The sequence below is a fragment of the Mirounga angustirostris genome, unplaced genomic scaffold (assembly GCF_029215605.1).
Source record: "Mirounga angustirostris isolate CCGP_5_RB_7025 unplaced genomic scaffold, mMirAng1.0.hap1 SCAF_7, whole genome shotgun sequence".
Taxonomy (NCBI): domain Eukaryota; kingdom Metazoa; phylum Chordata; class Mammalia; order Carnivora; family Phocidae; genus Mirounga; species Mirounga angustirostris.
The window spans coordinates 109,329,750-109,401,838 of record NW_026991715.1 but is presented as its reverse complement, the minus strand read 5'-3'; the positions used below and the strand labels follow the sequence as shown (position 1 = coordinate 109,401,838).

The window sequence follows — 72,089 nt, the reverse complement described above, 5'->3', positions numbered from 1 at the left end:
CCACCTCCCTCTTCCTTCCATGTCCCCAGTCCCTCAGGAAAGCCCAGGCTCAGAGAGGTGGAGGGACCACCCCACGTAGTCAGGGCTGGAGCTCGGACCAGGAGAGAGTGGGGCATCTTGGCAGCAGGTGGACAGGGCAGCGCACTTATTAAGCAGGTGGCTCCATCTCAGGAGGAAGGGGAGAAGTGACCAGCTGGGATGGACATCTTGGCAAGAGGGGAGCAGCTGGGCAGAGGGGAGGCCAGGGAATGTGGTTGTCAGGAGATCTGGAACCTATGTGTGTGGCCTGGAGTGGGTCCCTGCCTCTTCCCAGGCTTTAGTTTCCCCTTCTGTACTTTGCTGGGGTAAGACTCCAGGGCCTCTAACATCCCATCTCTACTCTGCCCTACTCTGCCCTCAGCCCCCACAGTGCCCAGAAGTTTCCCAGAAGCCTCAAAATTACCTGTTGTCCGTGGTGGATCCCAACCCTGCAAAAAGCTGCAGTGGTAAGAACTGACCAGAAGATGGAGCCAAACACCCTGGAAATTAAAACCGTTCTCTTTCATGAGTTTCTACAGGTGCAGAAACTAAACCACAGAGGCAGTAAGAGATGTGCTCAAGGTCTCCCATCTGCTCCGTGTGAAGGCTGGGAACCAATCTCCATCTCCTGCCCCTGGGGCCAGCAAGTATCCTTCTATCCCACTCTCCTCCCTGTTTATGCCTTAGGATTCTGGTCAAGCCGAGTTCACTCCAAGAGGCCCTGATCTAGTTATAGCTCATTCGTGTTAGGTTGATGGGGCCGCGGAGCGCCCTGAGGGCGACGCAGGGAACCTTTAAGTGGATGAGGTCGGGGCTTTCATGTGTTTCACCTGTGGAAAGGCACTATTGTCAAAGACTCGCCTTTGAACCCCTCCTCCCGCCCCACCCACCCCACAGCTCTGTTGACTCTGGGCAAGATTCTTAAATTCTCTAGACCTGGGTCCTTGTCAGTAATTTAGAATGATAATGCTATGGACCTATTGGGTTGTTTGGAGGATTACATTAAATAATTGAGAAGAGCACCTAGCACCATGACTCTGGTATGGTAGGTGCTCAAAAAATATTAGGATTTTATTGCTGTGAGGACACTTATGTCAAAAATGATCTAAATGAAATGACAAAGATGAACAAGAAAGGCTTTACTGGTCTAAGTGGACAATTCCATTTTGTGACATTCCTCCTTCGCTGCCCTTCCTTGCATCTCTCCTGGGCTCCAGCTCCTGGCTCCCCTGTCAGCCAGTTCCTGCAGTTAATTGATGCATTTCTTCTTTTTAATGGAAATCCCCTGCTGGTTCTGCGTGACAGGAAAAGACAAGTCAGACCTTGCCAAGGAGATGACACAGAAGGCAAGTAGCGGGAGCTGTGTGGCCAGAGCATGCGGGAACTCCGGGGCAGGTCATGGGGGTCCCAAGCCCTGACCTCAGATCCTGTTTCTTTCACACCTTGAATTTCTCCAGAATTCAAATGCTAATCCCTGTTTCCACTTCCCTCTCCACTCCAGGTGAAACACCCTCATCCCTCCACACCTGTGACCCTCTCTTGCAGATTTTTTAGGACTCAGCTTTCCATCTCCTCACAGCCCATGCTAATCCCTGCCTTCTCATGCAGGATTCTTTTTATTTTATTTTATTTGAGAGAGAGAGAACACAAGTTGTGGGGAGGGACAGAGGGAGAGGGAGAAGAAGACTCCCCACGGAGCAAGGAGCCAACATGGAGCCGACAGAGGGGGCATTTTCTTTCCTTGTCTCCTGCATAATGCCTGGGGCTCAAGGCCAGGAACTCGAACTCAGCCTGCTTAGGGCAGTAGAGGGAGAACTGTGCTAGGAGTCCAGAGACCCTGTCCGAGGTCTAGCCCTGCTCTGACACCTGTCTGACATTGGGCACCCTCTCTGGCACTCTGGGGTGACATCAGCCCTCAGTCAGAACCTCCCCAGTGAGTTCATTTCTGCCCTGGGATTTAGCAGCCCTGAGGACCAACCCTGCTCTCTTTGACTCTCGGTGTGACCTCTGGCAAGTCCTTTCCCCTTCAGGACTCAGTTTCCCTGGTGCTTTGGGTGCTTGAGTCCAAGACAACAGTCCGGTTGGTGCCTCTTACAGGCATTTTGGGTGGGTCCTCATCACTGTTGCTGCTGTCATGCTCACTGCCTTTGTCCTCCTGCCAGGGAGACACGATGTCAATGTGGGGGTCCTGCGGCTGGGCCAGGGGTCCCACAGTGTCTGGAGCCCTCACTGCCCTCAGAGGATCTCCCCCTCCTCCAGACCCTCAGCGAGGTGTGGAATATGCGCCGGGCGCCAAATGAGATGAGTCCTATGGTGCGCTGAGGAGCTGGGATGGGCAACAAATTCAACCTTGTGCAGCAAAGACCAGCGAAGAGGACATCGCAATGGGGAGACAGAGATTTTCGTCCAAATTCTGACACTAGCTTCTAAAATCTCTGACCTTAAACTATAAATGGTTGCTCTCAGATTCTTTCCAGCAAGCATGGGAAAAGGAAAGATCCCCCGGCACTGAGAGGCTACGAGGGGGAGGGGAGGGGAGAGAAGCCGCAGAGAAATGATGGTTTAGCCTCTAACTTTTCCTACTTTGGGACTTCTCCAAGATCTGCCCAAGGCAGAAGGCAGCTGAATCAATTTATCTCTTCTTCACCAACTTCAAAGAGAAGTTTTTTCAGATGGTCAATTTCAGGGGAAAAGGGGGATATTAAGCGGGAATGCTTAATATCCTTCTTTGCTCAGACGCAGGATTTAGACATAGGACTTAGACAAATGACTTTGTTTCCCTGACCATAAAGTGAGGCTGGAATGGAATCAGGAGCAGAGTTGCTCAGTCCAGGGACAGGGACAGTGTCACCCTATGAAGCCCACACAGTCCCTTTCCCTGGGCCTCTCAGCCCTCCTCAGTAATTTATATAGGTGGGTTTTGAATCCACACATACGGCCCCTTGATGTTGATTGGTCCATTCACACAGCACTGAAGTCTCTTCACAGTTGGTCAACAGCTTCATCCCCGGGTCCTCTTCTCCCTGAGCAGACCAAGACCTGACATGTGCCTGCCAGGAGCAGCTTAAATCTGGACAGGAGTCACCCCAGGGAGAGCCTCCACACGGTCTGGTGGCTGTGACCTGGGCAGCCTCTGACCCAGTGAGGGTACCACGGCCTCACCATCCTGCTCCACCTTCTGCTGCTAACCCTCACATGGCTTACTCTTCACAGTCCCCTTCTCCTTCTGCTGCCCCTTCTCTCTGTCAGCATCTTTGCCAACCCTGGAGGGGATGGTGGAGAGAAAACAGGCTCCCGGGGCGGGGGGGGTGGCGGGGGGCGGAGGCTAGCTTGCTGGTGTGACCTGAAAGTGTCTGAGTCTGCTTCTCCCCATGTCCTCCTCTCCCGGCCCCCCTCCTCCTTCCTGCACACGCAGTTTGTTCAGCTTTCTCAAAGCACGTTCGCATCTATTCTTCCACTTGAACCCTGCTGCCATTTTCAGAACCGGGTGGGGGGTGATGGACCCATTGTACAGAGAAGGAAACCGAGATCCACAGAAGGAAAGGGCATCTCTATAAAGATACGAGGAAGTCGGCGCCGTGGTGGGGGTAGAATCTCAGATTCCTTCCTCCCGGTCCAGGGTCCTTCCCCAACCAAGTAGGGCATGACTGTCCATGAAGGAACTCTCTCAGCTCCCCCCTCACACTGGCTGGTGGCCCTATACATATGCACTTCCTCAGGAAAGATCTGGAGCCCCTACGAAGCACTGCATAGGCTGGGGGCAGCCACTGGGGCCCCCGTGGGCTGTGGGAAGGCACGGATGGCGAGTGTCCCAGAGTGAGCTATGTGCATACAGCATTGAGCGCGGAAGCTCCCCCCGGGGCCATCTCTGCCGGCAGCTGGTGTGGCCTCTGGCCCCCATATTGCTGGTCTGTGCGCCCAGGTTTCCTGAGAGTTGTTTCCTCTCTGCGCAAAGACTAGCCAGACCTCTGCGACTCTGGGGAGAGTTCCCTGCCGAGCTAGCCCCTTTCCCTGTCACACCCCCAGCCCCGGCCTCCTTAACCAGGTGACCAGGATACAGAGAAAAAAATCCCAAGTAGGCAGGAGGCCAGACGCTCACACGTTAGCACAGAAGCCATCCTGATGGAGATCTCGTGCTTCTGTCACGCCAACCTGAGAACAAACAGAAGAAGAGCAGCCAGCCTCCGCCTGGCATGTAAGGGTTTACAGAAGGTGATGAGGGACATCACCTTCCAGGATGAGCACATCAGCCCCGTGAGGTCAGCACTGTTAGCCCAGTGGACAGATGAGGAAACGGAGGCCCAGGGAAGTGAGAGCCATGCCCCAAGAACGCACAGAGTCCATGCTCACAGGCCTCTCTTTGCCTCAACCCTCACATCACTCCTGACGAAAGAAGGAAATGGGGTCAGGTGAAGACCCAGGGTGCGTGCAGAAGAGGGACCCTTTGACAATCCATAGACCGTCCTTGTTTTCCTACTGTCGGTCTCCCTCGGCAAGGCCCACAGCCCCGGCTCGGGGACCCACAGCCCCAGCTGGGGGACCCACAGCCCTCGACACCTGTAGCAGAGCAGGGACACCCGCCGCTGAGGCCCAGCTCTCCAGGCTTCATGCCCCCAGCCCTGCCCTGCGCCAACCAGAGCCAGTCGGCTGCATGAGCCTGGTGCGCCCCTTCTCAGCCTTGGTCTTGTCATTCTCTCCTAAGAACATGAGCCACGCTCCTCCTGCTGCCCCAGCCATAAAACTGGCGAGAGCAGCAAAGAGGAGGCCAGATCGGAGTGAGCCAGGCTTTGAAAATGGGACCTCAGAATGGGAAGACGGGAAAGGGTGGTTGTGCAGGTGTGAGAACAGTGCCTCCCCCGCTGGGAGGGGTTGGGGGCGACAAGGACTTGCTCAGAATCTGCTGGGGGGTTAGATGCAGAGCCGGGCAGGAGCCAGGTCCTGGAACTGCCGGCACCACCTCTGGCCAGGCCTCTGCTCAGCTCCCACCATGCCCCAACCACAGGAATTGCTCACAGCCCTGACCCGCCCAACGATGCCCTGCCTCCCCCCTCCCCAGGGAGTCTGCTCCTTGATTTGAAAGCCGCTCCTGGATTTGGAAGGAGGCATCCAATCCAGCAAGAAGGGGAAATGAGCTTCTCAAAGCCCAGCCAACTCGGAAGCATAAGTGCTCTCTGCCAACACGACCTTGACTCACAGACTCTCAGGGTCGCAGAATTATCAAGTCTGCCCACCCATGGAAGGCTAGAGGAACTGGACTCCCTCTGCATGGCCCTGGTGGTGTGGGCCAGTGGCTGGAATTTATAGAGGAGGATTCCAGCTCCACATAGCAGAACTTTCTTATAGTTAGATCTGTTCTAAAATGGAATAGGCTGTCTCCTGAGGTGGTAAGCTCCCCCAACACTAGAGGCAACCAACTTGCTTGGGATATTATAGAACAGAGTTCCTCAAAGTGTAGCTCCCCTGCATCAGCATGAATGACCGGGAGGGGGGATTCTTAAAGGGGCAGAGTCCACTCAAGACGCACTGAATTAAACTCTGAGTGTGGGCCCAGGAATCTACGTTTTAATAAGCTCCCAGGTGATTCTGATGTAGGATTCTGACTCACAAACGAGTATCTGAGAATTTCTGCTCTAGGAGAATACCGTTGGGATTCATTCCCTTTCATCTCTGGAATCCTGTGATTCTACCATTCCATGAAATACCTTCTTCCATGGGTAACTGTGTTGTACAAGTGGCATCCTTTTAAGTTACAAAGCCAGAAACCCATGATGGAAGACAGTTGACAGGAGATATCTGGGGGCAGGCAGACCACCAAGGCAGCTGTTAATCCTCCCTTGCTCCTCTACCCAGTGCTGACCTGAATGACAGCCTAATATATCACAGATCCCTGGTTACTTAAGACTCAGTGGTCCCATCCAATTTCATCTCCACTCCCTTGCATCCAGGGAACCATAGCAGGAACCAAGGAAGAGAACACTGAAAAATATCCACTAATGTTCTGGTAGTGGAGGGCAAACTTCTCTGTCTGTGCTGGGCTAGCGAGGCTTTCTGGGTCGGGTTTATACTCCCTACACCTTCCTGTTTTCAGCCCTGAAGTGGACAGATGGGTTGTCTAAATGTCCTCAGGCATCACAGTCAGATCATGACAAATGTTTCCAGCCAAAGGCTGGGGCTCAATCCTACCACGCCCGTTGCCCTTTGGTCTCCCTGCCAGCTACAGGGCACACCCTCCATAAATCGTGGATGCATTCAATGCCAGCCTTGAAACGCCCTCCCCTCAGACTCCATAATGCAACTTCTAGGAAATTATCACGTACATGTTCAAGGATGTGTGTAAAATGGTATCAACTCTAGCATTATCAAAGTAATAAAGCTAACAGAATAGTATTATTAACATATGCATAGCCCTTATTTGTTTCATTTCTTAAGTGCTATTCCTGTATTTAATCTTCACAATGGCCCACGAGCCAGGTACGATGATTGTCCCCAGTTTAGAACTTCATACATTGCCTTTCAGTAATTGAAAAATAATTAGAAACAACCTGAGTGTCTAATAATTGGGGATTGGTCAAATAAATTATGGAGCTTCCTTAAAATGGAGCTATTTTAAATAAGGTTAAAAATATTTAATAAGCCAGAAACATGCTCATAATGTTTGGTAATATTAAAAGCACAGGAAATAAACTATATTGCATACGATCGAATTTGGGGTGAATGAGCACATGCAAGAAAAAGTCCTATGGGGAGGTCCTTGGCAGGGAAGGCTTTTTTGGAAGAGATTGGTATTGAGCAGTTTCAGGGAGCTATGGAAGGGGGAGGGGCAGGGGTTTGCGCTCCCCGCATTTGCTGGGTGAACTATCACCACTCACGATGCCCAGGTAATGTCAGGAGGCCCAGAGTGGACGCTGAACTTGAGAAGCTCAGTATTGGCTCAGAATCTAGAGATTACCACTGGCTTCTGACTCTGAAACTAATTAGAGGGTGAGCATCACCAAGTCTTATCTCCTCTCTGGGCCTCAGTTTCCCCATTTCTACAAAGGTGATCATAATACCTTCCCTGACTCTCCCATAAGCCAGGTTGCAGATGCAAAGCTCCTGTGAAAGCTTGAGCTGTGGGATTCCTGAGGTGACCAGGGAGCAAAGCTGTGGGTTTTTCTACTGACCATTTGCTCAGTCCTCACTATGGGCTTGAGGCTGTGCTAAATGCTTACAAGCATGTTGAGGGGTAGCTTCAGGGGCAGGCCATCAATGAAGTCACATAAGGCCCACACTCAGAAAGGGCTACATTTGGGGGTTGAGTGCTCTGTGGTCACCATCTTGAAATGCTCAATAATTTTATCTTGAATTTAGCTTTGGTAAGTAAAGTCTGATAGGACAGTGAAATGTGTGCTGGGGGCTTGGAGCCCTGGCTTACACACGGCCCAGGGCACGTAAGTCTTGGGGTGGGATCCCAGGCACCTGCAAGGATCTGCACTCACCCAGAAAGTACCCCTGTGCCTGAGGAAGCACACCATTCGCTAGCACATAAAAAAACACCACGACAGGCCAAGAAAGGGACTGTGGAAGAAGGGGATAAGCTTTATTCTTGCTTTTTGAACAAGGAGACCTGCATTTTCATTTTGCAAATTAAGTAGCCAGCCCTGGGCAAACCCAAAACATCCCTACAAGGAATGTGCTTATTTGATTCCCTTTTTCAGGCAAGGAAGTTGGGCTTAGAAGGTACATCGCCCAAGGTAAGACAGCTGGAAGTCGCTTAGGCAGAATTTGAACCCAGATCAATTTGACCCCCGAGGCTGTGGCCTCGCACTGTGCTACAGGAAGGCAGGTGACGCACAAGCGGGGAACACCTCCAGAGCGGCAGCCCCTGATGCTCTCCAGCCACGATCAAGGCCATCACCACTCACACCAGCATCAGCCTTTCCCCTGGATGGAGAAGGCAGAGCCTAGCTAGGGCTTACCAGGGCGTTAGGAAAGCCCTAACACCTCCAGATCTTTTTTCGGTCGGCTGGGAGGCGCCTGCCTGACCCAGTAGGATGAGGCTTTCATCTGGCTGTGTGAGATTCTACTCTCTCTGGAAACCTAAGCGGGCTCTAGAGAAGACCCACAAGGAGCACATTTCAGCAGAGCCACCTACAAATTGATTGACTTTGGACACTCCTCTTGACTCCCTCAGACCTCAAATGCCTCATCTTAAAATGGGAGTGAAAATACTTATGTGGAAGTTCTTTACAAATGGAAGGTGGCACAGTTCTTGGCAGACACCATCTGACTTTGCCTGCATTGACTGGCAAGGACTGGCCAGAAGTTGGCTACTTTTACTGTGTAGATGACTTCTTTTTTTTTAAGTTTTTATTTATTTATTTGACACAGAAAAAGAGACGCAGCGAGAGAAGGAACACAAGCAGGGGGAGTGGGAGAGGGAGAAGTAGGCTTCCCGTGGAGCAGGGAGCCCGACGTGGGGCTCGATCCCAGGACCCTGGGATCATGACCTGAGCCGAAGGCAGATGCTTAACGACTGAGCCACCCAGGCAACCTGAGATGACTTGTCTATGCAAGAGCTAACATATGATGGGCACTGGTCACTGGAAATGTGAGCAATCATGCCTTGGGTGGGGGAGTACCAAGAAAAAGCCCTAAGAGAAACCCAGTATGCAGAGGAATATCGCTGGGCCTCCAGATGCTCCAGATGTTCAGGATTCAGACCCCTTCCTGCCATACTCTAAAGTAACTCTCTAAGCGGAGCTCATTAGTCACAAAGCGGTGGAGAAATGAAGCCCAACCCACAATTTTGACTCCAAGATGAAGGAAATAGGCAGAATCTAGCAGGTTCACACTGGTAGGGGTGGCTAGAACGAAGCTGGTCACGGGTTTTCGTCACCCCACAACCATACTCCACTCCTGCTGTTGGGTCTCACACTCCCAAACCAGAAACTCGGGATTCTGTGACTAGGACACGTGACCGCGGTGGGGACGGCCTGGGGGCGGGGGCGCTTGGGGAGCAGATGCTGCACCGGTACTCTGCTCCACAGCAATCCTCGCTCCCAGGGCTAGACTGCTTACACCACACAGGCTCAGAGTAGTAAGCTTTTACTCCGCAATATCTTTTAACATTCTAGGCCTATGTTTTCCTTAAAGTGCTATCATATACATTATCTTAACACGTGTACAAGATGCCATGAGGCAAACACAGGCAGATGTTATTATTCCCATTTTATGGGTGAGAAAACGGAGACCCAAAGAAATGCCAAAGGACTAAGACAAGAAGCCCAGTTTCTCTGCTCTCAGCCTCCAAGAGGCCCCAGAGTCTCACCATGAACACAGAAACAAATCTGGCTTGGGGCATCCAACTCTTTCAGTTCGGGTTGTGATCTCAGGGTCGTGAGATTGAGCCCCATGTTGCACGTGGAGTCTTCTCCCTCTCCCTGTGCCCCTCCCCCCCAGTCCCCTTCCCCCACATCGCTTGCTCATAAGGGGGAGAGGGAGGGAGGGAGGGAGGGAGGGAGGGAGGAAGGAAGGAAGGAAGGAAGGAAGGAAGGAAGGAAGGAAGGAAGGAAGGAAGGAAGGAAGGAAGGAATTTTGGCTTGCAGAATATGAAGAAGCTTTTGGAGCCTGACATCTTAGAGTCATCATTGAACTAAGATGTATGGACTGATTACCGTGGCCAGGCTCTGTGCCCAGCACATGTGTTTGTTACCTTATTCAATCCTGTGAGGCAGCTGCCATCTCCATTGGGCAGATCATGAAACCAAGGTACAGAGAGGTGGACCAACTCCCCACGTCCTCCAGCCAGGAAGAGGTAGAGAGGGGACATGAACTGAGGCTGTCTAGCTGCAGAGCTTCACCCTTGCCCTTAAACATTTTGCTATTCTGCCTTCTCAGGGAGAGAGATGAGCAGGGAAAGGATGACAAGCTGAAAGTGGATTTTAAATGGCCACTGACAATCGAGGGGTTGTCACACTAGGTGGCAATGTTCCCTCATCCCAATTCCATTTGAGCAGCCCCCTTTGTACACCACGCAAACCTTGATGATACAGGAGAACCAAGAACCACTCCAAAGGTCTCCTCCTCTGATCCTCAAGACTTAGAAATGCAGAAGGAAAAAAACCTCAGCAGTATTTATCTGTGATTGTTGCTACTGTGTATTCTCTTTCCTCTCACTTTGGATCTTGATATTTCTCTTCCATTTTGGCCTTTAGGGCAGCCTAAAACCTGCTACTAAAGTGCCTGCTTATGGAGAGGAGCCTGACAGAGCCACATTTGCCAACATCCTTGCTTCCAAGTGTCTGCGATAGGGACATTCACATAAGAGGCCCCTAGATCTTTGTTAAATCCAGACAGTGGACAAGATTTTTGGACTCCTTAACTCCCTTGGCACAAAGCTCTCTCCTTCCTCCCCACCTCCAAGATTGATTGATTGATTGATTGATTGATTGATTGATTTGAGAGGGGGAGAAGGGCAAAGGGAGAAGAGAGAGAAAATCCTAAGCAAACTCCATGCTGAGTGCGGAGCCCAACGCAGAGCTGGATCCCAGCACCCTGAGATCACGACCTGAGCCGAAATCAAGAGTCAGACACTTAACTGAGTACGCCACTGAGGCACCCCTCCCTCTATTTTTAATTGTAATAGTTATTGAGATCATTGTAGATTTACATGCAATTATAACAGAGGGATCCTGCATATCATTTACCCAATTTCCCCCAACGGTAACATCTTGTAAAACTAAATTTTACAATTGGGATATTGACAACAATACAATATGTTGATCAGATTCTTCAGTTTTTCTTGTACTCATTTGTCTGTGTGTGTGCGCGCACGCGCGCACTTAAAATTCTGTACACTTTATCACACAAGTAGGTCCACGTGTCCACCACGGTTAAGGTACTCCATCACAACAAGAATCCCTCCTAGTGCCCTTTTAAAGCCACACTTAACCTATCTCCTCCCCCATCCCTATTCCTCACCCCTGGCAACTATTAATTGGTCTCCATTTCTATAAATCTGTCATTTCAATGTTGTATGAATGGAATATATAGTATGTAACCTTTGGGGATTGTTTTATTCAGCATAATTCCCTTGAGATTCACCCAAGTTCCTGCATGAATCAATAGTTTATTCCTTTTAATGTCTGAGTAGTTACCCATGGTGTGGATGTACCACTGTCTAAGCACTCACCCACTGAAGGCTATCCGCATGGTTTCCAGTTTGGGCTGTTACAAATAAGGCTGCTACAAACATTCATGTACTCCTCTCTCCTTCTTAATTGCTAATTGATACAGATGCTCTTACTTCACGGAGATCTTGTTCCTGCTGTGGCAAACGTGACTTGTCACCACACCATCCTTTCTACGCCAACTCCTAGTGGCTTTGGATAATGTGCCCAGATGCTCCCCTACAGATATTTATCACTAGACAGGAACCTCCAAGACTTTCCCCTTAAAAAATAAAATAGAACAAATGTGAGTTTGGGAGCCAGACAACCTGGGCTCACACTGCAGGGGCTCTGCCACTCAGAGTTGTGAAATGTGGGGCAAGTCACTGAGCCCTCTGGGACTGTTTCATAACCATCGTAACAAAGGAGCTAATAGTCGTTACGGTGGCGTGATGTCATAGCTAAAAGCCGAACTCAGGTGCCACGCTGCCTGGGTTTGCATCCTGACTCTACCACTTGTTGACTATGCGACCCCAGGCAAGTTATTTAACCTCTGTGCCTCAGTTTTCTCTTCTGTAAATGGGCATGCTAACAGTGCCTCTCTCATGGAGTTGTGAGGATTAAATTAGTCCATGTAAAACGTTCAGAGCCGTGTCCGGCTAGTAAGCATCAAGCACATATTGCCACTTGGCAGGTGCTCTTCTAAGCCCTTCAAACAGATCATTTTATTTAATCCTATCAGGGATTATAATACAAGTGCTGTTCGAGATCGATTTCACAGATGACAAAACTGCAGTTTAAGGGATTAAGTCACCTGCTCATGATCACAAGGCTGGAATGTGAGGGAGCTGAGGTCCGTTTCTGAGTCTGCCTTTGCTCCTAACTTCTACGCCATCCTGCAGGCCCACACGCTAGGGTGCCACAGCCCAGCCCCGCACAGCAGCTGTGACGATTACAAAGAAAAGTGTGATCTGTGGAGCCTGGTCCTCAAGCTGCTCCACACATGTTAGTTTCCTCTTTTTAACTACTGGTAGTTGATGAACAATAGATCATTCTGCACTTTTATATAAATGGCAAAAACTGGTCTCTTAAGACACAAGCCACCGAAAGTAGTGATTTGAGAGTTTTGATGGATTCATTTGGCAAACATTTGCGAAGCTGAACTGACCCAACAGTTACAACTAGATTTGAGACCTGTCCATCCAACTCAGCCACAATTCATTTCAACAGAGCCTCTGCCTCACTCCCTTTCTTGGAGAGCTCTGCAGCTAAAACGCAGACATTGTTCAGACAGTGGCACCAGCATGAGCTTACAGACAAAAGAGTTCAGAGAATATTTCAATTGTTAAAAAATTTCCTAAAGAGTTGACGGCGGAAGTGACAGCTAGACATGAAGGGACTTTGGGGTTTGGCCAGACGATGTAATCACAAGCAAGAAAGTGGTAACACGGGCTGCAAGTAAAATGGGGAAATGAGTCATGGTGCTTGTGGAATATCAGGGTGCAGCTGGCAAATGATATTACTGGGCAAGTTTTCAAAATTCTCATGTATTAGCCAGAGACCTTGATGACACATTAGTTAAGGTTTGTTATTTTTAGAACTTCATTTCTCAAATGCTTCATTTTAAGTCTTTTATGAAAATGAACATCACATTACATTGGTAAGACATAAAGAGATTTCAATCTTTGACATCTGTGAAATACCACGCTTACTGAGGGCCCCCCGTTTTAATCTGGGCTTTTCCAACCTGAAGACCCACCCTTAAAACTCAGAATACATCTAGAAATAAAGATGTCTATTTCTCAAATAATGATATCAATAGCTATTTATAAACATCTCTCCTTCAAATAGGTCTTTAGATAAAAACACGTAGGGAAGAGAGGGTCCTCACTCGGGGTAGGACAAGGCCTTGTTTCCTGATTATAGGCCTAGAAAAATCCACATTTATGCATCACACTGATTTCAGACTCCTGTGAATGCCAGCTACATGGATTGCAGATTCACATTTCACAAGCCTGTGAATTCAGGTGTCTGTGCCTTAAAAAAACCTATCAAAAGCAAGCAGCTTGTCCTTAACACATCTGCAAGGCATTATATAAAGAATAAACAAGAATTAGTTTGTAGATGTTTCTATTGTTTTAGACCAAATTAATGAAGTCTCTTAATCACAGCCTTTAAAGATCCCAATAGTAGAAAGAGAAGCATCTTACCCCAGTAATAACTGAACATTTTACCAATAAGGTGTTAAGTGAATTGGGAAGGGGGGTAGTGTAGCACATACGAGGACATAGCAGTAAAAGACATGAGAAAATTTAAAAAGAAATAGCACCAAAAGACGAGGTATCATCAAGAAATTACATCCTGTACCCACCCCAAACAGGATGAAGCACACACCATCCAAAAATCATCGCCATAATCCAATAAGTTCCAAAGTATCCCCTGAATTTACCTTCTCAACCTGCCAACGAATTTTTATGCTCTTATCTCTCTCTCTCCTCGATCAAGGAACATTCATTCTTTTTCATTATATTTTAGGTGAAAGGTAGGCAATTGTTACTTAGAATTAATTGGTCCTTTCATCACTGTTTCACTGATGGTCTCCTAAATCCATTAAAAGACATTTGGGTGGGTGGGGGAAGCTGACGAGGGGGATAAGTAAGAAAAAAGAGGCAGTGAGTCACATTTGCCTTTTGTAAGATCTAATCTAAAACTGGTCATATTCAGGGTTGCAATCTGGATAGGTGCATAAAGAGTCACTGTTCTGTCCCCCATATCTATATCCCTCTTTTTGAAAGAAAAACCTGGGGGCTCCTGGGTGGCTCAGTCGTTAAGCGTCTGCCTTCAGCTCAGGTCATGATCCCAGGATCCTGGGATCAAGCCCCGCATCGGGCTCCCCGCTCCGCGGGAAGCCTGCTTCTCCCTCTCCCATTCCCTCTGCTTGTTTTCCCTCTCTCGCTATGTCTCTCTCTGTCAAGTAATAAAAAATCTTTAAAAAAAAAAAAAAAAGAAAAACCTTAGCTATGTTTCTAGATTGAAAAGTAAAAACTGCAAACCACCATTGTACAAGTGTCTGAACATGTGGTAGGCAGTGTGAGCAGCTCCTAAGCCAGGTTCAGACCCAGCAACTGGGCTTGAGGCAACAAATCAAGACTGGCTACACCATCTTTAGTAACCACAGGCAACTGTTTTCTCTGAAAATTCAGAATTACTCACTTTGGGAAGGGTGAGATTTATCTTAAAAAAGAAATGTTCAAAAAGTTTTCTGATCGTATTAGAATATAAGCAGAGTAGCATTTTAGTGCTAATGGGGTACCTTTTTAGCCCAAATCTATTTATTTCCTCCTTCTTACAAACTGCCCCTACCCCCAAATAAGGCAATTACATAGAAATAGTGTTGAGATCACTGTTAGAGCTTTGCTTTGCTATTTCTTTGGTCTGAAAAAGATATTGGGGCTTATGTTTGGAAAAGTAAGTGAAAGGATCAATTGATATAATTATTACATTTTATTTAAAGGTTTTAGAAGATGAATGGTAGAGCTCACAAAGTTACCTCCAACCACAAAGTTGGAGAATTTTTTTTAAAAAGAGTGGATACCAAACAACTTTTCGGAAGATAACACCTTATTAGCCTCTTACATTGTTGAAGAGAGCAAAAGAAGGCTTAAGATTTAAAGGATAAAAGTTATATTTATAAACATGCTAAGGAATACATTAAAACAAAACAAAAAAGAATAAGGAAAAACATATTGTGTCTTTCAGGTTAAATCCTGTTATAAATGATTTCTATGGGACTATAATCCCCTTCAACAATATTCAAATAACAAAAACCCCATCACTAAAAGAGCTCCAATACTCCTTTGGAGCTGGCTATTACAGAATTTATCCTGCACCTAAGGTATGCATGAAAAACATCCTGGAGAGACTCGGATACCTGCCAACATGAAACTGTTTCTCTAAGTTGCACTTGTTGGTCTGGAACCCAGTTGAGTGGGGTTCAACTACAACTTGAAACTTGTCACCTTAGGGTAGGAGAACAATTTGAAGCCAAAGGGCACTTTGCTGTAGTTAATTCATGTGGCTTCGAGTACATTTCAGATGTTCCTCCTTCATGCCAAATATTCACTGAGAATGAAAGAGCACATGAAACTTTCTAACCAAGTCCAAAGAATTTAGGTAATCATTACATTTCTACATACTGTTTCCTTAAAGCCATAGATTTTATTACAGAAAGGAGAAAGGTCATGGCATCAATAGATCAAGCACAGGAATTCTAGAATACTAAATTAAGTTGTTTCTCTCTTGCTTCCCCCACAACCGATTATATCAGTGGGCTACAAAATCATATGGAACCATAACAAAACAGTGTTTTGCATCATGTCCAAGAAAGACCAATATTTTTGCCTGAGTATCCCATTAACCTTTATCTAGAGCTATTATTCTTGAACTTTCTATAAAAGTTTCTTCTCAAATAATTTAATAATTCTAACAACTTGGAAGGGCAATGTGAAGACCTGAATAATTCAGCCAAGCAGCGAATGCAACAAACCTCATTTAAACCTGCTCTCCTGCCTAAATTTTATATACTAAAATAATCCTTTCTCCTTTACTTCTTCAGGCGTACCCAAAAGAGAGTGCATTTCTTGGCTGTCACAAGTTTTGGGTTGAATCTTCTCTGTTCTTCAATGTTCTAACGAAGGCCCTGGGCCTGCAGCTCATGCCTCTGGCAATTCAGTTTTATTCTCAATGAGAGAGATTTCCAGCACAGGTAAGAGCAGCTGAAAGGCATCCTGAATATAGGAAGCACTGTTTGAGGCCTGTCAAGATTGAAAAAAAGAAAATATCACAGTCACTTAAAAGAGAAAATATGCTAAAAGAAACAAAAAAACAGATTAACTTGTACAATCTAACTGAATCTGTAGCCTGGCAAACAAAAGCATGTTAGTTAAATTTAGAGAGGAAAGAACGATCTAGCTCTTAAGATATGACAGTACCAAAAAAGAATATCAGCATTTTTGTCCAACTTGCCCATCAGAAATGGAAGCTGTTCTTTGACATCCTGCTCGAATTCGGCATTTGAAGCTTATTTATTCCTCTACTAAATGGGTAGGTTCTGTCACAACATTTTAGTCAATTACTCAAAGGACTTTAGAAGGCTATGAATCTTACATCAATAGGATTTTCAGTCCATTAGGACAGCTCTTCTTCCATGGACTCAATACAATTAGTGAATACAAGACAGGGACTACAAATACGAACAAGGAAAACTGCTTTCAAAGATGGTAAGTATAGATATATTTCTATCTGGTACAACAGACATATTTATGAGAAGCATCATGGAATCACGATGCTCAGAGTTTTCCAGACTTCATTTATATCTAACAAGTTCTGATCTTCCAGAAGAAAAATAGAGAGTTCATTACATTAAGATAAAAACATGTAATTTCAAGGACAAGAGTGTTTCAAATATGTAATCAAGAACAACCAAATCCAAATAGCAATAAGGAAAACCTATTAAGTGACTTTACCTTTTTTGGATTTATCTATAGCATGTACTCCTATTTAAACTTTAATGTGACATTTGCTGCCAAATTTTCCAACCAAAAGAGACCTCAGAGATCATCTAGTTAAATCTCTTATGAGATTGTCAAGAAGGTAATGCCTAGTCCGGGGTCATACAGCAAATGAGATTGTCAAGATAATGAGATTGTCAAGAAGGTAATGCCTAGTCCGGGGCCATACAGCAAATAAGGGGAGATCCTGGACAGGATGAGCCTCCTGGTTTGTAAAGTTCTGACTATACCACTCTGCCATCTACCAAATCACAGACTTTTAAAAACACTAAGTGTTAATTATCAGAATAATTACCCTGATATTCAAGGGAAACTGTGCAGGTAAGGAATTAAAGGCATTTCCTTGGTGATAATTTTAAAAGAATTTAAAACTAAAGAAGTAACAGTCCAATAGTTAAAAATTTTTTTCAATTCATATTTAAAACCTAACCAATTATCTCCTCTGACTTACATATATTTTAAACATATCACCAAACATCTAAATTGTCTGCACAATTGACAAGACAGAGTTTTTTAAAATATGGAATGCAGAAAGTGTCACACAAGGAGGCAATATAATCGATCATGTGATCCTCTTACATCCCCATTTTCCATGGACTTAAACCACTTACCTCCTTAGATCTAATGGACTGATGAGGATTCTACAAATACAGGTACCTTTGACAAAACAAAGCAAATTTCTTGGCAAGGAAATGATACAACAAAATGTTTAGTCTTGTTTTGTAACAAATCTCCCCTGTATAAACTTCAGTCCTTTCAGAAGCAGTGTTCACCTGTTTGTAATTTTCAGCCCTGCAAGTTTACCCATGGTCTCCAGAAGGTGTTTCATTACTAAGGATCGTCCATCAGGTGCCAGTGGATAGTACTAACTACTGACAGCCTACTGCTGGTCTGCACTTCACGCAGCAGCTTCATCATTACGCTTTGTAATAATGAACAGGGAATTTGCATCAACTACACACCATTTTGGTCATACCTGCATCAGTATGACTAAACTAACAATCTGGTGAAAAACAAAAACAAAAACAAAAGACTGAAGAAGAGCTCATTAATAATACATAATACCCTAAAAGTTAGAGACTTACAATTAACTACTAACCTCTAGAAATACTGCAGTGATTAGGGGATTAAGGATGTCTGCTTTTTCTTTGACCTAGAATAAAAGACACACTGTTAAGTGAGCACCAGTAGGCAGAGTGTGATCCCACTTTGACACACACACACACACACACCACCTCCCCCCCCCCGCACATAATTTAAATATAGAAAAGGTCGGGACTGAGAAAGAGCAAAATATCATCTCTCGAAGTGTTTTAAATTTCATTCTTTATATCCTCCTGTGCTGTCCAATTGACAGTGTATTCCTTTATGGTTTTTTATTGACTTTAAAAAGTATCTTCATTTTGGAAGGGGGGGTAGAAATGATACACATGACCCGAAACTTTAGAACAATTTTAAAACAGAATATGCAGATATGGAACATGTGCTCAAAATACTCAATGGTTTTTAAGATGGGCTGTTTGAAAAACATGGAAATAAATCATGGAAATTTATAACTCCCATGTGTTAGCACTTTATAGTTCACTTGCTGGGTTAAAGTATCTTTATGAAACACATGGAAAGATTTGGCCTCAGAAGATTAACTTCAGGAATCCCAGAAGCTCTTTTAAAGACAATATTAAGGGGAAAAGAGGTAATTCCAGGATTATCCCTTACAGGAATAATCTAAACTCATAAAGTAAAAAAAAATTAATTTGGGGCGGCTGGGTGACTCAGTCGTTAAGCGCCTGCCTTCGGCTCAGGTCATGACCCCAGGGTCCTGGGATCAAGCCCCGCATCGGGCTCCCTGCTCAGTGGGAAGCCTGCTTCTCCCTCTCCCACTCCCCCTGCTTGTGTTCCCTCTCTCGCTGTGTCTCTCTCTGTCAAATAAATAAATAAAATCTTTAAAAAAAAAAAAAATTAATTTGGGCTACACTTTTAAATAAGTTTAAGGGCCCAGAATTTGCTGCCACACCTGACACTTATATACTTATTACAAAGTGATTTTTTTAAATTGAGGTATAATTAACATACAAACCATACTAGTTTCAGGTATACAACAAGATTTGGTATCTACGTAAACTATAAAATGATCACAATAAGTCTAGGTAACATGTGTCACCATACACAGTTACAAAAATATTTTTCTTGTGATGAGAAGTTTCAAGATCTACTCTCTTAGCAACTTTCAAATATGCAATACAGAATTATTAACTATAATCACTACACTGTACATTACATCCCCATAACTTATTTATAACTGGAAGTTTATAACTTTTAATCCCCCTCACCTATTTAGGCCATCCTTCACTCCCCCACCACTGGCAATCACCAATCTGTTCTCTGTACTTAAGAATTTGGTTTTACTACAAAGTGATTTTTATTTGCTCATTTAAAAAGCCCTTGATTTTATCCTAATCCATGGTCACTTATTTCTGATCATGTTCTATAGTTCATACACCTTCAGTAAATTTTTACAATTCCTTTAAAAAGAAAACAAAACATCTTTTTTTTTTTTTTAAAGATTTTATTTATTTGACAGAGAGAGAGAGCAAGAACAGGAACACAAGCAAGGGGAGTGGGAGAGGGAGAAGCAGGCTTCCGCAGAGCATGGAGCCCGATGCGGGGCTCGATCCCAGGACCCTGGGATCATGATCTGAGCCAAAGGCAGGCGCTTAACGACTGAGCCACCCAGGCGCCCCAAACTCTGTTTTAATTACAACTCTCCTCCTGATTTGCAAGTGCAAAGTATAAGGATTGTCACAGTCTAAGTAAGGCGTTGCTCCTTAAAACTAGAGCCAAACTTTGGGGTTTTTATTTTATCAAGGTCTACATTTCCCGTACAGGTATCAAAGAGTAGCACAAAATATACTGCAAACTTCATAAAAAGAGAAAACAAAAATAAGTTGCAAAAATCAGCTCAACACAGACAAGCTGATGCTAAAATTCACATGAAAATGCATAGGGCATAGATAAAAGATCCTGAAAAAAGAAGAACCAAGTTGGAAGATTTACACATCTTAATTTCAAAACTTACTACAAAGCTACAGTAATCAAGACAATATGGCACTGGCATATGGATACACACACATAAAACCAGTAAAATAGGGGGCGCCTGGGTGGCTCAGTTGGTTAAGCGGCTGCCTTCGGCTCAGGTCATGATCCTGGAGTCCTGGGATCGAGTCCCACATCAGGCTCCCTGCTCAGCAGGGAGTCTGCTTCTCCCTCTGACCCTCCCCCCTCTCATGCTATCTCTGTTATTCTCTCTCAAATAAATAAAATCTTTAAAAAAAAAAAAACAGTAAAATAGAAATGAGAGTCCAGAAATAAACCTGTATATCTATGGTTGTTTTTGACAAAAGGGCCAAGACAATTCAGTAGGGAAATGCTTTTCAACAAATGGTGCTGAGACGACTAGATATCCACATGCAAAAGAATGGTGTAACCCACACACACCCTACATAAAAAATTAACTCAAAATGGATCATAGACATACATGTAAGAGCTACAACAAAACTCTTAGAAGAAAACACAGGAATAAATCTTCATGATCTTGGGTTAGGCAATGATTCTTTAGATATAATACCAAAAGTACTGAACAGTGGTAACAGAGAACAGTGACAAACTGGACTTCATCAATATTAAAAACTTTTGTGGAGAAACACTATCAAGAAAGCAAAAAAACAACCCATGGCCTAGGAGAAAATATGTGCATACCATGTACATGAACTTGTAGCCAGAATATATAAAGCATTTTTACAACTCAGTAACAGTAATAAAAAGGCAAATAATTAAAATAATAAATGACAAAAGATAAATAATGAAATAACCCAATTTATAAAATAATTTTTTAAAAAACCCAATTTAGAAGTAGGCAAAACTTGCAAGACATTAAGACATTTCTTAAATTTTTTTTTTTTTTAAAGATTTTATTTATTTATTTGAGAGAGAGAGAATGAGAGAGAGCACATGAGAGGGGGGAGGGTCAAAGGGAGAAGCAGACTCCCTGCCCAGCAGGGAGCCCGATGCGGGACTCGATCCAGGGACTCCAGGATCATGACCTGAGCCGAAGGCAGTCGCTTAACCAACTGAGCCACCCAGGCACCCAGAAATTTCTTAAATTTCTTAAAGACATTTCTCTAAAGAAGACATAAAAATGGCCAACAGTACATAAAAAGAAGTTCAACATCATTAGCCATCAGGGAAATGCAAATAAAAGCTGCAATGAGATACCACTTCATACCTATTAGGACGGCTACAATTTAAAAACAAAACAAGGGCGCCTGGGTGGCTCAGATGGTTAAGCGTCTGCCTTCGGCTCAGGTCATGATCCCAGGGTCCTGGGATCGAGTCCCGCATCGGGCTCCCTGCTCCTTGGGAGCCTGCTTCTCCCTCTGCCTCTCTCTCTGTCTCTCATGAATAAATAAATAAAATCTTAAAAAAAAAAAAAATAAAAATAAAAAAAATAAAAACAAAACAAAAAACAATGGAGAATAGCAAGTGTTGATGAGAATGTGGAGAAACTGGAACTTTCATACACTGCTGGCAAGAATGTAAAATGGTACAGCCACTTTGTAAAAGTTTGGCAGTTCTTCAATGGCCCATATCACCCATATGACCCAGCAATTCCACTCCTACCTATCCACCCAAAAGAAATGAAAACACACATGCATGTTTGTAGCAACATTATTCATTATAGCTGAAAAATGGAAACAATCCAAATGTCTATGAATTGATGAACAGAAAAATGTGGTATATGTGGTATATGTCCATAAAAGATTATTATTTGGTAATCAAAGTAAGTACTGATAATGCTACAATGTGGATGAACCTGAAAAACATTAGACTAACTGAAAGAAATCAGACACAAAATATCACATGTTGTATGACACCATATATATGAAATGTCCAGAATAGGCAAATCTATAGACGGAAAGCAGATTAGTGTTATTTAGCGCTAGGAGAGTGTGGGGTAGAAGGGAATGGGAGTGACTGCTAATGGTATGAGGTTTTCTGGGGGATGATGAAAACTGTCCAAAATTAGATTATGGTCACGGTTGCACAACTCTGTAAATATACTAAAAATCACTGAATGGTACATTTGAAATGGGAAAATTTTATGGTACGAAAACTTTATATTCATAGAGCTGTTCTAAAAAAGCCCACAGAACAGGAGAGCCTGGGTGGCTCAGTCGTTAAGCGACTTCCTTCGGCTCAGGTCATGATCTCAGGGTCCTGGGATCGAGCCCCGCATCGGGCTCCCTGCTCGGCGGGAAGCCTGCTTCTCCTTCTCCCACTCCCCCTGCTTGTGTTCCCGCTCTCGCTCTCTGTCAAATAAATAAAATCTTAAAAAAAAAAAAAGCCCACAGACCAGACAGTAGCCCAATAAAAGGCAAGAATTCTTACCCCAGCAGTTGTTAGGCAGGTGGTGAACTCTTTAGACAGAGAAGACAACTCTTTACACAACACAACTGTCATCCTAGGAAAAGAAGTGAGCAAAGTTTTGTTTTTCTTTCTTTTTTTTTAATAAGCATATTTAACAACTATAAGAAAACAAATCACTCCTGGTAGTAAATGTGAAAGAAGAAAGTTTTTTTTAAGGGAGTAAATATGCCTTCATCAGCTCCCAAATCTATCTGGGGACCCATTTGAGCAGACATTCCTGCTACAGAAAGAGGAGGTTCAGTCCTTGGAAAAACATTTTTTCTGCATAACCCTCTATCAAGTACTAGATTTTCAAGTTAAATCAAGGGAAATAACTTAAAAGATCCTAAATTCCATTCACAAATGTAGTTAAAATAAATATGCATTCATTCATTCAATATTTACTGGTCTATGTACCAGGCACCGTTCTAAGTGCTGGAGACTTACCAGTAAACAAGCAAAGGCCCAGTTTCCATGGATTCTAACTCACTTGATAATTAATGGGGAGACTATATATATGTGCATTTATACACACATATAGCAACTGTACACACACATACATGTATATGTGTACATATAAACACAGATATGTAAGTGGAAAAGTGGAAATCGCCACTTTTCCAAAGAACAGGCTACTGTGAAGTTGTGAGTTCCTCATCCTAAGGATATTGAAGACAAAACCAGCCCCCTGTTGTGGGATGTTATAGAACAGTGAAGAGGTGAAGAAGAGGTCTGGAAAACATCAAGGGCCCCTCCCAATCCTAACACATTAGACACGCCCACACATTTTTTTTCCAATGAAAACTCTCATTATTTAATTAGATTTATTTAGAAAGCAGACCTTTTTTTTTCTCTTGTGACTATCTACTTTCTATTATTTTTGAAATTTTTATTCAAAATCAGCAATATGGTGGGAAAGGGGGCTTGGGGACTTAGCCTGGCCTGGGATTAAATCCCAGTCTGCACAAACTGAGCAGATTATTTCATTTCTCTTGAGTCTGTGTTTCCTCATTTTCTTTAAAGCGGGACTAATCACTTACCTTTAGAGTTATTGTAAAAATTAGAAATGATATACCTAAGTCCCTTAGCATGGTGCCTAGCACATAATTAGCACTCAATAATGAATATAACCATTATTAAGAACTGAGGTTCTTAGAACTATTCTCTGTTTTGGGGCGCCTGGGTGGCTCAGTCAGTTAAGCCTCTGCCTTCGGCTCAGGTCACGATCCCAGGGTCCTGGGATCAAGCCCCGCCTCAGGCTCTCCATTTAGTGGGGAGCCTGCTTCTCCCTCTCCCTCTGCCTGACACTCCCCCTGTTGGTGAGCTCGCTCTCTATCAAATAAATAAAATCTTAAAAAAAATTTTTTTTAAAAGAACTATTCTGTTTTTACTTATGTAAAATTTTATTTTTACTAAAACCAATAATCTGAGAACTTGTTTTCAGATTATCAATAATACAAAACAATTAATAAAACAACCAGCTAACAAAAACATTTATAATGTAGACTTATGGCTCAATGAAAAGAAACAACCCCTTTGGCTACCTAATAACTAAAACCCAAAATGAACAAACCTCTAACCTGTGAATAGCATCTTGTTGAGAGGAAAGTTTCTTAAAACTTTGGAAGGAAGCTGAGAAAACTCTGAGCAATTTGCATCCTTTACAAAGATACCCTTTTATACTTACTGGGAAAGAGTTCTGCTCCTTTCTATAGCTGTCACTTCCTGCTTCTGGCCATGCAGAACCAGAGCTGCTGTTTTGTGAAACAGTTCAATTGAGCAGGCAGTCAGTTCTGCTAGGCTCCGGATTGCAAATGCATGGATATCCTGAAAGGAAAAACAAAACAAGACACTGGGTTTTGTTTTTTGGTTTTTTTTTTAGCCCAGGGGACATGATGTCAGCTTGCTTTTCTCATACTGGAGGATTCGGTATCTTGAAAGCAGCAGAGACCAATGGCTGCCCTTCAATAAACCTCCTCTTGTACCACAGCAGGGATGTCATTTTACAGCTGGGCTCGTAACTACAAAAACAGAAGCTCCCCCAAAGTCAGGTGTGACCATGCCAAAAGATTTAGATAAAAAGTGGCTTGTAGCAGGCTTCTGGGAACTTTCCTCATGACAGAACACACACAAACCCTTAGTCTCTTTTTCTTCACTCCTTCTTTCATCCTACAGTCTGGAACAAGGTTGCTACAATCTTGGATTAGAAGGCTGAAATGACGAGTAGTGATGCAACAAAACAGAAAGTGCCTACGTCCCTGATCGTGATACCCACATCTCCACACCGTTAAAAAAGAAAAAAAAGTTTAGTTGCTTTGGTACCTCTACTGAATTTTTACTGATTTTCTCAGTTTTTTCTGTTTCCAACTGTTTTTCTCCTTCTTCCTTCTCTTCTAATGGCTTGGCCAGAGATGTACTGATCCATTCGTAGGCAGTATTTCTTGCCTAAATAAGAAAAAGATTACTGCCCGTCAACAATTCAATTCAGCTCACCAAAAGGTGACTGTATGCATTGTGCACCTACCAGGCACATGCTAGCATCATGTAAGTCAGCACTCTTGTTCTCACCCAAACATACATTTATCATACATGTATCTACTTACCTTACTACTTCTCTTGACAACACCTAACACCTGTCCACTCATTCCTTCTTGAAATTCTCTAATCCTTTGGCCTTTTTGAAAATTGTAACTTACATAAAGTGCACAAATCTTCAGAGCACAATTCAAGAAATGTTCACATGTGTATATGCCTTTGTAACTGCAACCTAGATCAAGATCCAGAACATTTTCATCACCCTAGAAGAGAAGGTTCCCTCATGCCCCTTCCTAGTCAATAACTGCTCAAACCAAGTCACCATTCCCCTTGCCCAAAGGTAACCATTCTTCTGTCTCACTGTAAATTAATTTTACCTGTCCTAAAATGAAATCTTAAGTCCATTCTAATTTGTGTCTGGCTTCTTATGCCGAACATAGTTTGTTAGTTTTATCCATGCTTCTGCAAGTATCAGTAGCTCACTCTTACTTCTTGCTGTGTAGTAGTCCATTTTATACATATACCATAATTTACCATTCTCCCAATGATGGGCCTTTGAATTGTTTCTGGTTTTGACTTTTATAATACCACCATCTTCCAATTCTTGCCTCCACCCTTATAAGCATTCCTCCTCAGGCTCTTGTATGTATTGATCCTTCTTTTTCAGCCCCTTAAACACCAACATCACCTGGAGTTCTAGGCTTTCTACTTATCTCACCCTACTTCCTCTTCCCTCAACCCATCCTATTTCTATAATTTTAAGTATTCTCTACCTGCTGCAAACTCCTAAATCCTTACTTCCAGCACTGACCTCTCCTGAAAACTGCTTGCTGGACATACATATCAGGATATTTTATAAGCTGATCATTCCTCTTCCCTTCAATGGCTCCCCATCAACCAGATCATGTTCTTTTACATGACTGAAGAAGTACCCATGACCTAAACCCTACTGACTTCTCCAGCTTCATCTCTGACCACTTTCCATTTTAAGAACTGATAATAATGACCTATAATGTGCCTGTTCTTCGTTCATGCTATTCCCTTAGGTTAGAATGCCCTTCCCCACCCTTTTCTTTGCTCTAAATAAAGGCAGCTCTTCGTTTCCTTTCAATCCTCTACCCAGACATTGTTTCTTCCGGGTTACTTTCAAAAACCTTCCAGGAGACTGGGCACCTAAACAACCCTTTTCTGTGTGTCCACAGTCCCCTGAGCACCCCTTCAACTTAGTACTTACCAAAAGACACTGAAATTAAATGTGCCTATCTCCTACATAAACATTGCTATAGGATAGTTACAGAATGTCTTATTTGGATTTGCACACCCAGTGCCTAGCACACTATAGAAGACACCTACTGTTTTTACCTAGCCAGTATCCGTATCTCTTTTCTTTTGGTAGTAGGTTCCAGATTTTTCTTAGTTCATGTGGTTTGGGTAGGACTGCTTCCACCCTCTGGATCCAAGGGTTGGCAAACAATTCAGATTTAGTTACCAAGAATATTAATCCCCCTATCTATACAGTGATTACTTCATGGATGGAAAAGTGACCCCAACCCAGGTCAATGGGCATTAGCCTCAGGACATCTGATAAAATTACTGGGAAGGGAAGCCCTCCTTCTGTTGGAGTTACTCAATTGGGAAAAAAAGTCACCCTGAAGTTGCCAGTAGTCATCCTACCACCATGAGGAAAAGATCCTCTAAGAATAAAGCCAAAACAGAAAAAAGCAGAGTCAAGAGATTGGCGTGGGGATTGGGGTAGAGGGTGGGTGGGGTTCCTGGGTAGATAACCATGCCTGTAGCCAATCTTGCCCCTTGATTTTCTAGTTTCTTGAGCTAATGAATGCCCCTTTTTTCTTAAGCCAGTCTGACTGGAGTTTCTATCATTTGCAACTCTGAGTGTCCTGGCTTCTAAGAAAAGGTTTATTGTCATTAAATGAAGGCATCCACTTGAGGAACTTTATATACATGGAATGTGCTCAGAGCTGTAACTAAGCAATAGGAATCCAGAGAAGACCATGAGAGTAATTCCAGTTGAGAAATGAGAATCACAGGTTTTAATACATATATAGCACTGGGGTTGAGCCTTTAAAATGAACAGACGGGGCTATACCCAAGGCTATAGCATGAATGAGCTAGAGCAGAACCTATATACCCAGACATTCATTTCAAGGTTCTTTCTCCTATGGTACAAGATCTCCCATAAAAACCCTCAAGAACAATCTGGCTCTGATCTATAATTTCCCTATGCATTAACTTCTCAAATTAAAAAATAATAATAACTATATAAAAGACTGGAAACAAGAAAACTCAAAGTGTGCTGAGAAAACTGTGAAGCAACTAGTTAGACCAGAGCAGACGGTGCATTTATTAATTAGTTCATCCATTAAAAATATTTACTACATACTGTCCTAGGTGCTGGGAATACAGTGGCGACTAATATAAACCATGGTCCTGCTCTTCTTTACTCTAGTGCAGAAAGACAACAAACAAATGAGTGAGAAAATAAAATGGAGAGATGGAGAGTATGGACTGGATGAGAAGGCAGGCTTGACTTAGGTGGTCAGGAGGGGTCTCGAAGAGTGAAATTTGAGCTGAAATCTGAAGTTTAAAAGGAATCAGCCGTGCAAATATTTAGACAATGAGAGTTGTAAGTAGAGGGAAATCAGGTGGGTGTACTGAAGGAACAGAAGGAAGACCAATATGGGAGAAGCATGGTAGAAGATGAGGTTGGAGTGGTGAGATTTTGAGAGAAGAGAACAGTGAGAGATGAGGCTGGAAAGAATCCTAACAGATGACTAACAGTGTAAATAGTATGTGAAATGCTCTGCAATTTCTTTGAAGAGATAAAATGAGAGAAAAACCAGGGATTGATTTATCTCAGATTAAAAGAAGACAGAAAAATGGAGAGATAAAGCCACTCAAGAGAAAAAAAACTGATATCATAAATGTAGTATACTTGAAGGAGATATTTTAGTAGGCATAGGACATACTCAAAATGACCACTCCTGTAATAAATACATTAACTGAAGTCATTATGAATACTGTGCCAACTCAAGGTAATTTATCATATCTTTTAAAAGTTAGCAATGCTACCCAGGCCTCACACCCAGAATTCAGTCTGGAACTTCCCATTGGAGAGACCTGGAGACTTAGGAATTAAAAGGCACCTTTGAGTTTAACTTCTCTAACCACTTATTTTTTATCAGTTGGGGGAAAAAAATAAAATGAGGCCTAGAAAAGAAATGGGATTTGCCCACATCACATGTTTCAGAATAAGAATCAGAACTGTGTACTCAGACTCCTGCTTCATTGCTTTTCCCCTGTATGACAGTCTTCCATATAAATCCTTGGGGAAAATCAGGCCCTGACCTTTAACTATTCTACTTCTTATGACTCAACACCCAAAATGTAAACAATGTGAAGACTGCTTTCAGAGAATGACCAGTACTACCAAACAGCTAAGGGGTTACTTGCCTTTTTAAAATAACTTCTTATTATGATTTCCTTGAGTACACAAATTATGTCTTTTTCATTACTGTTTCCCTAGCACCTAGCAAAATAAAAGTTACTTGACATATGTATATTTATCAAATACCTAAATGTATAATACATGGGGCGAACTTCTATAGATAGAACCATCAATGGTGAACATTTGCTATGAGCCAGGGACTCCATAAAAGTTTTGTATGTATTAACACATTAATTCTTCACAAGAACTCTACATCATCCCTATCTCACAGATAGAGGAACTGAAGCAGAAAGGTTAACCAACTTGCTCAACACCACAAAGTAAGAAATGTACATCTGGGATTTTAAGGGCCAATAAGGCAAAGATCCAGCCTTGAAGAAATTTAAGATTTAGGATGGAAGGTGGGGCACCCAGGTGACTCAGTCAGTTAAGGATCCAACTCTTGATTTCGGCTCGGGTCATGATCTCAGGTTGTGGGATCAGCCCTGTGTCAGGCTCCGCATTCAGTGGGGAGTCTGCTTGAGATTCTCTCTCTCCCTCTGCCCCTCCCCTCTGTACACGTTCTCCTTCTCTCTCTCAAATAAATAAGTCTTTAAAAAAAAAAGATTTAGGATGGGAGGTAAGATATACACATTTAAAAAAACAAAAACAACTTATGATACATTTATAAATACATATTCATAAGGTTAAGTGAATAAAGCAGAATGCTAAAGAACATACACAGTATGTTAACTTTTGTATAAGCAGAAAATATATCTGCTTATCTTTAAAATATATTTACTTTATCTAAAAAAAGCACAAGGACATGCCAGAAAGCAAGAAAGTTTAATATCTAAAAGGAGAAAAAGTTACAGAAGATGAGACCTTCTGCCCTCAGCAACCTTAAAGATTTAAGGGTCAAATTGTTCAGGGGGGGATGATGTGGAAAACAAAGGCAGAAGAAAAATTATTAAATTTCCTTACTACCTACAGCCCATTGACAAGTCCTTGAAACAGGCAGAGTGACATTCCTCTAGGGACTCAACTGCCTCGATGTTAATACTTTGCTAAGGGCAAAAGGCAATCCTAGCCTGACTACTCCACCCGCTGACACCAGGATCCTGTAAGTCTACTTTAACATATAAAAATTCCTTTGGAAACTTCCTTTATCTCTAAACCCCCCCAAGATACATGTTGGTAATCATCCCCCAAGCATACAGCCCACATACATCTGAAGGGTCTCATGACTAAGGTTTTATTAGACGGTAATAAATGACCTTTTCCCAACAACAGCTAGCCCCCTCAAGGTCCTGGAAACCTTGCTTCCAAAGTTCCTTATAGACTTACACTAGCCCTAACTCCCCTCCCAACTTGAAAGTATATAAATGGGCCACTCCTCATGACCCCAGTGCAGCTCTTTCTGCCCACGGGTCCTGTTCCTGTGCTTTTAATAAAATCACCTCTTTGCACCAAATAAATAAATAAAGAGAAAATGGAGCAGATGGGAATTATACAGTTTTGACTTTCAGAAACAATGATAATACTCTACATATTCAAAAATTAAATTAACAAGGGGGAAAGCAAATAAATCATACATTCTTTCCATAGGTTGGTCTTATAGTAGCATGGGCAAAGCAATGAAACTATTTCAGATGCATTACAGAACTGAGGAAATAAGGACATGTGCTAATGTTGGGGGATGGGGTTCTTACTGTGGAAGAAGAGAGTACAAACGTGTCATGAGGAAAGGCAAGGCAGGAAGAACCCTGTAGGGATGGACTGAAATTGGAGTTACCAAGATAAACTCATGATCTCCAACTTATGTATGTGTGTACACGTAAAATATGGGGTGTGTTATCTGAGTACATTTCCTAGCTTTGCCCCCAGGGCCTAGAAGCAAAGACACCACAGCAGTGAAGAGCACTCCTAGCACCCACATCTTAGCCTGTACTACTAAAAAGTAACTATGGCTCCTTGAAGACATGGCTGATTCCAGGGCTGGCATATGGAAGGTACAAAGTGAGTCCATGATATCTTGTTATGACAGAAAATAAGGAAATACTCCAAACAATGATAAGTGCATGTCACATAGGAGTCCCTGAAGGACAATTTGAATACCAAACTAACTAAAAACAGTAATGAATTATAAACCAAAGGAAAAAAAACAGAAACCCATGAGATCATATTAAATAACAGATAATAAATAAATAGGAGAAGGGAGAGGTCTTAACTAGAGTAGAATGCCAAGAGCCAACTGATAAATGTGGAGCAAGTGCTAGGGTTAAAATACATCATCCTTTTGCAACCATCACAGTAAATATTGATACAGCAGGAATCATGAATAGATGCTAAACCTAGGAGGGAAATTATGATGAGGATCAGGATATTTGTTGGTCTTAAAATGTCTCCCCATAGAAAGTTTATTAGTAACACAGGGAAAAAATCATAACCATACAGTGAGAAATGAGGCAACACATCACAATAAGGGGAAGATGGACATCGTGTGCCTTAGATATGATAGCCTGGGAAGGATACAACCTTACTGATGAAGTGTCTTACCTGGGAAGGCATAACCTTACTTTAGTCATGAGAAAACACCAGACAAACCCCAAATGAGGAATACTCTATTTTTATACAGGGGGAAAGGAGTTTGTATATCTCATCATAAAAGACAAGGAAAGTGAGGAACTACTCTAAATTAAAAGAGACAGAAATACATGACAACTAAACACAATTCATGATTATGTACTGGCTCCAATGTTAGAGGAAAAAATTTGATACAAAGGACATTGTTGGGCCAGCTGCCAAAACCAGAATGTGGACAAGTGGACAACAGATTAAATAAAAATATGCTTATCAGGGGCACCTGGGTGGGGGCTCAGTCAGTTAAGCATCTGCTTTCAGCTCAGATCATGATCCCAGGATCCTGGGATCGAGCCCAGGTCGGGCTCCCTGCTCAGCGGAGAGTCTGCTTCTCCCTCTCCCTCTGCCCCTCCCCCTGCTCATGCTCTCTCTCACTCTCTTGCTCTCTAATAAATATTAAAAAAAAAAAAAATGTGTCAATGTTAAGTTTACTGCAGGGGATAACTACTGTGGTGACATAAGGGAATATCCATATTCTCAGCAGGTACATATTAAAATATTTATGAGTAAAGGGCTCTCATGTTTACAATTAATTCCCCAAAATAGTCCCAATAACAACATGCATGTGCGCATGTGTATGTGTGTGGTGCTGCATGGGGGAGAAGGGGAAAAGGAGGGGAAGGGATAGGAGAGGGAATGAGAGAATAAATGCTCAAACACGAATGATTAAACATATGGAGTTAACTGTTAACAATAGGTGTATCTGCATAAAAGATATATGAGTGTTATTTGCTTTATTTGTGCAACTTTTCTCTAAATTTGATTATTATTTCCAACTCAAAAAACACTATGATGATACAAGCTAGAAAGTGCTGCAGTCAAGTTCTACAGTTGAGACGAGGAAGATGAGGTGCTGGGGGGTAATCTGAAAAGCTTTCTTGGGGAATGCAGCGTTTTCACTGGGCATAAGGGAGTGGGATAACAAATCAAGCAACACATTCCTTACCCTGAGGCATGCAGGTGACTGTAACGGCCAATGCGTGCCTGCCGTTATCTGGTCCAGGGATGTTTCCGGAGACTGGGAGAGGAGGGTGAAGAGGCAGCAAGCAGCCCAAGAGCCAGTGGACAGTGTCCCATGAGCTGGCACTGGCATATATGCTATTGTGAGTATTGCTCTGCAAACAGAGTCTCCTACCCACTCTGATTAAAGCCCTTTCACGTTCTAAATGTGTGAAGATAGCTCAGACATCACCATCAAAGACGAAGGCCTAGGCCATGGGACTCTCATTTCCACATGCTAAGTGGTCACTCGGCTCTGAGAAATGATAACCTCCATCCAGATCCATAAGGGCCGGGGCCAGATTCCATCATTTCTGAATCACCCAGAGCCCTGAGAACAGGGAGACCTCAATAGAGGCTAACCCACTGGTCTCACGAAGGCTAGGGAGCACTGCCAACACTGTGGCCTAATGTGAGCTTTCAGATAAGCAAGCATTCCAAATGAAAACAGGCGAGGATAGCAGAAGTGTGAGGCAGGCAGGGCAGATGTGAGATCTGCATGCTAACCTGTGAGAGCAGGAGGCCGGCAGAAGGTATCCAATTCAGAATATACCCCCGATTTGGTGACATCCTTGCCAGGAAGTTAGAATCTTATATTCTTTATCCACTAAATCAACACAAGTAAAAAAATGAAAATCACCAAGAAGTAGTAACTTACCCTGGCAAGTTTCTCAGGTTTGGAGGAGACCTGCAGCTGGGAAAACAGCTCTGTTATCTCTTTGGTAAAGTCTTCATCCCCTAAAAAAACAAAAACAAAAACCAGGTCCCATTTAAGACACTGCAGACAGACAGATGGTGATGGGGGGGTGGTAAGGAGGAAGAGGGGAGACATGGCAGGAGTGGCAGCACCAACAGTCACAGCAACAGCAGTCTAAATGAGCATGGTGCATTAGTGCTTACAGAATCCTGCTGTATATGCCAATGAATCCTTTCAGTGGGCTTCTAAAAAGTGTCGTTATCCCATTTTAGAGATAAAGAAACTAGGGCTTGACGGGGCTAATTTCCCCAGACTCTCATAGCAAAGATTAGGAGTCAAACCTTGGCCTTCCCACCCCAGTCCAAATCCCGTGCTCTGTATATCATATTCCAGATGTAGGAATGAGAACTGGTTAAGGCAGAGTACTAAGCAGGTACTATGTCTGTGCTTCCAAGAAAGTGGAATTTAAGTCAGGACATAAAAAATGAGTACAACTTAGCCAGGAGAAAAGGAAGAGTCTCAGACAGTGAAAACAAGTAAAAGATGCAGAGGTGAAAGAAAGCATGGCAACAAGTTTAATATGTTTGAGAGTGTCTTAATGTAAAGGGGAGAAGAGAGGTAAGAATGAAGCTAGAAAGTCAAGTAGGATCCAGTTAAAGGGGGCCTTAAAAACATGGTGAGGGGGGCGCCTGGGTGGCTCGGATGGTTAAGCGTCTGCCTTCGGCTCGGGTCATGATCCCAGGGTCCTGGGATCAAGCCCCACATCGGGCTCCTGGCTCAGCGGGGAGCCTGCTTCTCCCTCTGTCTGCCTCTCTCCCTGCTCATGCTCTCTCTCTCTCTGTATCTCTCTGTCTCAAATAAATAAATAAATAAATAATCTTAAAAAAATAAATGGTGAGGAATTCAAGCTTTTTACTGAGGGAGTGAGGAGACACTGAATGATTTTAAAGAGAGACAGATATATCCAACTTAAACTTTAGAAAGACCCACTTTGGCTCCTGGGTGGGGGATGAACTGAAATGGGAACAAGAAGAGGAGTAGGAAGGCTGAGGCAACAATCCAAGATCCAGGTAAGAAATAATGATGGATAAGAAGAAAGGAAGAGGAAATGGGACCCCAGAATGTCAGAAGAATGGTAAGAAAGCTATTGGTTAAGAAGCCTAAGAGACGATGGGAAATACATAATGCTTATATTTGAGAAACATACAGGCAAATAGGTGAGTCAATATAAAAAACAAACAACGCATCGAAACAAATGGCAAGAAATGCTGTTTTTCTTTCTACTCATCTAAATCTTACTTAATTTCCTCAGACCAAGGCTTCTCTTAACTGTACAGTGTAGGGAGAACTCTTGTATATAGACATCTTCTAGCACTTACAATCCATATGAATATTTCTTAGTCACCAGTTAGTTCATGGCTTACCAGGGCAAATGATTATTCTTCATACCTGGTTTCTCCCCAAAACCCTTAGAAGAAAAAATTCATCTTCGTTCTCTCTCCATCTACTATCCTTTCGTCCTTCTCTCTTGGTGTTCAAGACAGAGAATTCCAATGGTTTGGTGATCCCAGGTATAATATGATTTGGTGAAAATTGATCTCCTAAATACTACAGCTATAACCTATCAAATCCTACTGCCTAAAAATCTAAAATCTGACAGGCATTTTGTTTTCCTAGCAAAGCTTCTAATTATTTGGGAGCAAGGGAGTATCTGAATCTATACTGGGATGCACGTACCCCAAGGGGTTCACAAAATAATCCAATAGAGTACTGGGGGAACAACAGAACTTTTATTTATAGACATTTATCTCATCCTTTAAAAACATCTATTTTAGGGTATACTTTAGAACGTAATATATTATTATAGTAGTACAGGTATACAATTTATAAACATCAAATGTACATACATTAAGTCTAAGTGCTCAAAAAAACTTTTACTGCTAAGGGTTGATCAAAAAAATTTGGAGATCCTGTCATGTACTGCCCACAGACCTAAGTATAAAAAGTAGTTGCTGCGATAAGGTAAAAGTTCGAGGATGGAAAGGAGGTAGGGCTAGTGCTTTAGAAGGACTCAAGAGAGGCTGGGGTCACCCTCTTCAATGGTTTTCTCTTCCCTCTGCTACCACCTCACCTTTTTTTTTTTTTAACATTTTCATTGAGATATAATACCAAGGTCATTGTTGCATTTTCATCCAAAATCCCTGGGAAAACCTGTTGGGGAGGGTAGTGCACAGCACTTCAGTGCTCTCTTTTCAGAGTCCTCATCTCTGGCAAACAGGTAGGAGAGAAAAATGTCATAGACACAAATCCATCTGTTGAGAAATGCCATTAGAGTCCTCAGAATGGTATTTAAAGATCAGGATTTCTGATTACTAAACCAAGCCAGATGTTGACTAAATTGAACAAATACTGTTAATGGTATTATGTACAAATAAATTAAGTTTACAGATAACTGGGGATTGCCACACTAGGGCTTAATTAGGAACAACAGAGCAACTTAAGTAAATAAAAATTAATTTATGGGGCGCCTGGGTGGCTCAGTTGGTTAAGCGACTGCCTTCGGCTCAGGTCATGATCCTGGAGTCCCGGGATTGAGTCCCGCATCGGGCTCCCTGCTCGGCAGGGAGTCTGCTTCTCCCTCTCCCGCTCCCCACTCTTGTGCTCTTTCTCTCTCTCACTCTCAAATAAATAAATAAAATCTTTAAAAAAAAAAAACTAATTTATGGATTTCCTGCTAAGCGTAGATCTTTACTTATGCCACCCTGATAATGAAAATAGCAGCCACCATTTGTTGAGTGCTTACCATGTGTCACACCTTTAATATTTCATTTAGTCCAACCTGAGAGAAATTAGCATCTTCTTCTTACAGATGAGAAAACAGAATTTCAGTGTTAAGTAATTTTCCAAGGTCACATGACTTAGGAAACAGCAATCTTGATTCCAAAGCCCATCCTTTCATCCACCATGCTATACTGTCTTCTCAGTACTTCAGGTAAGCTTTAAAAACTTTTATTCAAGAGCCATTTCATATCAGGACCAGTATCTTTACATAGTACATATAGCAAAATGTTATATAACCAGTCAGTGTGACTTCTTAGAATTCAGTGCAAAACACAAATGGGAGCAAAAAAGAGGACGTTCTATTCTCTTAGTATAGAATCCATACATTCTACTTTACTTCCTTCTCTCACAAGAAAGGCCCTAAGACTCTCAAGACTCTCACTCAAGTGCCCTTTTAATACACAACTTGAATAAACTAGTTAACCGGTTTTCCACCCAAAGCTGATTAAAGATAGAAAATGAGATTCGGAGGGTATTAGAAGGAAGCTCATTGATAGTGAAGAGAATTAAAAGATGGGCAGAGAAATGCACAGAATATAAAGATGTACAATTCTGGAAAGCAATAGAGACATTTCTAAAAGCATAGCAGTTTAGGATAATTTAATATAGCAGCTCTCAAAAACACTTTGGTCTCAGGATCCCTTTATACTCTTAAAACTTTTTGAGAACCCCAAAGAGTCTTTTTTAATGTAAGCTACATACCTGTCAACACTCATATTAAAAATTAAAACTGAAATGTCTGAAGTACTTAATTCTTTAAACACACCTGTTGACATAATTTTTAAGAAAAACAACTACATTTCCCAAAAAAGAAAAATTTTAGTGAGTGAATGCCATTGTTCTATATCTCTGCAAATCTCTTTGATGCCTAGCTTAAATACAGCTGGATTCTTTTACCTGCTTTTACATTCAACCTTTTAAAGTACACAAAGAAAATTCAAGCTCACATAGTTGGAAAGAGGAGAACAATTTTAATAGCCTTTGCAGATAATTGTGGATATTCTTTAATACTATACCAAAACTCAACAAATAGTTATTTCTTAAAGGTTAGTTATAATGTAGAACCTGAAGTCATATCATGAAATTTTGAATTCAGTTACATTAAATTAAAATCCACTGGTCCATCTCTTGCCCAGGCATGACTTTGTAACACCACCCATTAGTCATCTGCAAAATACTGGTTCTCTGAATTACACAAGTCTTCTAAATGCTAACATATTTAAATACCTCTAGGAAATCAAATTTGTTACTCTCACCACCAATTTCATCAAAAAAATCTGTAAGCACTGGGAAGTGGTCAAGCTCACCACAGCAACAAAGAGAAGTTTTACAAAATTCTAACTTTTGCTTAGTTTAAATTTTACTAGTCACAAGTATTTCTTTACTTCAAGTGAAGGCTCCTTTCATTCATTTTCAAGAAAATTTTTACCAAATATCCTACTCTGAACAGTCTGTGTGACTGCAATCTTTTTAAATAAAAATGGCGTTCCATTAAAAAACAGGTACTTCAGCTTATGACTCAAACAATAACAGTGCTTTTCCTTGAGACAGCTTCAGTATGCATCACACAAAAGATGAAAAATAAGTGTACTCAAGGGTCAAGACTTAGTAAGATTAATCACTGTTACTGTTTCATGAGGATAAGGTTAAATGAAACTGGCACTTTAAAAAATTTTACTTATTTATTTATTATTAACTGTGAATGCATGGCAGTGAAAATATTAGTACAGTTGGTACCACTGTCTTGATCTGTGTTAAGACACCAGTAATTTTACTCACCACTGCTTTTGCACCATCAGTGCAAATGTTAAAATGATAAATTTTTTAAAAAGAAAAAAACATTTTGGTATTTTGATGCAAAGAGTTTTGACTCATGCATTCCCTGAAGAGATCCTGGGGACCCAAGAATCTGCAGATCACACTCTTCAAACCACCGACTTAATCTGATTGGCTCATGTGTCCTGATGGACTCTGAAGGAATTTTTCTAGTCACTTTTAATATTTATAACTGATCGTATCATCAGAAAAAAAAGTCAAAAAACTGTATTCATTAGATTCTACTAAAAAAACAGTTAGTGTGTAATACATATGAGAAATATTTCCAGCTAAACTTTAAAACTCTTTAAAAGCTTAAAATTCAGTTGACTAGAAATTATGCTCTATGTAAATGACCTTGTTTCCTGATAATTTTGCAAAAATGAGTAGTTACTATACTTACATTTTCAGGAGTATGCAGATATTAAGAATATGGCATTAAAAAAAAAAGCTTTTGAAAATAAAAAAGGCAAATTATCACCCACATTTTGGATAACTGCCACCCTGCCTGCCTGAATTCAAGATGAGGACAGGGGTCACAGGACTCAGAGAGGCAGAAGAGCAGTATCTAGGGACATAAAAGCTCACAGGGATGACCATCCAGACTGAGGCAGGAATCTAACAAGGGCAATTCTCTAACCAAAAAAGCAGGCAGTTTTGTGAGTTGCAAGATGAGACCTGGAGAAATCACCAACAGTTTGAGGGGCAGAAGCGGGGAATGGAACAAAGATATGCACTGAAGACCAACTGCTCATATCAATACCTAGTCAGGGGCAAGGCAGCAAAAAGTAAAATCAGACTAGTGTAATTGAAGAGAAAATTTCAAGGGCAATAGACTGCATATAAACATGCTACATCCCTTCCACTCAAATACTGGATTTTCATATTACCTTTTTTCTCCTCTTCCTCTTCCTCACAGAATTCTGCTAGGGAAAATGCTTCCTTGAGTTGCTCCAATTCAAGTTTTAGAGTCTCTAATTCTTCTCCACTTAGAGAATTAAGAATGGACTTCACCTGAATGGATATAAAATAATAAAAAGTTATAAGTACAAAAGAAAAACATTTTCAACTGGAGAAGAGGCTACAGACCAAATTAAAACAAAAATTATGAGCTCACCAGCCAATACAAACTATTCCTTAATAATCTCAATACAAGACGCTAGTCATTACAGAAAGATAGGGAGAATTTATACTTAAAAAAAAATTAAAAGCCAGAAACATCCAGAAACTATTAGTGCTTAACAATGGCTAAGAAATTAGGGGGAAGTTAAACAGTCTTGAATCAATTAAAAACTAACAGGTAATTGTATCCAAATTGGCAGCTTAAGCCAGAGAGACTACCGAAAAAAAAAAAAAAAAAAAAGACCAAGGCAAAGGCAAAATACAAATGTGCTATTAAGACCTCCTGGTTAACCTGTCCTTTTCTATTTAAATTGAAAGAAATAACACTGGATTCATTCTATTTCTAGCAATTAGTTCAAACATTAGTTTATCTTGGTGTAGTATTTTCAAAGAGTCTCAAGCCTCCATGTCAAATACATTTCATCTTCCAACTGTACAAACAGAGAAGAAACTACGCAGCACTCCTTTGCTTGAAGACCATCCATTTGAAATTGCTGGTTTGGAATTACCTTTATTTCACTTTCTTGGGAAAGCATCTCCAGAGCTTCCAGATGTGAAAGGCCTTGAAATTCATCAAAGAGGAGCCCATAATTAGTTTTCTTGTCCGTTTCCAAGGTAACCTCATTGGAGGTCCATAGCTCTTCTTTCTCCTTTGCCTCTCGTAAAACCTGAAAAAAAGGTGGAGGCTTACCCTGCAGCAAGTAATGAGAGCTCAAGGGTGAGTTCTGAGAGCTGAGGGAAGCAAAGCTGAGATGGTAACAGGAGAGCGCACTGCCCTTTCATTCCTAGCACTGCAATTCAAGTCTGATAGGCTAAGGAGCTGCCGGGAAAAAATGGTCACACATAATTCAATCCTGGACAGGGTAAATAACACCTAAGGAACCAGGTGGAAAGTGCTTTAAACATTAATGTACTCAACAACTCTGAAAGGGCTTGTCACCTTCTACTGCACTGATAGGAGGCTCCTACAGAAAAGAAAGAGGAGGAGAAAAAGAACTGGGCATTTTTCTAAACATTTCAGATCTCACCAGCCACCCCCCACCCAAAAAAGCCTTAATAAAAGTATCACTGAAAACTTTTCAAAAGGCATTATTAATAAGGTCTACCACAGGCAAAAATACAGATCAAAACAGAAACATGAAGTAAACGGGTAAAGACAAACAGTACCTGTGACAATGTAGAATTCCGGTTCATCAGACCCTTGGTTCTTTTAAATCCAGGATCCCCTTCTGCTATTACATCCATTGTCTTTTTCCCAATGAATTCTAAGGCATCCAAACCTCCACTGATTACGCTCTTTCCCTGGGAAACACATGCAACTTCATTACAGTAATACTGAAAAAAGACATCTGCATGTTTGGATTATATAAAATAGTGGCTAACAATACCAAGCACTAGCAAGAATGTGGAGCAACTAAAACACTCCCACTGCTTGTGGGAATGTAAACGGGTTTAAACACTCTGGACAACTGTATGTCAGTATCTACTATAGCTGACCATATGAACATCCTATGACCCAGCAACTCTACACATGGTTGCATACTCAACAGAAATGTTGAGGTTCATCAAAAGATATACAAAATGGGGCGCCTGGGTGGCTCAGTCGGTTAAGCAACTGCCTTCAGCTCAGGTCATGATCCCAGGGTCCTGGGATCGAGCCCTGCATTGGGCTCCCCGCTCAGTGGGAAGCCTGTTTCTCCCTCTGCCTCCCACTCCCCCCTGCTTGTGCTCTCTCTCTCTCTGACAAATAAAATATTAAAAAAAAAAGAGAGGGGCACCTGGGTGGCTCAGTCATTGGGTGTCTGCCTTCGGCTCAGGTCATGATCCCGGGGTCCTGGGATCAAGCCCCGCATTGGGCTCCCTGCTCTGCGGGAAGCCTGCTTCTCCCTCTCCCTCTCCCACACCCCCTGCTTGTGTTCCTGCTCTCGCTCTCTGTCAAATAAATAAATAAAATCTTAAAAAAAAAAAAAAAAGATATACAAAATGTTCATGGCAGTACTATTCATAAAAGCCAAAAACTGGAAACAACCCCAGTACTCACCAACCATGGAATAAATAAATGCTACATAGTCACATAATGGAATAGAGCAAAGAAAATGGAATACACCATACCGACTACATGATGAAGAAATAATACAAATATAATGTTGAGTGAAAGAAGCCAAATGCAATAGGGTACATACTGTATGATTCCATCTATGTCAAGTTTAAAAGCAGGCAAAATTAATCTATGATGGTAGAAGTCAGAATTGTGGTTATCTTGGTGGGCAAAAGGAAGAAGCACAGATGGCTGGGAGAGGGTACAGGTGGAAAACCTATGATATACCATCACATTGGTTCTTAGGCTGAGTGTGTTCATGTTGTAAAAATTCCAACTGAATACTTATGATTTCACTTTTCTGTATATAATATTTTACTTCAAGAAATTAAAATTAAAAAGTACTAGTTATCTATCTTCATAAAGAAAGATATTAAGTTTCCTATAAAATCCTTTTAAAAATGTTTCTAATCATCTATAATTATGAGAAAAATATTTTTGTAAAGGAGGGACATTTTCTAGGGCCACCAAACTCAGAATTCATAGTCCATTAAATATTATGTACATTGCCTCTGTTACTCTTCATCTTCTGCTCTCTACTTCTTTAAAGAAAGTTTTCAAGTAGCTCCCACTCTACCCCTAAGATCAAAGTGATTGATCTTCAGCAATTTGTGGACTCCCATAACAGTAATCAGTCCTCGTGGCTTTTCAAGAAAAGGAGGGAGAAAGAGATAAAAAAAAAAAAAAAAAAAAAAAAAAACACTATATTCACAGAGGGATACAGTCTACCATGCATTTTACTCACTGTGGTCTGAACAGCAGTAGAGATGGTTGAGAATACACCAAATGGCCCAGTCAATGGGGAAGAGTTTGCATTCTCTTTGGCATTTGTCTCTCCTATAGGAGGAAGGGGATGTGTAAATATGAAGGGATGATCCATAAATAGTTTTCTTTATCAGCATCTATGTGAAATTTTAAAAATTAGGCCCTGCTTCCTATACACAGGGTAGCCTTAGCCCTTTTTGTTTTATTATTTTAAACTATTTACCTATTTTAAAATGAAAACATAGCTTTTTTCATTTTCATTTCATTTCAAAAATAAAATCCAGTCATTTGAACTACTGGTATATGTAGCAATACATTTTATACTGTATGATTCTATGTATACCATCTTCTGGACAAAGTCAAACTTTAGGCGGAAAATAGATTAGCAGTTGCCAAAAACTGAGAGTAACTGATGGGTGTGACCACAAAGGGGCAAGAGGAGTCTTTTAGGGGGTGATGAAAATATTCTTACATTTTGATTATCTATACACATACAGGAAATATTCTATACTGTATAATCACAATGGACTGTGATTATACTGTGTAAACAGGATATGTTCGTTGAAACACATAAACTGTATACCTTAAAAGAGTAACCTTTACTATATGTAAATAATGCATTTACATATAATTTACAATTAATTACACATATAAATTATAAAATCAATAAATCTGACTTTTTAAAATATGGCCTATTTTAAATTTTATCCTAGAAAATTATGCTTATTGGAGAAAAAAAACGAGATGATCAAAGAGAAACAAGAGTGGGAGACAATAAAGCCCCTGAGAGATGGAGAAAGCAAAATCAGGGCCCGAAAACTTCCTATTTTCTGGTCCCAGGCCATCTAGATCCATGGTTATAATTCTGTCTTTTGTGGCTTAAGTGAGAGTACACTGATCAAAGCAGGTATCCAAAATTAAATTTCACCCTCATAAAAATCCAAACACAAAAAATTAAACCCTTAAAACTAAACATGTTAAAATTTTTTTGTGTGTCACAACAGAGTCAAATTCAGCTAATTCTTCTTAGGCTCTTACTCATTTGTGCCAAACACAATGCTAGGCAATTCTTATATTCTACATTCATGGCTTTATTTAATGTTTTTAACAGTCCTTTGACACAGATCCTCCCATTTCATAGATGACTAAAGTGGCTAAAGGACACAGACCTCTGTTAGTCAAAGATTCCAAACCCCTTTCTCACCAATTCCATGATGCCCTGAATATCAGACACTCAATAAATATATACTGAAAAATGAGCTCAACTGTTCCATTTTAACCCATAATTCTAGGTCTTAATGTTTCCACATACTGACCTGTTGCATACTGGACTTCGGTTGAAATTTCACTGGGACTAGGAATTCCAAGAGAAGTCTCTGCCTTCTCAATGACATTTGAAATACCTTGTCCTAATGAGGAAAATGGTAACATTTTTACATTTGAATATTACTTACTATTAATCACCAAAACTGAAGAAACAAACCAAAACAATCCTGCAGATTTTTAAAATCACTATGGTCACAGACATTTTATTCTGACCATACATAACTAATGTTTGGAAGTGTAATCTTACCAGAAAACAAAACCAACAAACTTGATTTACCACCACACAATAGTTTTATATTAACAATTTCTGGTTAATGAGAAAACGAGAAACTCTAATAAGAAATGCTAATGAGAAGATGCTGTAAACTCGAGCTATACTATAAATCAGCCCATCATTCCTAATGAATTCTCAAACTATAAAGCCCTTAAGTAAACATGGAATAAGAATTATTAACAAAGTCATTTTTAACACAGATCTGTAGCAACATACACACAAAAATTAGCAAAATGATGATCTTACCTACTGTAGCTACTGTAGCTGAGGCTGAAGAGAGTAAGGACTTGCCCCAGCTGCCCCAATATCCCCAACCAGTCTGAGGTACATCTTTGGAAACAGTCTCCTATTCTTCCCAGTAGGCAGAAAAACAAAAGGCAAAAGAAAAGGGAAAAAGTAGAGAATAAGAGAGTGTATAGACAGGTATCTAATTATTAGTCCAAAGTACAGGTGAAGAAATACCTATCATTAAGCTAAAGAATTGTGTTGCTTGCCTGACAAATGTTATGTCGCCTGCATTTAAGCACCATGTAGCAAAGGCAACTACTCATAAAGTCATTTATAAAACTAAGAAAATTGTGTTTTATGGCTTTTAAAGAAAAGAAATAGATACAATCTTAAACTGGTTTTGGTTCCAAATTCCTTTTAACCCTAACTTTTAATCCCAGCGTTTTAACAGATACTCTACTTTGCCTACAGCCTGTGATGCCTCAACAGGGAGAATTTCTGAAGTCTCGAAGTCACTGGAAGGTTTGGACTCCGGTCTTTTCCGAGTGATAGCTACAGGTTCGGATTTACTCTCTGGCTTGGCACTTTGGTCAACAGACTCAGAATTCTTGGCTGGTTCACAGTTCCCATCTTCAAGAGTGGAGGATGCTTCACTTATCACTGGAGTCTCAATATCATCTTTCTCTGACATGATTAGATCATTGCCTGGTAAAAAAAAAGTCAAAGAAAAAATTATTCTTATAGGCTTTTTTGCTGTAAGTTATTCAAGCTATTTATTTTGAGATTATCATACAGTCACATGCAGGTGTAAGAAATACAGACAGTTCTGTGTATCTTCCACCCGGTTTCCTCCAATGGCAACAACTTATGTAGTAACCACAGTGGAATATGACAACCAGGAAATTGATACAACCCACTGACCATCTTCAGACTTCATCAGTTTTATAGGCACTTATGTATGGTTACTTAGTTTGTGAAATTTTATCATACGTATAGATTTGTGTGACCATCACCACACTAAGGATACAGAACAGTTCAATCACAAGGATCCCTTGTGTTGTCCTTTTTCAGCCACATCCCCTTCACCACCACCCCCATCACCAACCCATAGCAACCTCTAATCTGTTCTCCATCTCTATACAAGATGTCATATAAACAGATTCATACAGTATGTAACCTTTTGAGATCAACTGTTTTCACTCAGCATAAGTCCCTCAAGATCCATCCATCCAAGTTGTTTTACCTATAGTTTCTTCCCTTTTTTGCTGAGCAGTATTCCTTGTGTATGAATGTATTTCAGTTTGTTTTATCATTTACCCATTGAAGGATATCTGGGCTGTTCCCAGTTTGGGGCTATTACAAATAAAATGGCTACGAACATTAACATACAGGTTTTTGTGGAATATAAGCTTTCACTTCTCTGAAATAAGTGACCAAGAGTGCAACTGCTGGATCATGTTAAGTACTTGTTCAGTGTTATAAGAACTGCCACTCTTTACATTTACATTACCATCACTGATGTATGAGTGATCAAGTTTCTCAGCATTCTCACCAGCATTTGGTGGGTTTTTTTTTTTTTTTCCTTTTTTGAGCCATTCTGACAGGCGTGTAATAATAATCTCACTGTGCCTTTAAGCTGTATTTTTATAATGGCTAATCATACAGAACATCTTCTCCTGTGCTTATTTGCCATCTGTATATCCCTCTTAGTGAAATACCTATTTGTATCTTTTGCTCATTTTCTTTGGGGGTTTTGTTTTTTTCTTTTGTTTTATTACTGCTTTGAGAGTTCTTTATATACTCTAGATTCAAGTCCTTTGTCAGATATGTGGTTTGCAAATATTTTATCCCAGCCTGTAGCTTATCTTTTCATCGTCTTTACAGGGTCTTTCACAAAGCAAAAGTTTTTCATTTCAATGAGGTCCAATTTATCAATTTTTCCTTTTATTGACTGTCATTAAAAAATCTTAGTCATTATTTCTACCTCAATTTATGAATTATAAAATTTAAGCCATCAGATAGAATCTAAATCAAACTAGCTTTTGAGCAGCAATGTTAACCAATTCAGTCCCTACCATAAGTACAGCTCTTTAGCAATTAAAGCCAAGATACCACTGGTGTTTTTACAAGAGGCAGATGCTGGTTTCCAAGATAACCAAGTAGAGGAGAAATAAAGATAACCAGAGGAGAAATAAATGTATATATACCAAAGCCTTAGGTGTATATATAAGCATTTATTTTAAACCAATATTTACCAAGTGCAGAATTAGACCCAATTCAAGCCATCAAATGCTTCCAATGTACAAGAGAAAGTCATATTAAGAACTAAGGCAGCTTGGCAGGTGCACCGGGGTAGCTCAGTCAGTTAAGCATCTGACTCTTGATGTCCACCCAGGTCATGATCTCAGTGCTGTGAGAGCAAGCCCCGCATCAGACTCCATGCTGGGTGTGGAGTCTGCTTAGGAGTCTCTCTCCCACTCTTACCCCCTGCCTCTGCCTCTACCCCTGCCTCTCCCTCTACCCCTCCCTCTCAAAAAAAAAAAAAAAAAGACCTAAGGCACCTTGGAAACAGCACTATAGGTGAGGTATATATAAAATGCTAAAAGAACAGAGAAGAAAAACTCTGCTGGGATCAGAGAATATGATTCATGCACAAAGTATCTGAAATAAACATAGAACAGTGGCCACAAACTGAGAATGTGACTGCTAAATCCAGCCTTTAAATGTTATTTGGCCTGCACAGTGTTTAAACTTTTATATTAATTGCTAACATTTAAAAATCAGACTTCATACATGAATACAGATTTTCAACTTCTCTAGTAAAGTTGAAATATCTGGTGACACTGGGCCTGCTTTTAACATGGTAATAATTAGCTCAAACCAAAGAGTTCCTGGGTCTTTTTAGGCAGGATAATGTTCTCTAGTTCTCTATAATCTCCACCTAAATCTACTTGACTCATTTGTTACCTTATTAGCCCCTGTATACATCTGAGCTTGCAACACCTGTCTTAAAGGGCACTTGGGATTTTGACAGGTGAAGGTGCCAATGAGAAAATTCAAAGGTGTGGAAACAAAACATGGGAAGTGTGAATGGAATGGACAGACATGGAATATCGAAAAATAACAGTAGTTAATATAGCAGGGAGAATAACAAAAAGGCATAAGGCTAGAAAGGTAGATTTACACAACACCATGGAGCCTAGATCATATGGATATATGATATACATACATTATACATTCCCAAAACACACAGAAAAAAAAATTCAGATGCAACTACCCACATACATGCAAACCAACTCTGAAATATTCATTCATTTGCAAACTTTTTTTGAATACCTACTATGTACCAAGTTTTGGAGACTGAGAATTTATTTATGACACAATTTCTGCCCCATTTACTCCAAGAACCTAATAGGAAAGACTACACAGTTCTTGCATAAAGTTCAATCAATGTTTTCTGTGGCTAAATATGTACCTTTTTTACACTATCATTTCACTTTCTTTATATGCTCTTTCCAAATTACAACACATAATAATATATATTTTATAAGTGGTATACCATATACAGCAGTCCCCTTTATCTGAGGTTTCAGTTACCTGTGGCCAACCACAGTCTCGAAGCAAATGATTCTCTTTCTGAGGTGTTGTCAAAAGGTCGACAGTAGCCTAATGCTACAGCACAGTGCCTACATCATTCACCTCACCTCATCTCATCTCATCTCACCACACAGGCACTTTATCATCTCTCATCTTGGAACATATCACCTGCAGATGAGGGGCAACTACTATATAATATATAATATACATATTACATAAGTAATTCATATAATCTTATAAAAGGCTGGAAGGACATATTTCAAAATATTAAACACTGGGTCTACTCTTTCATTTGTGCAACAAAGATTTAATGAGCATCTAGAATGTGCTAGACATTTGGCTAGGTGGAAAGGTGGTGGCTGTTCATATTCTCATTACCATCACTTTCATCATTATAATGGCTGTGCTATCCCTGTTCTCAATGGATTCATACTTTACCAGGAAAAGCAAAAAAAAAAAAAAAAAAAAGGAATAAATTTCAGGTATACGGAATCGCACTAATGTTTTTGTAAGTTTTCCAAGTATCCTGGTAGTGAGTGTAAGTTATTTTCATAATTGGAGTGGAAACACTCCAAGAACTGAAACATTACAAGTAAAATTAAATGGCTGAGTCCTTTCTTAAAAATAAAAATGCACACATTTTTATGTACACATATACCTCCCCCCATTTTCCTTGGGAACTTCCAGCCACACAGTTACCAAAATGGAAGGGGTTTAGTTTAGCAGCTAAGAGCACGGGCTCCGGAATTCGATTTTCTTCCAACTTTCCTGAGGGCGGTTAACTGCGAGGAAGTCAGTTCACCTAGCTGCTTCTCCGCTTCCTCAAGTGTAACACGGGGCTAGAACACCTGCCTGGCAGGATTCCTACAAGGATTCCACCACATGAGGTACGCGAGGGGCTTGGAACAGAGACTGGCACATAGCCTCGCATAGGTAACAGTTGCTATTAGGACGGAGGAGATGGTTTGTGTCATTACTGTCGTTATTGACATTGGCCGTCTCTAGACGGGCAAACAGGCGCTCTCACTTCTTCCCGCATACAAGACCAGTCCCAAACGGGACATCTGAGGTCAACAAGCGCCCCCAACTTCACCGACGCTGACAAGGAGAGTTCCTCACACAAACGTAGAGCTTCAATAACCAAAGCGCTTTACAGCCTGCGCGTCCAGCCGGGAGGTGTCGGCAGCCCAGCCCCAGACCACCTCCTCCCACTCCCCAGCCACCTGGAGGGTCCGGCCCCGAGTCCCGAGCCCCCGCACCCCGCCGGCCTCCTCCCTGGAAGCCCCGCACCCAGCCCACCGCCACCGCCACCGCCAACCTCACCGCCTCCGGAGCCGCCGAGAAACCCCTCCTACTGCCCCGGAAGTATTCCTTCAGTGCGAGGCGGTCCCGCCTGCCCGAGAGCACTTCCGGGTCAAGCTTCCGCTCGGGCCAGAACAAGCTGAGCTGTCAGTCTGGTAAGTGAGGGTCTGTCGGGGTCGTGCGGAAAGGTACTGGGGCTGCTGAGACGTGTGTTTGAGCCGATGGGTCGGGTTCCGACGTCAAGGGAGCTGGGATATCCCCGGTCCTTTTTGAAGGCCAGGGCTGAGCTGCAGTTCAGCCGTCGTCCGTTTCCTGAGCATCAGCTACCTGCCAGGCACTACCCTGGGGGCCTGGGACACACCGGTTACAAGCCGACACTGGCCCTGCTCCCAAGTAGTTGACATTCTGGGGCGAGGCCGACTGTAAACAAGTCAGCAAGCAAACACTGTTATCTGAAATGGGGGTGGGGGGGAGATGGTTGTGAGTACTTTAAAGAAAATTAAGCAGCATAATGTAATTGAACAAAGTGAGGGAGTAATCCTCATGAAGATCTTGAGGAGAGCATTCGAGGGGGCAGGAATAGCAAGTGCAAAGGCCTTATAGTGGTAAACTTAGCAAGGTCAAGGAAAAGAAAAAAGGCCACTGTTACTGGTGCAAAAAGAGGAAGGAAGATGAGGCCAGAGGCTTAAATGGGCCAAATCTTGTAGTGTCTATGAGTCAGGACAAGGAGTTGGACTTTTATTTGGAGAGCAATGGAAACCATTGAAGGTTTCTATGCAGAAGAGTGATGTGCTCTGATTTATGACTCTAAGACTGACCTTCATTAGAAAGAGGCATCTCTTCAATTGTCTTTTAGCAGTGAAAATGCATGAAACCCAGGCTGAAAGCCAGAAAGAGGCATTACAGACAGCTTCATTGTACAGATGTGAAAAACCAAGTCCCAGAGAGGTGAAGGGATTTGGTCTTTTAAGAACCGAGGTCTTCCAAATCCATCTGTTGCCTTCAGAATTATCATCTCAGTGTCCATATATAATAATTGTCACTTCCTAAAACTTCAGATAGTTTCCTTTGCTTTTCATAGTGGTTCTCCATACTTAAGGGCATCACTGTCACCTGGTAGCTTGTTAAAAATGCCTATTCTAAAAACAAAAACAAAAAAATCTGTATAAGTATAAAATAGGTAATTTCCTCTGGTTTTCTGTGGTGATGGAAATTGCATAGAATTTGTGGTTTCATTGTGGAATCTCTGGTAAATCACTTAACCGTGTCTTACTCTTACATTTAAAATGCTGCTGATAATAATTATAGCAGCAGTTTTCAAACATTTTGATCTCAGGATCCCATTACACTTGTAAAACTTACTGAAAACACCAAGGAGTTTGTGTATGTGACTTATATCTATCAGTGCTTACCATTTTAGGTATCAAAACAACTTTCAAAAATTTATTTAAGATAATAAATTCATTATGTGTTAACATAAGTAGCATTTCTATGAAGAATGTTTTCCAAAACAAAAAACTTAAGAATGGCATTGTTTGGGGCGCTGGGTGGCACAGTCAGTTAAGAGTCCGACTCTTGATTTCGGCTCAGGTCATGATCTCAGGGTCATGAATCGAGCCCCACATCGGTCTCCGCACTGGGTGTGGAGTGTGCTTAAGATTCTCTCCATCTGGGGCGCCTGGGTGGCTCAGTTGGTTAAGCGACTGCCTTCGGCTCAGGTCATGATCCTGGAGTCCCTGGATCGAGTCCCGCATCGGGCTCCCTGCTCGGCAGGGAGTCTGCTTCTCCCTCTGACCCTCCCCCCTCTCATGTACTCGCTCTCTCTCATTCTCTCTCTCTCAAATAAATAAATAAAATCTTAAAAAAAAAAAAAAAGATTCTCTCCATCTCCCTCTGCCCTTCCCCGACCTCTCCCCGACTCTTTCTTTCTCTCTTTCCCTCCCCACCCTCCTCTCCCTCTCAAAAAAATAAAAAATAAATAAAAGAATAACATGTTTTTACAAGTCTTTTTAATATCTGGATTAATAGAAGATAGCTAGATTCTCATATCTCCTGCATTCATTCTCTGGTGATAGCACTCATCATGTAGCATCTGGAAAATTGCACTATATTGTGTGAGAATGAGAATGTAAAGGCAAATAAGATCCTATTATTATTATGAAAATCATTTTGAAAAAGTCCCAGGGACCCCAGAGGCCCCAATACCACACTTCGAGAATCACTGGATTGCAATGTTGTTATGACAATCAAAGGAAATATGGGCTCGATTTGTAAGTCATTAAAACTATATGCACATTAAAAAGCAGATGCTCAGGCCTTGCCCTTAGAGGTGCTAATTCAGTAAGTCTGTGTGGGGCCGAGAAATATTCATCTTTAACAAGCACCACAGATTAATTTGATATAAGTTCTCAAAAATTGCAATTTGAGAAGACCAGTTACAGATCAAATTCACCCTAGAGGGTTTTCCCCACTAAAATTTTAAAAACTCTATTTCCATATCTTGAAAAATCTCCATTACACTTTCCAGAGACTGAGACTCTGGAAAGTCAGCAAGAAGTTTGTAGCAAGTACCTTTCTAACGGCCAGGTTGATGAGGATCTGAATTCAAATTGTTGAATCCAGTCCTATGCCAAAGACTGAGAAAGTTTTTAGACTGTGATCTGTAAGCTTATAGTCTTTTGGACAAATAGATAACTGATAGAAGAGGGAAACTGGTAAGTCTTACAATTGAGTACTCTCAGTGTGCTAGGCGACTGACAGAGCAAAAGAAATTCATCCAAAATGAAGAGGATAAAGGTTGAGAGGACTTCTTGAATAAGGTGAAATTCGAGTTGGATACTATAGAGAGGGTGGAATTTCCACAGGAAGATATTGGTGGGGAGGAGCGGGGAGTTTCAAGCAAAAGGGACAACTAGAACCAGAACTTTAAAGTAAAAAGTTATTTGGAGAGATTAGAGTGAAACAAGTGTAGTTAAGGCTTTGAGCCATGACAGGAAGCTGGGAAGATTATCAAATTAAGCAAAGAAGGGAATGATAATGATAATCAGCCTCCAGATGAGGAAACAGAGCGCTATAGATCATAGCTAATTGGTGACAGAGGCGTAACTGAAGATCAAACTTCTAGATCCATTCATTCCTTCAGCAAGCAATTATTCCGCACACAGATACTACTGGGCTTCCTCCGGCTATTTCTGTTCTGCCACCTGAATCTTCCTGAAAGTTATGAATACCTGACCAAAATTTTAAGCTCATCTCTTGGGCAGTGGAAAACCAATAGATTTTTAAATCATAATGACTTTCTTGGATTAGTTCTGGACTAGTTCTGAGAAGAGCAGTGTTTGGGATATAGTTGGAGTTAATGAGACCCATTTAGAAATTAGAAGAATAGTATGGTGCCCAGGTAAGGTAAAAGGACTGTGACCTAGGGTGGGGACACAGTATGATTTAATTGAAAAACATCTAGGAAGTGGAATAATAATAACAATAGCATGTATTTATAATATACCCACATTAGTTCATCTAATGCTCATAACTACCCTATGAGGTCATTACTGTTAATTACCTTATTCAGTAGATGTGAAAACTAAGGCCTCACAATCCCATGGCTTCGTGCAGGGATCGGATCAGGCACTTCAGTCCATGCTACTAAACAAGAAGCCATGATGGTCTTGTAACTTGGATCTTGCAAAACTGAAAGAATTATATTGTGTGGCTATCATCCAAGATATGTATATACTTGACAAATAGGTCTGAGGGTGAGAATGAGAAGTTCTGTTTTAGTTATACTGAGTTTAATTTTTTAGACTACAGAGAAAAAAAAAAGTGGGTAAGGAGATCGTAAATATAGGCCCATTACATCCTACATCCAGTAGGTATCTTTGTCATTTGCAGCTAGTAGCTTCAGCAGATGCTTATGGCAAAAGTGTATAAGTCACAGTTATAGGAAATAATCCTGAATTTAAAACAAAGCTCCGGTAAATACAGAAGAAGGTGTTTTTCAGTGCGCCAGAAAATATGTTGAAGTTTGAGCTGAGTGCCCAAATGCCAGATACGAAGTGTGTGATGGCTCCAAGATATGACTGGGAGCGTAAGGGCTGTTTTAATTAGGATCTTTTCAGAAAATGATCCTCAAAATGGTGATTTCTGTTGGAGTATTACTAACCCTTTTATGGTTCAGATCTCTATCATAATGCTTGAGTATAAGCAGAACAGCTTTATGTTTGTTCTTGGCAAAGAATAGGGGAATAGTAACAATCTGCTCTTCATTTGCTTTTTCTCCCCCTTGCCAATTCGGAATGCCACTTTGACCATTTGTGTGCCCGGCGTGGGGGATCTTCTCCATTTTCCAAGTGTAACAGTGCAGGCAGAGAAGAGTAGATGAGCTGTAAATACAACGTAGACCACATTTAATTATGGAGAATAAAGCATTAATATCCCAGTATACTTGAAACCAATACCATCTGGGCATCAGTGTTTTTCCCCACTTTGTGTTATCCCAGGACTATTTCTGCAAACAGCAGTTTCCTCAGCCAACTTAATACTGAGCCATGAGAATGGAAATCAGCACATTACTTCCTTATTTACTTCTGCTGAGAATTGGAGCAGAATGGAAATATTTCTTCTCCCTGAAGTTGGCAGGAACAGCAACAAGGCTATCTGTTAGGGATGACAGCTTAGGGGCTTTTCTTTGTTCTTTGTTTCTTTCTTTATTTTTTTATGACAGTATTTAGAATGGTTCTATTGGGTAAAATCATCTACATTTCTGATTATTCATGATCCTAGAAGAGCTTATATTTTATTGTACCTAAAAGATGAAAAAGGAGCTGGATTAAATTTGAGTATCACTTTTCTGTGGTGGCTAAAGAAAGGTAATAAAACATTCTACCAAGTAACTTCACCCACAAGCATAGCATAGCCCTTTTTAACTGTTTGTAGGAAGGTGGCACTTTGATTTTCCTTTTTGAACTCTTTCCTCTTAGCCTCAGATGTGAACTGCAGCATTAAGAAATAGCTGGCTCAGCAGCAGTTTAAGAGTGTTCATAGTATTTTTCTAAACCCTGTCTTGTAGGTTTCTCTAAACTTCTAATAGAGGCAAACTGTTGTGTCTGTGCAGAATAGGAACCACAAACCTTGACCACGTGGGTAGTTTGTGCACCACACTCTGGTGCCTAAGGAGGAGAGGCAGTGGAAATCCATGATGAGGATTGCCTGGTAGCCACAGCCGCAATTCGGTCACTTTTGCTGAACTTAATCTTTTTTCTCCTACCTAACCATTTCTCCATTTCCTTTCCTGTTTTTACATTTAGTCTTAATTTTTATGGTTTTAATTTTGAATGAAATTGTATAAAGATGTTTATTTCTTTGAAAAGAAAAAGTCATACTGGAGGGAGGAAGTAGAATTCTGTCAGGAGCCAGAGCAGCACTTGAGTGAGACTCTTTCTCTTCCCCTCTGCTCCCCTCCCACTACCCCCCTCCACTTTCCCCTCTTCTCTCTTCTTTTTCACCACTGTCTTTCTCTTCTCCATCCCTGTGGTCCTGTCTCTCTGCTTCTCTTTGTATGTGGCCCAAACCTGACTGCCTCAACCCCTTCTCTTTCTCGAATGGCCCTAACCCACCATGTCTCAAGTCTAAATTCCAAGATCAAAGCTTCTGATTAGTTTAGTTGGCCAAAGGGTTGACTTCTTCCTGGGCCCCAGAACATAGAGGCAGATCTCAAAAAAGGGAAAGGTAAGCTAAGCACATCACAACAAAGATTATTTACCACAAACTCAGAATGTACAAAAACAATGTAACATATCATGGTTGGACTCCCAAGTTCAGTTTACAATGCCTGTTTGATCCATATTATGACTTACTGACAATGAGCAAAAGGAAAATGTGAAATTTAAAATTACAGATTGAAATTACATAATAGTGTTTCCCCTCTCCCTTCCAAGATTTTTAAATGGTTGCATAGTATTCTGAGTAAAGGTGTTCCATTTATCTTAAATAATGGTTTTATTATCAGATGTAGATTTTAGCATAGTATCTAAAAGAACAATCAATAATAATAACTAGAGGTTATTCAGTGATTACTACTGCCAGGCCCTGTGTTTTATACAATTTCCTTCAAGCCTCACAACAGTCCTATAGAACAGGTACTGTTAATTTCCCTATTTTAAAGATGAGGGGACTGAGGCACAGGGAGATTAAGTCATTTACAAAAGTTGCAAGGCTCGTTAGATCCATCAGGATTCAAATTCAGGAAATCTGACTCTTGAGACTGTACCTGAACCTCTCTGCTACCCTGCCTTTCTCAGAGGCCTACAGTTCCGCTGATCGAGGATAATCTAAGTCCAGAATGGAATGTGAGTGATAGTTCTCTCTTCTTGGAAGTGTTCGAACAGTCTGCAATGCTGTTGTAAAGGAAATGAGGAAGTATAGTCATAGTCTCTGGATGCCAATCCATGGACCCTCGGCCTCAGAATCATCCAGGGAGCTAATTATATATCATAAATTCCAAAGTCCAAGTCCAGAGGTTCTTCACGAGGGCTAGGGTGGGACCCAGGAATCTGTATTTTTAACAAGCTCTCTGGATATTAGTAGTCAGCCTGGGCTTGGTAATCTTTTTATCCCCACTATTATATTCTAGGACAAGATGGTGAATGAAGACTTTGAGAGTTGGGGTTGACTCAAGGACTGCCTTTAGGCATTATGCCTCTTAAGTTCTCTGGAGATCTTTAGCATTGGCTGTCTCAATATAATAAGTGCTAGTAAATGCATGTCAGTTCGAATAATTACAATCCCTATTGCATAACATTCCTCAATTTACAAAGATATATCACATGCTTTATCAAATTTAAACTAATTTCCATGAGTAAATATTTACTGAACATGTGCTAGTTTTGAAGTATAGCAACAAAAAATATAGTCCCTGTACTTCAGGAACTCCTAGGTGAGATGGGGTGGACTGCCTAGCAGTACAGAGCGGCACATACCAGAGCCAGTGAGTAGTGTAATGGTGACAGCTACAGGAGTTCAGGGAAAAGCCATCCTGCATCCAGGTATACTCTGGACCACGTGGGAGGGAGAGCCAGGACTTGAGAGGAGACTCAGGGAAGCTGCATGAAGGAACTCCACACAGCAGCTACACTGCCAGGACCCCGCTTGCCCCACAGCCCTCTCATGTGGAGGCTATTTATTCTTCCAAAGCTCCTGCATCTCAGCAGGGAGGGAGAGTCCATTTTTTTTTTCTATTTCCAGGGTCTTCTCCTCTAGCTGCCTTGATCCTGGGGGGACATTCCCTTTCCTACAGGTGATCTGTCCCACTCTTGAGCCTCCACATTCTTGGACCTCTTCTTGTTGGACGACTGTCTCCTACTCTTACTTCGGCCTCCCACTCCAGTTCCCAAAGTTCACCTCCAGATTTGCTGCTGGCCCAGACTGCTCCCCTCCAGAATCAGGAATCAGACCCAGCACTCTGGCCACCCCTTCTCATTACCACAACTTGTAGCTCTTTTTCCTGAACACCTCCTAACCAGTGATCCCTCTGCTTTTTCCTCTGTCCCTTTACTAGGACACTTCTCTTCCATTCTCAATTCCTATTTATCCCTCAAGTACTGTTGCACACTCACTTTCTCAAGGTGGCTCTCTGTGACACATTTAGCTCCCCACAATGGGTATTACCATAGCATCCTGTACTTTACCTTGGGCAGCATTTACCGTATTTTGCATATGTTTAGGTAGCGTCTGTGTCTTTTGCCAGACTTAGCTACATGAAGGCAGAGACGGTGTCCTTATACAATAGGTTGGCACATAGAAAGTGCTCAGTAGATACAGGTGAATAGATGAAAATGTATACCTCTAGTCTAAAATTGTGGTTCTGGGGTTCCTGGGTGGCTCAGTCAGTTAAGCATCCAAGTCTTGATTTCAATCAGGTCATGATCTCAGGGTCGTGAGATTGAGCCCGGCTTCGGGCTGAGTGTGGAGCCTGCTTGAGATTCTCTCTCCCTCTCCCTCTGCCCTCCCCTGCCTGCATGCGTGCTCTCTCTCTAAAATGAAATGAAATGAAATAATAAAATTGTGGTTCTGACTCGGTGGAATAGGTAGGGAAGAAAAGGATGATGGCAGGATAAGAAATGAGGTGTTATTAGAATAAAGTAGAGTTGTGGGTGATTTATTTGCTTTATTTTTGTTTTCCTGACAGAGAGGGGCCTCCAGCTCAGAGCCTTTAGCAGATAGCAGTTAATAATATTGTTTTGTTTTCATCGTATTTCTGTGTACAGTTACTTTTATTTACAGATGTAATATAGATTTTCCTTTTGAAATAAATGTATGAAAGTAAAATAATGAGTTGACTTAAAGAAAAAGCAAAAAAAAAAAAATCATGCCAATAGAAGAAATGAATAAAATTGGGAAAATGCTGACTTGGATACAGCCACAGGAACTCATTATCAAAATCCTAGGGAAGGCCTGGAGCACTTTTTTAGCACAGTCATTTCCTCTCACGATTGGGAAGCAGTAGTCTAGAATAAAGGTCAAAAGTTTTGTCCACCAATTATATATATTGTACTGAAAAAGAACTTGGGAGCTTACACATGTCAAGCTCCAAGCATGGTGCCTGGCTTATGGCAGTCATTTACTAAGTGTTCTTTCCACTGTTTTCACTCACCACTCTTGCCCAATAGAGACCAGGGTTCTCCTACTAACATAAAGTTTAATTTAAAGGAGCAAGTCACTGTAAAGTGAATGAGTTAGATCATTTCTGAAATCCCCTCCAATGCCCAATTTCTTTGTTTCCTGTGGTGTCATTTTAATTGGGTTTGGGGAAGAAATAGAAATAAACACATGTGTTCAATCTACTATGTATAACAAAGTCTGAAGTCTTTTGTTTTACTCTAAATAGTCCATTCTTCTATTTTAAAGATATAGCAAGATACAGAAAATTATTATCATTCAACCATCCTTTCAAGGGCTAATGAAAATTAAATGACATTTACAGCTTACTGTGATTCAGACTTTGAGAGGTTTAATGGCTAAATACAATGATCCATTGCTTTTTTATGTTCTGTGATCAAGCAGCCTTCGCCTAAGTACAAAGGAGAGTCATTTCCAAAACTAATTATTTTGGGCCTTTATAGGAAATAAAGCTAGGCATTTCATCCTGTCCTTTATAGAAATGGAAGTTGAAATTTTTCTTTGAGAGGCATTGATTTAAAAGAGGAATCAGATTACCAGGAAGATGATCATAATCACATAAACTCTCAGGCTGGGATATTTTGTTCGTTGTTTGTGGTATTTTATTTGTCCGGCACTCTTTCCCTGTAGTTTATATTTGCATTTCTACTAACTAGACGTTGAAGATGTCAGTTCCTCCCTGGATTTTGCAGACTTTGAGCTAAAATTTGGTATTTTCATGAACTGTTAAATATACTGTATTTTGTCTCTTGATACTAAAAAAACTGTTAAAGGAAAATTCTTTTGTCTAACATTCTTGCCCAAGAGGGAGGTTCTAAATTCTCAGGAGTCAATAACTGTTTATGTGTATGTAGTAGTGCAGTTTTTTTTCCAATATTAAAACAAACAGAGAACTACCTTAAGTATCCCTGCATTATTTAAAGCTAATATATTATGTACTTGGGTTGCTCAAATTTTGAGCTCCATGGTTATGATCATGATGTATTAGTTGATTTACAGGTGCAGGTTGAAATAAAAGATCGTTAAGCTAAATATTTTAGCCTTCACTGGCTCCCTGTTGCATAAGATTTGTCGGAGTAAGATAGAATCCTAGTCTTTTAGAACCAGAAGACTCGTTAGAGAGGTCTCATCTAGTCTCTCATTTGACAGATGAGAAAAACGGCCAAGGGAGAATGCTACTCGCCAAGGTCTTACAGCTTGTTAGTAGCACAGCCAGGACCAGAATCTAGGTCTGCCTGCCATTTCCTAGTTCAGTGCGCGTTCTGCTGTCTCTGTGTGAGATTTTTAGGTGGTGTTCTTTCTGTTTTGCTCCCTGATGTCAGCGCCAGTTATTCTAATCAATTTCACATCTATTCATTTCTAGAACATAAGAGTTTCACCCCATTATGAGTCTTTGTTGGTTAAACTTTATATCTGGCTTTCTTTTAGGTTGGTCTCCACTCACATCTTTTAATCTTGAAGATTTCAAAATACGCCTGAATCTCCCACTTTTTTGGAGAACTCCCAGTACCAAGCAATAAATTACCCACCGTGCTCTTGTTACAGAATAGAAGCTTTTGAGTTCTCCATATCTAAACAAGACTTCCTCCTGTTTTTCCATGAAGCCACATTGTTGCCTGTTCACTTTAGTGGTGAGTGTTACTGTGCCAGCTGCTTTTGTTTTGGAAGATGTAGGCTTCACCCAAATGGCCCCACTGGGAACAAATCGTAGTTCCTTCAATTCATCCTTTCCTCCAAGCTTTGAGCTCTCAGCAGGTTCCCACTCAGGGGACGATGTCATCATAGCCAAAGAGGGAACTAGTGTTTCACTCGAGTGTCTTCTCACAATCAACCACTATGAAGATGTCCATTGGTACAACTCAAAAGGACAGCACCTGGATGGCAGAGGCAGAGGTAACTATGCCAGCGTATAATTAATCAAGGTCACTAGTTTCCTGTTACTTTGTCTCCTTGGTTTGATGGCATATGCATATGATCTTGAAGATCCCATCCCATCTCAGTGATGAGGTGCCAGCGGGAATAATTAAAACTATTGAAAGTCCTGGAGTGTTAGAACTATGAGAAAAAGCAAAATAGTTACAATTACGCAACCAGAAGAAGAAAGAAAGAATAGTTATGAATTTAAAAGATGTTCACATGATGACAGGGAGCGATCATCTCTCCTGTTGGTGAGCTGGTTTCCTTCTTCACTGAAGGTAGATTACATCAGGGCTGCTGCAGACAGCTGTGCAGGCTGTGCACTGCACAGCCCCATTCACCTAGACTACAATGTGAATGATAGAGCGTGATGGCCCTTTGTGAATACACGAGGAAGGGTTGTGGCTAGACTTACGTAAACATATTTGTCATAAATTTTAAAATTTTGTTTGGAAATGAGTCACTGAAAATTTTAGAGGAAATCCAGGATGGTTTTTAAAAGATTATAGCTCTGTGCATAGAACTTTAAGTCCCTCTGTGAATTAGAAGGGCACTGAGAAAGAGCTCTATAAGTCCTTCCAGCTCAATTTTTTTCTATGCTATACCTTAATTTACTTAAAAACAGGAGAGCTTCTCTTGTACCTCTGCCTCTCAGTCTTAAAAATCACCCAGACATAGTAATGCAACCAAGGCCCCCTTTTCGACAGTTTTTTATTTGATTTTGCTGTTTGTGAACCTGTGAACACATCTTAATCAGAATATTATTTCCCTAACTAATATTCTGCTAGAAAGATCTTTTTGAAGACTACTTGTATTAAAGTACCTCAAAAAGAAATCACCATGAAAAATCAATGGGATAAAGATTAAATTCTGGGATACTCATAAGCTACACTTTCAGAAAAGGCCCTTATCTTTTTTGCTAGAAAGATAGTCTAACCTCTTGGAATAGAAAGGATATTTGGTTATTCATATTAGAATGGAAAACAGAAAAGGAGACAGATGATGTTTTCTTCTAAAGTATACGCTAAACACTCTAACTTTGTATAAACTGAGTGGCCACCAGGGGATTGAAGAGTTTAAATTGTTAGAAAGAACAGAATTTTTTTTTTTTAAGATTTTATTTATTTATTTGACAGAGACACAGTGAGAGAGGGAACACAAGCAGGGGGAGTGGGAGAGGGAGAAGCAGGCTTCCCACCGAGCAGGGAGCCCGATGTGGGGCTCGATCCCAGGACCCTGGGATCATGACCTGAGCCGAAGGCAGACGCTTAATGACTGAGCCACCCAGGTGCCCCAAGAACAGAATATTTTTAATCAGCTTCTTAAGAATATAGATCTTTTGAGTCAGGATCTCTATAGTGCCCAGAATGTATATTTTGAACATGATTTAGGGTTTCACATTTGGATGCAATGATCTAGAGTCTTACTTCCTTTGGTCTCTAGGATCCTAACCAAACACATCTGAGATCTGAATTATTCAATTGGTGTGATCGTTCCAGACTGACCGCATCAACAAAGCTTAGGTTAGGATGAGACCAACCAAGTGGAATGGCAGTTTCATTTCACTTTTTTCCTTCACTTTGAAAACCACAAACATCTATCATTGATGCTTTCAATAGCAGCTCTGGAAAATTGTATTAAATTTTATGAATCTCCAGTGAGAGGAGTTTAAAGAGCCTGTCAGTTTAGCGTAAGGTTCATAAATCTTGAGCTATTATCAGCAAGTAAGCTAGAGAGTTTACATTGTGGTCTTAGTACAGTGGTTGATGAATGGAGTGTATGTACTTCATCATACTTTGGATTCATAGGATAGCCTTTTCATAGCTCCAAATTCATAGAACAGAAGCTTGTGGAATAATGAATATATTCCATAGCTATATATTTTCCTCTTTTTTTTTTTACATTAGTGAAGTGATGTCTCTTAAATATAACTATAGCATTAGGTAAATTTTTTTTTAAAGATTTTATTTATTTATTTGAGAGAGAGAGAATGAGAGACAGAGAGCACGAGAGGGAAGAGGGCAGAGGGGGAAGCAGACCCCCCGCTGAGCAGGGAGCCCGATGTGGGGCTCGATCCCGGGACTCCAGGATCATGACCTGAGCCGAAGGCAGTCGCTTAACCAACTGAGCCACCCAGGCGCCCTGGGTAAATTTTGATGACAATAAAAATGGGCATAATCTAGAGTCCTTACTAATTGATGTACCACTAAAATAATCCAGAACTATAGAATCTCAGGGATGAAAGAGATCTTGAAGATCTCTTAACTTCAAGATCTTAAGATAAGGCACTCAGGTGGTGCTTAAGAAGCAGTACCCCAGCCTCCTCCAGGACAGTGCCTCTAGTAATTGGGACTCATGCCTACACCCCAGGTTAGCCCATCCATCCCATCTTTGAATGGCTTTTGTAGTTAAAGTACAGGATACACTGAGAATTGACCACAAACAGAATTGTGTGGGCAGAGCCAAGTTACTAAAGGGTGTTGAATCAAGGTGGGTAGTTAGTCCATAGGCTTTGCTTTTCATACTCTTAGATACTTTTGTGTACATGTTCCCTGAATGAAGATACCTTCGTATACGGAAGACAGGCAGCATGTCTTAGGTTTAACCCAAAGATCCTTTTGGCATCTTAAGGGCAACTTTATTCTCTGTGCCAAGCAGTTTGTTTACCCTGACTTGTGACACATATCTTTTGGCTTGTGCTTCAGTTACTCTTGCCAGAAAATCAAGATACCATCAACAAACCTTTTCTAACAAAACAAATTAAATGTGTAAGCCATGCCAGATTAACCAGTTAGTGGTTGAAAAATGCACTAAATTGGTGGGGTGGGTTGTTTGTTTTTTTTTAACTTGTCTCTTGTTATCAAAAATAAATACAGTTATATAAAAAGAAGAAAATATAAATCACTCAACCCATTACCCCAGAAATAACCATTGTTTGGTATTTCTGAGGCATTTCCTTCTAGTATATGAAAATGTATAGGTTAGGGCGCCTGGGTGGCTCAGTTGGTTAAGCGACTGCCTTCGGCTCAGGTCATGATCCTGGAGTCCCTGGAATGAGTCCCGCATCGGGCTCCCTGCTCGGCAGGGAGTCTGCTTCTCCCTCTGACCCTCCCCCTTCTCATGTGCTCTCTCTCATTCTCTCTCTCTCAAATAAATAAATAAAATCTTTAAAAAAAAAAAAAAAGAAAATGTATAGGTTAGAGATTGTGGTGTACAGACACACACACACACACACACACACACTTCTTTTTTTTCTTTTTTAAGATTGGTCACTTAGCATTATATAGACATACCTGTCTCCCTGAAAGGCTTGTTATATCTAGCCTTGAAATGTAGCTATGGTAATCATTCACATCAGGAAGGAAGATCTTGATTCCCTTTTTAACTTCCAGGCTGTTTAAATTCCTACTCTGGACATAAAAGTCCTCTCTTACATGATTTAAACAAGTAGCAGAACCTAAAAGATGAGGTAAAGCACTCTATCATGAAGAGGTGGCATATTTATGGTAAGGCGGTTGGCTTATTCAGTAATAATATTCTTTATGCTATATTTTTTTTAATTTCTGTTGGGTTATCAGGTGGAAAATGGTTGGTTTCTGATAACTTCCTGAATATCACCAGTGTAGTCTTCGATGACCGAGGGCTCTATACATGTTTCGTCAGCTCTCCAATTCGTGCCTCCTACTCTGTCACCCTGCGTGTTATCTTCACCTCAGGAGACATGAGTGTCTACTACATGATTGTTTGCCTGATTGCCTTTACAATCACCCTCATCTTGAATGTCACACGGCTGTGCATGATGAGCAGCCATCTTCGTAAGACTGAGAAGGCTATCAATGAATTCTTCAGAACTGAAGGGGCTGAGAAACTTCAGAAGGCCTTTGAGATTGCAAAGCGCATCCCCATCATCACCTCAGCCAAGACTCTGGAGCTCGCCAAAGTCACACAATTTAAGACCATGGAGTTTGCTCGTTACATTGAAGAATTGGCAAGAAGCGTCCCTCTTCCGCCCCTTATTCTAAACTGTCGAGCCTTTGTGGAGGAGATGTTTGAGGCTGTGCGAGTGGACGACCCAGATGACATGGGAGAAAGAATTAAAGAGAGACCAGCCCTGAATGGTCAAGGTGGCATCTATGTCATTAACCCAGAGATGGGCCGGAGTAGTTCACCGGGAGGAGATTCGGATGATGGTTCTCTGAATGAACAAGGCCAGGAGATAGCAGTTCAGGTTTCTGTCCACCTTCAGTCAGAAACCAAAAGTATTGATACAGATTCTCAAGACAGCAGTCATTTTAGCCCACCTGATGATATTGGATCTGCCGAATCAAACTCTTACTCCAAAGATGGGACATTGGAAAGCCGTCAGTTGTGAGCTATGCTGATACCTAAAAAAAAAAGCTCTCACATAAAGAACCTGTTTCATGCAGGAAATAACATTTTTACCAAAAGATAACTGGGGGTTTCCCCTTTGTTAATATTAAGCACATCAGAATGTGAATTATTGCCAAAATCTTTGTAAAAATTCAGTGTTTTTCATACCTGGTATTTCTCAGCTTGATTAAATGACACACGTTAAGATTTAAAGGAGCTTGAGAGGTAAGCATAATGGACAAAGTACCACACTAAGAGTTCCATGGCTTCTCTTTTGGTCATGGTTCTTCTAGTGGTTAGGGCTGACACTTACCTGAGGCCTCAGTTTTCCCACCAGTAAAATGGGGGATTTGCATTAGATGATATCTAAAGTCATTTCTAGCCCTGTAACTTACCTGTCCCCTTTAAACGACCAGAATCATTAGCACATCTTGAAGTAAACCCTTCCCTAGACTTTAAGTCCCTTTTTATGGAAAGGATAAAGCTGAAACTTTATTTTGTGATTGAGATTCCCATACCAGTGCCATAGTGCATAGAGGTATGGGTGTTTTCCAGATGTTTTGCCATGTGGAATGTGCAATTACATGTGCTAGGTTGGGTCTCTTTGGTGTAGCCAATGTCTGTATTGTTATACAGATATCAGGGAGCTAACTGCTCATTAATAAACTACTTTCCGTGAGTAAATTGGTCCTTTTGGGGGATAGATCATGCCTTTCTGACTTACTGGAGTATCATTTAGTTCATTGAGCTGGCAGTGATTTCCCAACTGAGCTCCAAAAGTGAGCAGTTTGTTCTTAAGGAATAGTGTCTTCAGTGCTTTTAGAATAAGAAACAATGTCAAATCATCTCTCTCTGGCAAATCATGGATTTTTGACATTTCTGTTAACAGAATTTCTCAGGCTTTCCCTTTTTGAAAGTACTAGACTCTGTAAGAGGGTTCTGTGTTTGGGATCCCATTCCAGGGGAAACTCAGAGCTGGGTTCGTCTTTAGATTTCTGTCAACCCTCTTGCCCTCCTTGATTGTTAATATGGTGCTAAAGGCTGCATGCCTCCTTATCTGGTTTATTTTGTATATATTTTGTTGTTGAGGTTTTTATTTTTGTGTACTTCCGATACAGAATTCTGAGCTAGGGCTGCTTTTGTGGTCTTCCCTAGAAGCACTAACCTGAAATAAGATTAGATAATGGTGTGTGGTATATATGAATATATTAAATATATAGGCACAGATACAGGTACCAGTTCATAGATAGATATACACGCACAAGTGATCTAGATAGAAAGAGGGAGAAAAATTATGGGTGATGCCACCTGATTCAGCTGTGTATAATGAGCACTTGAGACAGTATTTCTTGCCTGGCTGAGGCCTGATATAGAATTGTAAATACTCTTCAGAATAATTTCTTCAGCTACAGGAAGCTTGGTGTCATATGATTTTTAAGAACTTGGCAGTTGAGCTCCATTTGGTTCTTCATGTTTCTTCATTTGGCTTCTGATTATTGAAGCATTACTTGAACTAGAGGTTCCTGAGGGAAATGTTCAGAAGAGGTTTTTTACCAGGATTTTAATTTAAGGTTTCAGATGGAGGAAGGCAAGGAAATAGAGCGCATAACCAGATAGAGCTCACACCTCCCTTTGTCCAGGCTTATCACAAGTAATACATCTCTTCTGGATAGCATGAATGAATCAGTGTGCAGTTTTATCAGATGGCATTATGGATAAAGAGGATAATGCTGCCTTTTCTGTCTCTCAGGCTGTTTCCATGGAAACCTCCAGAGCCAAACAAAAGCTACCAATCATTTAACCAAAGCTTGTCTTGGCTCATGGACCTGCGTGTCTTTAAGGAATAATGTTTTCATACAGTTGGCTATGAGAGCAAGGGCTCTTCACCATACCCTAGATTATAGAACACTTTTTCCCTTCCCAGGCTGTTTCTCGTGAAAAATTAAAAATGCTAAAATCTCTTGTCTGAGGTCTGTTTCCTGACCATCCCTCAGATCTTTAGGTAGTACCTCCAACCTGGTCCAAGTGTAGTGAGTTTAGGGTCATTTCTTAGAATGTAGCTTCTCACATTAAAGAATATGGATTTATCCCACATGTTCTCACAATGGACATGAGTGTTTGGGACCTTAAGGTAGACCTATTTAATGGTCAGAGTCCTGGGAAATGGGACTTTGGAAAAATACAAGAACTAATGAAAAAAAACTAAGTTTACACAATACTGTATAACTATAGGCTACTTCAGTGTGTCACCTTTAGAAACATAATGGTGACTTAATTTGGTGGCCAAAATAACTGGATTACTTTGGATATTCCAGATTATGGTGCCAGTGATAATTATAGTAGCCAAAATTTAATTGGAGTTGGTGTTATTTTCTAAAACTAGTTTCCCAGAGGAAGAAAACCACACATTATTATTTTCTGTATCTAACCAAATACTCTTCATATATAATTGTCTCATGTTATGTTTTTGTAAAATCCTTAACCTTTTGAACTTAAACTACGGTCGAAAAGTCTTTTGACAGTAACTGTGGTGTAATTAATCTTTTAAAGTTTCACTGGATTTTATAGTTAGTAAAAATGCCTTTACTCAGCAAATGTGTTTAAGTAGTCCTGTCATCTCATTTATAAATTTTGTATTGTGACTTAATGAACCTTACTGTCCTTATGAAATGAAATGGTGACTTTGTGAAATAAATTTACCAAAAATAGATATGTAAACATTTTATAGATTCCTTGCCAGCTGAAACCAGGACAGGCATCTTTTGAACTGATACCCAACTTGAGTTTTAGGTAGTTTGATAAGCCTATCCTCAAAGTCGCATCTGTTCTGATAGTTAAATTTTTGATTCAGGACCAGTGAGCATTTGTAGTTCTCCCAACTACCTTGATATAAATACCTTAGGAGTTGCTGATCTGAAACAGTTGTGAGAAGGTTCCTGGCTTCTTTGCCTCACTTAACATGCATTTTGAAGTCAAAGCACGCTGCTTTCTGTTTGGTCCTCCAGCCTCAGTGAAGCCCTTGGTGCATTCCTCTCCACGCCCTGCACGTAGTTTCACCCTAGATCAGACTCTGTCTCGCGGGTCCCAGAGTGGCCAGAGCACAGCCGGCCGTGGGTGCCCGCCTTGTCTTCGCACGCCAGCACTTAGAACACAAGTAGATCCTAGCTCCTGAGTCACTGGTAAGAGAACACAATCTTGTCTCATCTACTCCGGGAATTTGGAAAATGCTCAGCTTTATACATAAACTCCTAGGTTCTCAACACATTTCATAAAAGTAAGTGTTATTTGGTATGGTTCAGATGACATTTAAATGGTCACCATTTTAATGAATACTTACATTAAGATTTTGTCCTTTCTTTTTAAAAAATGATGCTTGAATATATTTATTAAATGTTCAATTGACTATTTCATTTGTCTGAAATCTTTTATTGAGTATATATTCATTTTTATGTGTGATGGAATTTGATGTTAACGATTTTAAACAGGAGTAAATTTGATTCAACTTAGATTCTTCCATAGTTACGCATTTTAATTTTACAAATATTTAATAAGCATCTATATGTTTTTGGTGCTATGGGCCATACTAAGATGGATGTCTTGCCCACAGTTACCATGAGGATGCAGTTAGCAGACCCAAGTGCAGCAGTTTTTCACTTCTGAGGTAGAGCATTCCTGGCAAAGGCCTAAAGAGGATTTAGCACATGTTTTGGAAAACACAATTAGTATATAAAGTCTGATGAGACTTGACATGTGGGAGGGGTACCTGTGGTACAAGCAAATGCCTGCAGTCCCATGGGACTGAAGGGTGATGATGGAAAAGCACAGGAGCTCAGGAGACAGGCAAACGGAACAGGTAACCATACAACTCATCACCTAAATACCACAGTTGCATTTGGCTGCATGCCATAGAAAACCAGTTGTGGTGGCTTACCCGAATAAGACGTTTATTTTTCTCAAATAGTAAGTCCAGAGGAAGCCAGTCCCAGGCTGATGCAGGGCTCAAATCCAGCATCAAGGACTCAGGCTGCTTCTAGATTCCTCTGCACCCGTAGGATGTGGCTTTGATCCACATGGTCACAAAATGTCCTAGATTGGGTTCCTCCAGGAGTGCCTGAGACAAGGATTCATCTGTAAGTAATTTATTTGGAAGGTGATCCCAAGAAGATAGGCGAGTAGGGAAGTGAGACAGGGAAAAGGAAGCCAAATCCAGGGCGCATTAATGAGTGGGTTACTGCTTTGGGCAACTGCTGTTCAGTCCCATTGGGGACCTCAGGGAGCTCTGTCTGCTCCCAGTATACGTAGCTCATGCCTCGGAGGTCTCACCTGAAGGCCAAGGAGCTCGGATGTTTATGCACCAACTCCCACCTGTCATTGAGGGCTGCCCCCAAGTTCACTAACTCTGGCACTTACAACCTGCCACACGTAGGCTAGCCTGATCCTATAACCGGCAAAAGCTCTCCGAGTCACAGGAGCATTCAGGAAGGAAGTCTGTGTTGAATACAGGAATGGTGAGTGTCGGGGGGTCATGGGCAGAACACTGATAACACCTGCCACACGAGACAACTGCACCTTCAGCATCATGGCTACATTCCAGGCAGGGACAAGGGTAGAAGGTCAAAGGGCAAAGACACATAGCATCTGAGTTTACCTTTTTATCAAGAAGATAGCCTTCCTGAAGCCTCACTTGACTCCTGTCACTCCACTGCCAGAGCTGGATTACATGGCCACCTGTTGTCGCTGTAAGAAAGCCTGGGGAGAGGAGTGTGTGTATTTTTTAACTGAACACATTGCCTTAAAGGGTTCTATTATGAAGGAAGTAGGGATAGAATGGAAGTTGTAGGCAACTGGTAATGTGCAACAAGGTCATCTTCACACGAATTAACAGGAGCAGAACAGGGTTCTATAGGGGATACAGTTGCAAGCCATGTTCCTTGAAGATATTCACATGCATTGACAAAGCAAGAATCAGAAACAATAAATCTTGAAGCCGGGACACCTGGGTGGCTCAGTGGGTGAAGCGTCTGCCTTCAGCTCGGGTCATGATCTCAGGGTCCTGGGATCGAGTCCAGCATCAGGCTCCTTGCTCAGCAGGGAGCCTGCTGCTCCCTCTGCTTGTGCACTCTCTCTCTCTCCGACAAATAAATAATAATAATAATAAAATAAATCTTGAAGCCATCACTTACGTTGTCTCCAATATACATGGCTCAAATAGCAGACAGATAAGTTCTAGGATTCTGCTGGGACATAATTGTCTTACCTTAAACTGGTTATTCATTAACAGATGTTGATTGACCACCTGCTATATGCCAGGTGCTTCCAGGGGCCAGGGACTCCGCAGTGGTAGTGACTGGTGGGTGGCATCTTTAATCAGGGTCAGAGAACCCTCTCCAAAGAAGGCATTGGGCTGAGACCCACCTGATGAGGGCCCAGACATTCAAAGTTTAGGGGAAGAGGCACTCCAGGCAAAGGAATAAGCAAAGACAAAGCTCCTAGGGGACAAGATTGGCCTGCTGGAGGAAAGAGAAGAAATAGGCCTGTGTGGCTGGTGAGGTGAGAGGGAGAAGTAGGCAGGGGCCAGAAATCTGGTTAAAAGACTTCAAAGCTTGTTTTGGCTGACCCCTGAAATGCATTTTTTTAATGAAGAAATGCTAGAAGTACCTAATTTGGAAGAGGAGATTTACCTATTTAGGGAGGAAAGTTTGATCATTCAATAGCACCGTTTTGTCCTGAAGTCATCTGCTGCTAAAGAAATAATTGTGCTGATTTTCTTTAAAGAATTAAACTTCTTCAGAGTTCCTTAAATTCCAGTCATGTTCTTGAGTGTTCATGTTTTCACTGGAACCTATTGATTAGGAAATATATATGTAAATATACATATGTCACTCCATCTGCCTGGAAGATCTGCGGCTACTGCCAGCGCATTTATTCTTCCTGACAGTTGGGAACTCTGCTTTGCCTCCTGCTCAGCTGTGCGAAAGGGAGGACTCAAGTGCCCTGAGTGATGATAAGTCAGCCTTCAAGGGGCCTCCTTCCACTAGAGGAGGCACCCCCTGGGAAATAGTTTGTCCCGAAGCAGAAGGGAAGTTCATCAGTAGAAATACCCTCTGTGCAGTAGTTTTGCCACATGAATGTCTTTGCTCCTTCAGAAGCCACCGGCAGATAGTCGGACCCTGCTGAGGCTGCTCCCCTCGAGCCCCATGACCCCTTGAGCACCACAGGCCATGCCTATTCAATTTTCCAACCAATGTTTGCTGCACACACACTAGGGATGCTACCACAAGCAAAATTAGAGGTGATCTGTGCTCTTGGGAACTTACAACCTTATGGGAAGACAGAGCCTATTCAAATAGTTACACAGAGGGTATATAATTAAAAACTGAGAAGTGTGCTAGAAAACAATTCAGTGAGAGCCTAGAACAAAAATGCCTGATCTAATCAGAGGTCAGAGAAGAATTCCCTAAAGAAGGGACACTTGAAGCAATAGACACTGCTTGAGGACTTATTATGTTCCTATCCCCGAGCAAGAAACTATGGATTTAAGTCATGGATCCCACTTAGAAGGAATTTATAGATCCGTGGGAAAGGTAAGTTATTTCCACAGTAAACCACCTGAAAGAGACAGTGTGTCATCAAGTGCTAAATGGATTAGCACTAGATAATAAATGCAGAAGAGCTAAAGATGATGGTAGCAGAGGATGGGTAATACTTTGTGGTTGAGGGGAGATTTGAGCTAGACACCAGAAGGGTGAGGAAGTCATGGAGGGGAAGGATGTGCGTAAATCTGATCATGGAACTCAGGAAACTTCGATAGTGTCCTATCATCAAAGCAGGAAACAAATCCAATTTCTTGACCCTCCAGGATCTGCTCCCAATCTGTCTCCCCAAGTTTATCATTTGAGGACTCTTCCACCCCCTTAGAAATACACTAACATATCCTTCCTTTTATGTTATAGTTATTCTTTCCTTGCCAGTTTGTGACCAGGTTGAGAGATGGCATCGTGTATCAGTCACCTATCTTTGTGGCCTCGAAGGTAACACCTTTCATATAGAAGAGACAGTAAATGTTTAATGTAATGCAATGGGAGGGGTGAAACTCTCGTGTTATGATATATGACCGTGACCATTGGTCAGTTTGGGACTGAGGGATGAAGGCTTGGGGGGTGTGCCTGCCCCTTCTCCAACAGCATTCTCTTCTTTGGTGACATAACCCACTTTCAAAGTTTTAAATGCCATTTTCACACTGGTGACTCCCAAATGGATATTTTAGGCTCTAAATGCTCTCTTTCAGACTCGTGGATCTAACACCTCCCTACTTGGCATCTCCACTTGGCCAGGCATCACTAAAAGGCATCTCAAAATTAATACACCCAAAACAGAATTTTTGATTCCCTGCCCTGATAACAAAAGAATACATCAGTTTCTACCCCCACCATCTTCTCTCGGCAAGCAAATGGCACCACCATCTACTCATTTGCTCAAGCCAAAAACCTGTGTCATCCTTGACTCAATTTGCCTCGCTCTTCATATTCAATAGATCAGCAAGTTCTGTTGTCTCACTTCAAAAAAATATGTATCTAATCCACCCACTACTCTCTACTTCCGTTGACACCATCCCAGTCCAAGGCACTATCACCTCTTGCGTGTGCTATTTGAGGCCCCTCTGAGCTCCCTGCTTCCACTCTTCTCCCCAGGTCATCCATTCTCCAGACTACAACCAGAATGAACTTTCAAAAGCATAAGTCACATCATGTCATCCTCTGCTTATATTCTACAGTGTTTCCCATCATTAGAAGAAACTTGTAGAAGAAAATCCAAACTCTTTCCCATGGCCCACAGGCCCTGTATGAGGTAGGTCCTTCCTGTGTGTCTTGAGCTCATCACCTACTACTCCAACTCACTCATTACACCCTAGTCATCCTGAGCTCCTTGCTATTCCTCAAACACCAAGCTTGCTCCCACCTCAAAACCTCTGGTCTTGTTGTTCCATTTGCCTCCAGTGATCTTCCCCTACATGGGCCCTTCACTGGCTTCTTCTTGGTGTGCAGATCTCAGCTCATTTGTCCCCATTTCATTTGTCATTTGTGCCTCCCTGACCACAGCACAGGAGGGGCACCCAGGGCTGAGGTTAGAGTTGGGGCTACCTAACTCTCTTTTGTTATTATCACAGTGTTGGTCACTATCTGCCTTAGTCCATTTGGGCTGCTAGAACAGATTAAACAACACACATTTATTTCTCACAGTTCTGGAGGCCGGGAAGTCAGATCAAGGTGCCAACAGACTGAGAACCCGCTTCCTGGCTCACAGATGTCTGTCTCCTCGCTGTGTCCTCACAAACTGGAAAGGAGTGAGAGATCTTTCTGGGGCCTCTCTTATAAGGGTACTAATTCCATTCATGTGGGCTTCACACTCATGACCTAATCACCTCCCAAAAGCTATGCCTTCTGATACCATCACACTAACGGGGAGGTTTTAACACATGAATTCGTAGGGATACAAACATTCAGTGTACAGCACTATTTGATATTAGTTTTTTATGTCTTTGTTTACCTCTCAGTCAGCAATTTCCCCCAGCTAGAGGATCAGTTACATGAAAACAGGGACCTAATCTATCTTATTTTCTATTATATTTCTAGCAACTAAAACAGAGCTTGGCACCAAGGTTGGCAGTCACTAAATATTTGTTGCATCATTGATAAAGATGGATGGGTGAATACTGAATAATTGTGTGAACTTAAATCATTTAGCATCTTTGCCTCAACTTACCTCCTTCCCTGATGTAGGTTGAAGGTTTTATACTACTTGTCTCTCCTTAAACACAAAGGCAGTGGTTAAGATAAATGAGAAGGCTGAAGGCTTTACCACTTATTATGAGAAAAATATTGGAGTGTATCGGCAAGGAGCCATTTGAAAGTGGCAGTGACAGCCTAATGGAGAAAGAAATTCATTTGTTTTATTACCCGTGAACCTCCTGGGGACTGCGTAAGATGGGGGAAAATGAAATGTACCCATTCGTAATATGAAAATTCATAAATACAGCTTACATTAATTCAAAGTAGAGTAATACTCTGTTTATCTGGCATCAATAGGTATTTTGCTAAGTGTTTTGGGTTTTTTTGGATAGTTAATGTTCCCATTATAAGTAGACTTTTTTCAGTTGGACTGTTTTAATGGAAATAATTTTCAAATGAATTTTAGTGCTACTTTCTCTGACAGCACACTAAACAGAGCCTTTTTTGT

General features: G+C 41.4%; 2 protein-coding genes across 6 annotated transcripts; one reads left to right on the top strand and one right to left on the bottom strand.

Annotated features, from left to right (window-relative positions):
• Window positions 1-14,657: 14,657 nt before the first annotated feature.
• On the bottom strand, window positions 14,658-48,010 carry FAM114A2 (family with sequence similarity 114 member A2). Of its 3 annotated transcripts, none has more exons than XM_045902182.3 (14): window positions 47,910-48,010; window positions 43,450-43,694; window positions 43,008-43,107; window positions 42,478-42,570; window positions 41,142-41,233; window positions 39,466-39,600; window positions 38,808-38,966; window positions 38,067-38,190; window positions 32,482-32,561; window positions 24,524-24,646; window positions 23,889-24,028; window positions 22,184-22,256; window positions 17,838-17,891; window positions 14,658-15,982 (listed from the first exon to the last, which is right to left on the bottom strand). In XM_045902182.3, exons 2-14 carry the CDS (start codon window positions 43,678-43,680, stop codon window positions 15,881-15,883), a joined length of 1,506 nt encoding a protein of 501 aa, XP_045758138.1. In that variant the 5' UTR covers window positions 43,681-43,694; window positions 47,910-48,010; the 3' UTR covers window positions 14,658-15,880. The 3 variants fall into 3 exon arrangements, with proteins under 3 accessions (XP_045758138.1, XP_064452692.1, XP_045758144.1); XM_064596622.1 differs by having other exon boundaries at window positions 43,459-43,694; XM_045902188.3 differs by having other exon boundaries at window positions 47,905-47,956.
• On the top strand, window positions 47,909-66,257 carry MFAP3 (microfibril associated protein 3). 3 transcript variants are annotated; one of them, XM_045902176.2, is made up of 3 exons: window positions 47,909-48,043; window positions 57,993-58,457; window positions 62,060-66,257. In XM_045902176.2, the coding sequence occupies exons 2-3, from the start codon at window positions 58,163-58,165 to the stop codon at window positions 62,851-62,853; spliced, it is 1,089 nt and encodes a 362-aa protein (XP_045758132.1). In that variant the 5' UTR covers window positions 47,909-48,043; window positions 57,993-58,162; the 3' UTR covers window positions 62,854-66,257. The 3 variants fall into 3 exon arrangements, with proteins under 3 accessions (XP_045758132.1, XP_064452693.1, XP_054369883.1); XM_064596623.1 differs by lacking the exon at window positions 47,909-48,043 and having other exon boundaries at window positions 58,025-58,195; XM_054513908.2 differs by lacking the exon at window positions 47,909-48,043 and having other exon boundaries at window positions 58,320-58,457; window positions 62,145-66,257.
• Window positions 66,258-72,089: the final 5,832 nt, after the last annotated feature.

Bases quoted from the DNA above. Each gene is read 5' to 3' on its own strand.
- FAM114A2 (XM_045902182.3), bottom strand. From the start codon at position 43,680: ATGTCAGAGAAAGATGATATTGAGACTCCAGTGATAAGTGAAGCATCC. The intron at 43,108-43,449 runs GTAGAGTATCTG...TGGGAAGAATAG, and splicing joins CATCACAGGCTGTAGGCAAA to GAGACTGTTTCCAAAGATGT. The intron at 42,571-43,007 runs GTAAGATCATCA...TTTCCTCATTAG, and splicing joins AGCTACAGTAGCTACAGTAG to GACAAGGTATTTCAAATGTC.
- MFAP3 (XM_045902176.2), top strand. From the start codon at position 58,163: ATGAAGCCACATTGTTGCCTGTTCACTTTAGTGGTGAGTGTTACTGTG. The intron at 58,458-62,059 runs GTAACTATGCCA...TTGGGTTATCAG, and splicing joins CCTGGATGGCAGAGGCAGAG to GTGGAAAATGGTTGGTTTCT.